Genomic DNA, 72,089 nt, shown 5'->3' with positions numbered 1-72,089 from the left:
GCTATATGAATTTTTAGGTTCCCTTGGTAAACAAAGCACCAATCTGATCAATAAGTGTTATTAGCTAGGTGTCATTATTTGCAATCCTTTTGTAAATGAGCAAATAGAAAAGTAAATAATAGTCATTTTTATAGGAAAGCTATCCTTACTCCTGGTTTAATTAATTTTTATAATATATGCTTGGGAATTATAAAAAATGTGTCCCTGTAGTATACAGCTGTGGTGTGTCTGAAGCTAATCTGTGTCCTTCGAGTACAATCATTTCTTTTCTTTCTCCTGAAGCTCTGAACAAAATCCAAACATTGTAGTATTACATTTTGTGTCGGGGGAGAGAATGACTCTTACAATTAAATGAAAATGCCAAGTGAGAGGTTCTCTGTACCAACTAACTAGGCAAACCAGCACATTAGTAGAATATAATTCTCTCCCAGGAGTGGGCAGTATGCAAGTGAATGTAGGGAACTTGTCTAGTAAAGCAATAGAAACTCTCTTGCATCTCCATCTGTCCATTTTCGGATAATTCAAATTATTCCTAAGGAGGAAATATTATATGAAAATGTATCAGCAAAATTAACAAATTTGTGTATAATAGCAATCCACTAAATCACTTTAGAAATACATATTTTAAGTACATAAATCATCTGACTTTTTCAAACTGCAGCAATATCCCACAAAAGCATATACATTGCAAACATAGAATCGAAGAAAGGGCATTTTTTGGTACTTATATGTTAGTTGGGTGCCCATTATAGTAAGTACACTCATACCCCCAGTATCCATGTCTGCCTGGAGTTGATTTTATATAGTTTGGCGTGCGCAGTGAGCCACCGAGCCCAAAGCGTGGCAAGCGTACGCATAAAACTAAGCAAATAGCTTAGTGGGCACCCAACTAACATATAAGTACCCATTTTTTTTTCATCTTGTAGAATATTTTTATATAAAAAATATCTAATCGACAAAATTAAACGATATTTGTGTGTGTGTGTATCTGTGTGTGTCTGTGTATGGATGTTCCACGATAACTCTCGAACGCTTTTACTAATCGTCTTCAAACATTGCACACTATCTTCAGGGGCGAATTTAGGGGTCAGGCCACCCCTAGGCACAACATTTTTGTGTCCCCCCCCCTATTTTAATGTAATCATATATGTATATACATTGTTATTTATATATTTCATTAAAATTTAACTCTAGCCCACCTTAATATTTTTTTAAGCACTCTTGGCTGCTCACTGTACAGATGACCCGGAGGGAGGCACTTATTAGTACAGTGATTTAGCAGTGTCTCCGTCAGTCTCTCTCACACTGTGACTGGCTGAGTGCAGAGGGGATCTGTGCGTTGCTCAGCTGCTGGATACACAGCCAATAGACTGTGTGTGTGGAGTAGCCAATGGGCGGGTGCCGGCAGCAGTGAGCCTGAGCCATTTCCGGATACACAGGGGGACAGTCGGACCCAGCCACTAAGCGGTGATGTAATGTGCATGGCAGAGTGGGTGGGCAGTGGCGGGTGATGAGCGGCGCTGCCGCCAACAAATGATAATTCATGTCTGCGGCGGCGGCGCTCGTCACTCTCCGCTGCCCACCCGCTGTGCCATGCTGCTATTTAACAGAATGTCAGCCTGCCTGCTGCCCTTAAAAGGTGCCGCCCTGAGGCCGGTGCCTCACGGGTCTAGGCACAAATCCGGCCCTGATATCTTATAATCTTAAGTGACAATCTAAGTTCCAAGATGGATTTTATCAAACAACCCCTTAAGAGTGCTGTCATAAGGGTCCAGAGCCGGCCCTAGGCATAGGCATATTAGGCAATTGCCTATGCCTAGGGGCAGCAGCTTCAGTGGTGTACGGAGTCTAATCTGTTCCTCTATCACTGCAGTCACAGCTTCCACCCGGGGCTGGCCAGCATATGTCCCACCAAAGACACCCTCCTCCGCACCAGGCAGCATGCACCCCCATGCGACACGCTCTGACTCACTGTGCGCACTGCTACTGAGTCCGGACACTCCGGCAATGGCGTCACGGGCGGCCCACTCCCGGGTGACACCAAAAAGATCCGCACTCACACCCACTGCCACATCCCCTGCTACAGCCTGCCTGTCAGTTTCTGCCAGGTGCCGTCGGAGTCCCCACCCACTGAAAGCCTGGCGGTCGCATCCTACAGCAAACTTTATCACTGCACCACATGCCTCCTCCCCGTGCCTCATGCCTCCTCAGCGGAAATTTCTGTCACCTACTTGACACCCAGAACCCACCACTATATACAGAAGCTCTGTGGAGGCTGCACTGGTTTGCCGTGTGGCCAACTCTGATGCTTGTTGCTTCAAGTTCTGCATGCTCATCTAAGGACATTTCCTGCTGGCTAATGCATTCATTAATGATTGCAGAATCACTGATAATGAACAACAACAAGGTATTAGACATTATAAGAAAGTGTCTTTTTGAATGCATTTTATATATTTTTGTATGCTTATGGTATATGTGTGTGTGTATGTATATATATATATATATATATATATATATATATATATATATATGGGCGTGGCTTATTCTTGCTGACGGAGTGACGTCATGTCTTCCACCTGTGGTCCCAGTGATCCTGACCGTGTGTGGCGAGGTTCCTGCGTCTTGGTTCAAAGATCCTTGGGTCTGCGGCTGAGTGGCGGTACTCTGTACATTTCGAGGAGGTCCACTGTGACTGAGTTTCTACTAGGCTGGCAAGCATATTCATTTAAACTTTCAATGTACGTGAGCCTTATTGTGCAGTAAAAGTGTCTTTGATTATATGTTCATGGTCGTGTCTCTTCTCTGTTTTTTTTGTATATATATATATATATATATATATATATATATATATATATATATAGTGCTCAAATGTCTTAATTTTTTATATTTACAGCATGCACTGCATTCCTGATCACCATGGCCATCTGTGATCAGGCAGCAGGCAGAGTTGCAGGCTTACGCCCTTTTCACATGCTCCGGATCCTGCCCGGCCAAGAAGCAGCACGCCTGGAGGCTGTGCTGTCTGCAAATACTACCTGACAGCCGGCTGTCAGGGTCAGGCTCAGGCTGGATACTGCAAAGGGCTGATGATGCCATGTCAGTATGAGGCTCTGTGAGGGGGTGGGGCTTAGCGGGTCACGGGGGGTGGGGCTTAGCAGAACCTGTGACAGTATGAGGGGTTAGGGTGGTCTGCTGCCCACAATGTGTTGAGTAATGCCTGGATGGGTGCACTGTGCAGGCAGCAGTAACCCCACAGTTCCTCCCCACTCCCCACTCCTCCCCTTCCTTTCCACTATAATCACTAAGCCTGCAGAGATCAGCTCCGCCCCCAAACACACCGAGGATCTTATGGTCTGATACAGCTTAGCAATGCTGCTGCCTTGGAAAGAGGAGGGCTGCCAGTGATAAGGAGCATGCAGCTGTGCAGCTGTAACCTGCAGCCGCTACTCACAGTAAGAAATTGTTTTTTTTTTTCCCATTTAAAGTCACTCTACCACCCAGGGGCTGTGAGCTACCCCCCCTCTCTCTCTCTACACTCCCCCCCCCCCCACTCTTCCACCCAATGGCTGTTACATCTGTCTGTATGTTGGTGTCTATAGCAGGCCAGACATTTGTCAGATTTGGCCACTTTTCACCTGATTCCGATGCATTGGGCTGAGAAATTGGGTGAAAAGTGTCCAAATCGCATGTGTTTGACATTTGATCGACACCCAGTCCCGTGTGCAATTGAATAGGAGTCGGATTTGCTTGCAGGTCCGACCTCCGACAGCCTCCCGGCTGCATGGAATGGGATTGCATGTGATATATCGCATATAAAAAGGACCACATGCGATATATCGCATGCGATCCTACCACCTGGGAAGCTTCCGGGTGTCTCAAGAGGATCTGTGACTTCTTATGTGTCACTGCCAAAGTTTTAGATTGTCTATGTCAGTGTCAGCATCTTTGTGTCAGCATGCCAGCATCTGTCTGTGTGTCAGTGTATCAGCGTATATGTGTCAACATCTGTCTGCATCCATCTGTCAGCAACTCTATGTCAGTGTATGTCTGAGTGTTAGTGTGTCAGTGTGTCAGCATATTTGTGTCAGTGTCAGCATTTGTCTGGGTGTCAGCATCAGTGTGTGAGTGTCAGCATGCAGAGGAGTCTGATGGCAAAATAGTGGTATGCGGAGGGTTTTGATGGCAAACTAGTGCCATGCGGATGCATCTAATAGCAAATTAGTACCCCACTTGAAGGCATAATAGTGGTATGTGGAATAGTCTAATGGCATAATATTGTCACACGTAAGAGTCTTATGGCATAATAGTGGTCCACATAGTAGTCTTATGGCATAATAGTGGCACATGCAGTGTATGGAGGTGGTCGTACCTGTCAAATGTGCAAAAGCCCCATCCTGCAGCCTAACCCCCCCCTGTAGGTGCCTAAACCTATCCCTGGAGCCTAACTCTAATGTTCCCCTTCTTGCAACCTAACCCTAACCTTTCCCTCCCCATCCCCTCAGCCTATCCCTAAGCTTTCCTTCTCCACAGTAGAGATGGACATAACGGGTCACTAAATAGAGCTGGGTTCAAGTGATCAATCCGGGAAAAGATCCAAATCTTTTAGACGGGTCATCGGCTCACTTTGCAAAAAAAAGGACATTTATTTATGGTTTGAGTGTACTAATACCCCTTTTACAGCGGCGGTGTAAATGGGTGACGCCGTGTCCCTTTACACGGGACTTCTACCCCGGTCCTGACCTGGGTAGAACACGGTTAGGACCTGGGTAGAGGGCGGTGTAAATGGTTATGCCGGGTCATCCGACCAGGCTCACATTTACATCAATGTGGGATGTACAACCTGCGGACCGCAGCATCCGCAGGTTGGACGGGGGGGGGGCACAGACAGCCTGCGCCTGCGCTATACGCTGCAGACAGCAGTGACGGCAGCGAAGGAGGTGAATGGATTCCTGTCTGTGGCATTCATTCACCTTCCGGATGAGGGCTGGGGGGGGGGGGTGCATGGGGACCGGGGGCAGCCCAGCTGATTACCTTAGTGCTGGGGTTGCCCCCAGCGCAGCGGTCCAGGTCCCGGTGGTAGAGATCGGCGCTTGGAGATGATGTCATCTCCAAGCGGTGGCTCAGGAACCGACTGCGCCGGGTGAAGGGGGAGAGCGCTGGTGTAAAAAAGAACAAACGCCAGGTCGCACCCGGCTTGAAGCTGGGTCCAAAAAGCCGGGTGCAACACGGCATTTTGGTAAAAAAGGGCTATTAGTGTAGTATCTGTTCGTTTTATTTACATTTCACCTGATTCTTGTAATGTAAAGCGAATTTCATACCTTAATCTCACAGGTAACGGTTATTTTCACTCATTTTTCTATTTATCCTGACACTTTTTTTAAATACTACCAAATTATTTTTACACAGAAAAGGGCATATCATGGCGTCAATACTGTTTAAGTTGCTGGGAATTCTTGAGAGGGTAATTTGATAATAATGAAGCATAATGTGTTTTATAATCATTTATTGCCATAAACAGTAAAATAAAATAAAAAATGTTTTACTTTTTTACAAATTTTTACTTTTTTAAACAGTGAACTGAACAAATAAGAACATACATGACCGAGTGAAACACTAATCAATGGCTAGGCAGACTTAGAGTAGCACCCCACCCACCTGATTTGAATATTATTTTACCAGCTTGGTCCCTGGTAGCCACAGACTGCAAAATGGAGGCACAATGTAGGTAAGACCTAATATTGACATTTATTGCTAGTCTTGGGGATGGATTTGGGGCGCGGCTCCCCTTGGGTTGGTGTGGCAGAGTTGCTGTCAGGGTTGCACACCATAACATTTATTTAGCACTATTTATTTTCCACTAATATATTATACTTTCTAGCACTTCACTTTTTAACCTCTAGCGTCTGCTTCTTTCTTATTAATACACTTTCAGCTTAGTTTTTCACTTGTGTGCTGCCCTGGGGTGACTGGCCTATGCCAGCCTTTTTGGGGTTCCGTGCCCCTGATTCAAAGTTAGTATTAGGGACCCTCCAGAAATGAGGTCACCATGAAGCTGGTTGGTGGGCAAATATTTCTAAGCCAACTAATATACCAAGAACCTCTATTATTGATTAATAATATGGACTGTGCATCTGTACCATGTATTTTTCTTAGCAGAATCCACAGACTACACCTAATCCCCTACCCCGCAGACTACACCTAATCCTCTACCCCGCCGACTACACCTAATCTCCTACCATGCAGCCTAACCACCCTCACCAACGCAGTCTGACCCTAGACTTCCCCTCCCCGCAGCCTATCATAGTTACCGATTGCGATCCTGCTGTCTGTATTCCAGCATAGGATTCCTGATCTATTCGAAGTTCTGTGTCTGTGAGAGCAGTTGGTAAGCTAGCATCTGTATACTGAACACCAGCTTCCTGTTCACCGAGATGTTAACTGCATCCCACACAGAGTGCAATATAATAATTCATGGGGTATAGGTGATTGCATGATGAGCAACTGGATGCTTGGAGCAATGTCCGCACTCTTCCAGTATTTAAGCTTGTGTGTGTATGTATGTATATATGGGGGTCACCATGGCATGAGCTTGTTCCGGGTGCCATGACTCCATGCTACATCTCTGTGTAGGCCTATTTCCAAATTCTGTGTGTTGAGAACAAATAAGTGTTCATGAGAATTGAAATGATCATCTATGAATGTTATTTAACAGAGTGAGCTTTAAACAGATCAAATTTTACAGTGGGATATTCCTGCCAACAAGGCATTTTACTTCCTCATGCATGTCATTAATTTACAGCAGAATGAAGGCAACTGGTATTGTTGACCACATATGGGGACAGATGTATTAAGCTCAAAAGTGATAAAATGGAGAGTGATAAACAGGCAGCCAATCAGATCCTACCTGCCATGTCACAGACCGTGTTTGAAAAATGTCAGGCAGCTGATTGGCTGATGGTTTATCACTCTCTGATTTATATTTTTGAAGCTTAGTTCATCTGGCCCATGAACTGATCCTCATAGTCTGAATTTCACCCTGAGCACCAATCACCAGGATTACTTTCCACTTTGGTTGCACATGTTTGTTTGAAATGTTATTAATTACAGACTAAGCTATAGCACAGTAGCAAATCAAAACTCTTGACTTTGAAACAAAATAAGCCATATGTGTTCAACATAAATAGCAGAATAAACCAGAAATATTTTAACTCTCCACTTATAAAATGCTATAAAAATTCATCGTCTGGGAACTGAAGTGGGAAATAATTCTATTTTCATTTGCAAAAAAAAATAGCTCATTAAGCTAGTTTGTAGACTAGTTCCCTCACATATTAATGAGTAAAAAATTAATATATCACACATTGTAAAACTAAAACAGGATGTACTGTATTCTTGGCACCGACTTTATTTGTCATCCTTTTCTGTGCACTCTTGCAAATATTTATTTTATAGTTTATACCGTAATACTATGCATTCTTGCATTGTACAGTACTTTGCTAAGCAATAAATGTAAAATGTAAAGAAATAGCTTTCCAAAGGGAAAATACAAATAAAGATATTGCATCTTTATTTTACGTACAATAGAAACATACATGATGTATGATCAGGCAACACAATACGAGACAGCACAAAAGTAATATTTTCTATTTTGTGAAATCACATGCCTGATTTTGCACCATAAAAATGCATCTTCTCCATTGCTCCAGTTATGAGAGCTGAGATCACATCATTTGTGGAGGCACACAGGATTATTTGAGATGGCAGGCAGGTCTAGTTCATATGCATTAGGATCTAACAAAAGCACAGGAGTTTTAGTTAAAAAATAAAAATGCAAGGTTTTGTATGTGCAAGCAAGATATATATTAGTAAGATATGCTATACATATAAAAAAAAAACAATAGGTGAAACTTGAAAATATTAACAATTTGCACATAAAAACAAGGTTTTTTCACTGCTTAAAGAGATTTTTAAACATTAGCATGGTGCATCAATAATCATGTAACTAACAGGCTTTGCACCCCTTGTAAACCAACATGTTTAAAATTATGAATGCCACTAATATTAAACTGTGACACCTTTATAAATCCAAGTGAATTAATACCATAATCCTTACTTCCTATATAGCTACAGTACCTACAGGGAAGTTTCATGTTGCATACCAAGATGGCCACCAACTATACTTCTACGCATATTTGGTACCATGTTAGAGCACTACAACGGGAAATGTCCCTTTGCTCCTGTAGACCCTGTGTTTACTGCTAACAATAATGCCGTTAGAGACATTAAAACCACTTGTATCCTGCACTGCAATTCTGATACTTTCACTGGCTGATTAGCTGCATACTCTGCTCAAGTTGTGCTCTATGCCTTTGCAAGAATTACTATAAGTATGGCTGGACCGAAAATGTCTGGGGCATCCACTGGTGTGTACAAACACTCTGCTATACCAATCAGAGAGGAAAGCTTTAGCTGTAAAGAGAGTCTTAACTCTGGGAAGGGGGGAGGGGGTACAGTTCTAAATGGAGGGGTCAGGAATGTTCTAAATGTAAGGGGGCCAGTGCTTTGACCTATTTTTGTACATTTGCATCTCTATGCTTTTGGGAACTATATAAACCCAATGGCAGTGCAAATCCTTCTATATAGATGGACATCCGATGCACATCGGGCATGATGTAAACGTATGAGCAGAGGCGAAAAACAGAAGCAATGGCACTAAGGGTCTTATTCTAGTTCACTCTTTCTGTCAAAATCTTTCTTAGATGGACAAAATCATGTGCACTGCAGGGGGGCAGATGTAAAATGTGCAGAGAGAATTAGATTTGTGTGAGTTATTTTGTTTCTGTGCAGGGTAAATACTGGCTGCTTTATTTTTACACTGCAATATAGATCTTACTTTGAAGTAAAACCCCACCCAAATCTAATTCTCTCTTCACAAGTAACATCTACCCCACCTGCAGTGCACATGGTTTTGTCCATCTAAGAAGGAATTTGTCAGAGAGAGTGAACTAGAATAAGGCCCTAAATGAGACATACAATCTCCCACTGTGTTAAATAATTAATCCTTCCTAAATTACACTGAAAACTACATGTGAGGTAAATTACAGTGAGAAGATGTGCACCAATGCACTTGCTTTGTGACAAATGATCAACTGAAAGCTGAATGGATGAAAAAAAACTGAACATAATGCAGAAATTATGTTAAAAGATGTCTCTCTAAAACTATATTTATTTCAATTGTACATGAAAAGCACTTATTAAGCTTTTCCAAACTTTACTTGAAATAGAGTGGTACTATGTAAAGTGTATCCTTACACATCAAGTGTCTATAGACAATATGGCATAAACCAACCAGCGTGACAGAGCGGCTCCTAGAGGTGCATTGTAGCATAGTCTACTTTAACCACTTTTGAGTGAAAATACCTTGAATCTTCCGGGCTCAGATATGCTGCAGCATCGGGCTGTCCCGGAAGATTTTCGGGCATACCACTAAGATGAAAGTGTGTGTCAGTGGTGCCTGCAGCTGTGCACCACTGGCACATCACCTGTCCGGGCACCCCCCCCCCCCCCCCAGTGGCCGCTCTGCTCTCCCATCCCTTCACTCCCCCTCACCTCTCAGCTCCGACGATTGTACGCTGGTGCTCCCCTACCCCTGCTGCCATTAGCTCTAGTAATAAGCAGGTGGGGGAGCGACAGGAGGGGGGAGAGACTCAGGGGGTGGCCCACAGCTCTGTGGTGGGTTTTGCTGGGGCAGGACAAACCTGCCCTGGTAAGTTTGTCCTTCCACAGCAAAACCCACAACTTAAGGGGCTAAATTGATAAGTGCAATCTATCAATATATACTTGTCTTCTTCACAAGGACATACTGGGTGACATTTAATAGAATGAGAGTTTAAAATTGCACCATATCGCCGCACATCGCACTTTTTTTCGCATTTTTCCCTTTCATGAAAAGCGAATTTGCAGGGGAAAATTGCGATATGGTGCGATTTGTGGCGATTTAAAGTCATGAAAATGTGCGCATTTTCAGTCATGGAAATGTGCGCATTTCAAAACTTGCGATTTTTGGTAAAAAAAAAAAATGCCCCCCTCCTGAGCATAACCAGACCCGGGCTCAAAGAGCCGGTCCTGGTTTCATAAAATCACAGGGCAAAACAAATAGGGGTCCCCTGGATTTTATAAAACTAGCAACAGGCTCAAGGGCCGATCCTGGTTCCCAAAATACGGGGGACAAAATGAGTAGGGGTCCCCCGTATTTCAAGAACCAGCAGCGGGCCCAACCAGCCAGCAGGGTAATGCCACAGCCAGGCGGAGACTTTTTATACAAGTACCCCCGGCCAAAGCATTCACCCCCCTGATCAGTCAGCATGGGCAGGGGTCCTGGGGGAGTGGGGACCCCGCCAAAGAAGGGGTCCTCCCCTCCAGAACTTACCTGCCCATGCTGAAGCCTGGGGCTGTCCTCGATGCCCCTGGACAGTGTGCATCGAGCTGATTTTGTGTAAAAAATACATGATAAACTATTATCTTATACTGTCCCAGCATATACTCCCCCGCATGCTGGGACTTGGAGAACCACAAGTCCCAGCATGCGGGGCATTATAGGCCTGCTGGCACTTGTAGTTCCACAGTAAAATAAATAGTTAAATAAACACACTGACACCCATTAAAAAAAAAACTTTAACACATACAAAGCCCACACATACTGATACTTACCTTATCTTGAGCCCATCGGTAGGTCCCTTGGTCCGGGGTCCCGTGCTCCGAGGTCTGGGGCTCCAAGGCTATAGAGTCCTGGGTCCAGGATCCAAAGAAATCCATAGGGGGACCTGTGGAAGAAAATCCTACTCAGCAAGTTCCTCTGAAGAAGATCTGTCATCTTGATCCGACGTAGTCCAGGTCTTCTGCGACTACTCACGCTGGTACCCGTGTGACGATCTATACGAAGAGAGGCTGATAGAGCCGGCCCTAGCCTAAATGACACCCTAGTCAAGATTTTGGCTGGTGCCCCTTAGCACCGCCACTAGTTCCGCCTCTGATCCTGCTCCCCTTTCCCAGCACCATCAACCCTCATCAAAGCAGTCATCATTTTGGTGCTCCTACCCGCAATATTGTAAATAGAAACAGTGCACACATTCGGTGCGCAGCCCAAACAGTGGTGTGTTCTTGCATGACCACACAATAGTACCCCCAATTCAAATTATGCCACACAGTAGTCCAACTTTATTCACATTATATCATTATATCATATGATGGTGTCCCTTATTCATGTTACATCACACAGTAGTACCAATTTACCTTATATACATTACTCCTCACATTATTCACATTATACTCTTAGAAAAAAATCCTGAGAAAATATTGTATTTTAAGCACCTCCATGGCCACACTGCAACCCAGCACAAAGCAGTGTGTGCTGTGCAGAGGAGAAGAGCTGCAGCTGCTGCTGTCACTTAAGGGGAGGGGCCCTGAGTCCACACTGGGCCCTTCAATCAGACTTTGACCTGGGTAGTTTGTACCCCTTTCTCTCGTCACCCCTGATTCTACAACACAGTAATGCCCCTTACACAGGACACACATTATTAATGTCCTTATAAACATAATGCCCCTTACACATTAAGCCAACCTTTATTAATGCCCTTCATACACATAATGACACACATAATGCCCCTTACACATATATTGCACATTATTAATGCCCTTATACACATGACACACATAATGCCTGTTACACATATGTCGCAGATTAATAACGCGTTTATACATGACACACATAATGCCCCTTACACATATGCCAAACACTATTGCACAACCAACCCACCCGCAGACAGCACTCGCACAGCCGCTAACACTGTGACCTCTGCCTCTGCTTGGATACAGATGTTTCCTCATACATCTTGCCTCAATAGGCCATGCAGCTCCTGGCCAGTTCTGCTAACGTTGGGTGCCTTTTTTGCTGAAAATTCATCTTATTTGCATTGTTATGACCAGCACACACAAGGAGCTTCCAATTTTTAAAATAATATGTGGCATGCTTATATTCTGTGAGCGACTGTGGCTGTACCTGCATACGGAATGCTATGTTACAGTGATTTCCATGAATACACTATTTCATATGCAGATACAGCCTCACTCACACACAGAATATAGGCAGGCTGCATATCATTTTAATCAGCAGAAGCTGCTGATGCCCCTAGGCATTCCAAATGCCCTAGGCAATTGCCTAGTTTGCCTATGCCTAAGGCCGGCTCTGATTCTGGTGGAATCGATGCAATAAAGAATACAGTATCTATCCTTATGTATCAATGCCTATGTCCCTATAGATTGTAAGCTTGCGAGCAGGGCCCTCCTACCTATTGACTGTCTGTAAATACCCTGTTTGTTGTATCACTGTCTCCTTTTGTAAAGAGCAACCTAATCTGCTGCGCTATATAAGAAACTGTTAATAAATAATTGACTTGTAAGATGACACAGATCTCTGCAGCTCCTGACATGGTATAAAATAGGGAATACATAAAACAGGGCTATACAAGGAAGATATATTGAGCGCAGATGTGATAATAAATAGAGGGCTCTACTCATTATTGAACTAACAGCACAATGGGAAAAGTACACAGCTACAACGGAGATTGGGACAGTTGTGAAAATGAACTTGTGAGAGTAATGTATTTGATTTACACATCTCATCTATATCTACCTGTACTGTAGTGTCTCCATTTGGTGCTAGCTCTCAAGCTATAGAAGTTTCCAAATGTTAATATAGATTGTCAGACATTAGCTACTTATGTAAAATGTACAGAACTTGTCTGATATTTTTGTTTTACAGTGTCTGTAATGATAGAAATGGTCTTTACAGTGCACATGTGTGACCACTGACCAGAAGTCAATCAGTGCAGAGATGGCAGGGGGATCCAATAAATCCATCTTCAGAAGCCAAGTCCTCCTTTCCAAAGAATGGACTGGGGCATTGGACTTTAGTATCATGTAAATATGGCGAACTCTAAAAATTCTCAGTTCTCACAGTTCTCATAGTTTGCTGAAAATAAAGAGGCCCAATCGGTTCCCTAATAATGAATGAATCCATGACTTGAAATGTGCAGAAACTACTTTTTACACATGTGTAATGGGCCAATTAGTGATAATAATTTGGCCTCTAAATAAGAAAAATATGTTACACATTTTTATTTGGGTGACAATTACATTTAGGCCTAAATGCTCCACTCCTTCTATTATTATCAGTGTGTATTTGCACCAGCCTTCAGATCTTCTGTGTGGGATTGCCTCACTGACATGAGCATGTTCTTACTGTTTCTCCTGCCTATAGCTTAAGAAGGCACATACTGTTATACAGTACTAATTTTAATATTTTTTACAATACATAAGTTCATATGGGTGCCGGACAGTTTCCCAACAGTTGGGATCCTGACAGTCATTACCCCAATGTCGGGATCCCGACGGCAATCAGCTATTCTCCCTCGTGGGGGTCCACGACCCCCATAGAGGGAGAATAGAATAGGTGGCGAGCGTAGCTAATGACTGTCAGGATCCCGACTGTCGGGACCATATACCACACCCGATCATAAAGGCCCAAATCAGCATCAGCCTATAGAACAGCTATGATTACACATTGTATAGCTATCCTTTTGTGTTTGTTAGCAAAAAATTGTGTATCATTTAAACAAATGCATAAGTACAGTGATTCATTTTATAACTAATAGAATCAAAGCTATGGAAACATGTAGCTAATCCAAAGTAGAACCTGGATTCTATGCTGATGAAAGATATGTTAGCAAGCAGAGACCCATAGAATTTTATGTAACCCAATTTAGAGTGGAATTTAGAGTTTACCTTTAAATTTACACTTTGTTGTTGAAGTTTGCAGAGCAGTATAGTAAATAAAGCAAAAGCCCATTATTCGTTCTTTATAAAGTATTGATACTTGTCACTCTGTCATCTACAGTGGGGGGCACAGAAATGGTCACTTCTTTAAAGCATACTTACATATAATTACAACTTTACAAACAAACGACAGTGTTATCATTTGAATTGCTCTACTGCTTGCACTTTACCAGACACAAAGATGTGAACAGGTAGCATATAGGCTAAATATTTCTTTAATCAGACCTGACAAATATACTCTAGAATGAACTCAACAATACAACTAATTATCTGATATCACCAACAGAAACTCTGTTATCTGATTACCGGGATAAAGTGTTCTACCTCAGTTGTTGTCATTGCTTCTTTATGGGACAGTAAATAGCATCAGATAGACATGCTAATGAGCATCTAGGTTGTTGATTACATGGAACTCGGGAGATTAAAACAAGAAAAACGATGTTGATTAATCTCTCAAGAAACTCCCATTGGTTTCAATGAAAATGTGTTCACTATGCTATTTTGCCAGTTTGCCACAGATCACGCATTACATTACATGTAATTACTAAAATGTGAATATAGGTATCAAGAGAGAATCAAACCTTTGGTCAGTAGTTATGCTGTTTCTGCAGCTTAGTATACAAAAATGATTACTCTTAAAAGTGAAGAACACAGCAAAGGATACTTGCTTAATGCAGAGTTGACTTTGTTCCCAGGAAACATTCATGTTGGCTTTATTATACTATGATGATTGTGTATAATACAAAATGCAATCACTCTGAGAGATTTGCATGCTTGGTACAGCAGTTGGCTGCAGTAGGCATGAGTCCAGTGTGCCTATACTAAAGCATGCTTCATGAACTCAGACTAGTCACTGTTTCCTCTAGGCTGAGCTATGTGGGAATGATAATGTTAATAAATGAACTTGTTAGGTAAACTTCTGCAGCTTGTGAGAGCAGCACTGCAGGGTGGAGGCCTTATTGTCATTCTTACTGGCTTGTGCATTTTAAAGCATGTAACATGTATTTTTAAACCACACCCACGTGTGTGTGTGTGTGTGTGTGTGTGTGTGTGTGTGTGTGTGTGTGTGTGTGTGTGTGAATATGTATAGAGTGAGAAAATAACTTTATGTACAATAATGATACAGTAATAAATGTGTGTGTGTGTGTGTGTGTTTGTGTGTGTGTGTGTGTGTGAATATGTATAGAGTGAGAAAATAACTTTATGTACAATAATGATACAGTAATAAATGTGTGTGTGTGTGTAAATATATATTTATAGAGAGAGAATAACTTTATGTACACTAATGATACCGTCATTAATGTGTGTGTGAAAAAAAAAAATATATATAAATATACAGAGAGAGAGAGAGAGAGAGAGAGAGAGAGAGAGAGAGAGAGAGAATAGCTTTATGTACAATAATGATACAGTAATCAATGTGTACGTGTGTGTGTGTGTAAATATATATCTATATATATATATAGATATATATATATCTATATATCTATATATGTATATATATATATATATATATATGTATATATATATATATATATATATATATATATATATATATATATATATATATATATATATATATATATATATAGTAGCATCTTAACAAAGGGACTTGCATGTCCTGAAATGTTGGAATGCCTATTGGGTCACCAAATACAAGATTTTTGCAAGTTCCCCGGAGTGCCGCAGTTTGTGTTCTGTCTCTTTATACTAATTGTTCCTGAGGGCACCGGGGCAAATACCCCAAAGGTATTGGGAGTGCCAGGCCGAGATCCCACATAGTATATATATATATATATATATATATATATATATATATATATATATATAGATAGATATATATATAGAGAGAGAGAGAGAGAGAGAGAGAGAGAGAGAGAGAGAGAGACAGACAGAGACAGAGAGACAGAATAACTTTTGTACTATAATGCATTAATGATACAGTAATTCATTTAATGTATATGTGTGTGTGTGTGTGTGTGTGTGTGTGTATGTGTGTGTGTGTGTGTGTCTTTCGGTGTTCCAGGGTCATCAATTAACAATAAATAATAACAGTTACTCCCTTTAGGTACCTTTAGTACATCTCTCCATAAAACAATCTCCTACACAACGTTTTCATTTTTTTTGTGTTACTAAAAGTGTTTTTAAAAAAATATACCACACACTGGGACTATTTCATTCATTAGAGCAATTACACACAGCATACTGCTTATACGTAGCATGTAAGTGACGTTGATGTGTTAAAGTTTAAAATTAAACACAAATAAGGGGAACTATTAATTGTGTCACGTTGGCATTATCGAAGCCTAAACATTCTTTATACACCACTGGTGTTCTATATAGTCAGGTATAGAGTCTCTGTGTACACACAAGTGATTGTGAATGTGCGCCACAAGTAACGGGCACCAATACAGGGGATATATTGTCCTTTCAGTACACAAGCACATTGGTGTATAGGACTGGACTCTAGGGTACTGACAGATGCAAGCAATGGTGATTGGATCATTTAATTATGTAAGAAATTGCAATGTTAATACACATGAACACTCACCTTAATGTGTAACTTTTTCCAGCAAAGGCTGATAGTAAAGGTGCATGCTGGTCACTGGAAATGAAGGGTTAATTTTAACCCTTTGCACCTGTCCATTTTTATTTTTTATTTTCTTCAATTTCTTACCTAAACTTATTGGGTGGTTAAAGGCAAAGATCAAGGCTGAGATACAACAAGCAGAGGGAAAGTTGCCTTGGCAATCAGCCCTGAATGTTCACAGTAAATCTGAGAAGGATCCTGCATAACTTGCTTGCAGAATTGCCAAAAAGCAGCTTCCTAGCCACCCCCACCATACTTATATGAGTGAATCACTCTCTTTGTGTGTTCAGCTTTATTTAAATCACCCTAAGACACGTGTCCATAAACTCAACAAATACGATATTCTGGGGTGTGCCAATACACACAGCTGCAGGGGTAAACACAACACCTTAATTGCTCATGTGACAACAACCCTATAAGAGACGACTTCTGTATATGTGTAATAAGAATACCCCACATAGAGACGATTGTGTAATAGACAAAAGACAGAGCTTATAGTATCACTGTTTCATATGACAGCATGCTCTGTATGTATATTATGCTGCAGCTGTGAGTTGTAACTCCTGTTAACAGTAGAAAAAAAATTGTTTTTACAGGAGCTGTTAAAGAATGCTCTGAAAACTTTCCACCAACATTCAGTACTACGAGATGGTTCAAACTTTGTAAAGAGGACACGTGGGGAAATTGCCCATATCATCCAACCAGATTCCAGCTATCATTTATCAAGGACATGCTATAAAATGATATCCGATATTGGATTGGTTGCTAATGACAACTTCCCCATCTGTCCTCTGTAAAAGACTCAATACGTAATATTTGTTCCTACAACATAATTGCACGCTATTGTTCTATGCGCCTCCACCAGGCTTGAATTACATATTACATATTACAATTACATATTATACATTACATATTAGCCCCAACCAGAGCGCACCAGCCCCTCCGTGCAATGTGGACTTTCCGCAGATCTGTGTTGTATGCACAATGTGGGAAATAACGTAAAGCTTGGCTTTTACTCTCTCCTCTATATATAATTGCTTTCTACAACCATCAAGCAAGTGGAAAGCGCCATGTGGACAAAAGTGCAGCACTGTCCTGGGAATTGCCTTTTCTCATGACACTGGCAGCTTTTTGTTCAGCTCAGATTTTGAACTTCTTTCCTCCAAATGAATTTCTCTGCTGCCATGAACCTTTTTCTTTTTGTTGTATTTTCCCCCTTTCTCCAGCCTTCCCTCTCCTTTTAATCTGTCTCACCCTAAGGCAACAAGGAAGATATTGCAAGAAGTGACAGTATAATTATGAGTACTCCCTTCCTCCTTCCACCATTCAAATCTTGTCATTTGAACTGTGTATGCTCGTTACTAAATTAATTTTGCCTGTATTAAAAAGAAAAAAAAATCATTTCTGCCCTAAGGTAAAACTGCCACTGGTTTCATGCTGGGTGTTCACTATAGAATGGAGCAGTTACATGGGATTTCATTTTGGTTGAGGAAAGGCAAAGTGTAAGCTGCCCACCTGCATGCAGTCTAGTCTTCTTTTGTTTCTCAGTGTCGATCTAATGATTGAACTAATGAAGGGCTGTTATAGTCAATAATTGCCCATCGGTTATTTAAATCAGATATCATTTACCATACAAACAGTAGCCCACAGCTACAGAACGGGTTTTTTTCCCTTCCTTTGGCATTTTTTCCCTGCTAACTCCTCTTTCCACTGCTCTGTTTTATCTACAAGGGCGATTGAAACTTTATAGGGCATGATTCATAGAGAAGCAGCACTGGGAGCTACGGTGCATATTACATTAATCAGTGTCAGACCACTAAAAAGAGATATGAATATGAATTCTCCATATTGCAGAGGAAATAAATGTTCTTGTGAATAACTGATCTCGCTGCTTAGGAGCAAGCACAAAAAGTAAAATCAGACTCAAAAGTAAAGCTGATCTCACATTTCATGGAGGAGGAGGAGATTATACAGGCGATTTTAACAGGTTCTCTAAATAAATCGCATATATTAAAGGACACTTAACATTCAGATACGAGCTTTAAATGGAATGTTAAAACAAACATGCAACTTTTATATCTGAATTGGCGTTATAGTCCAGTGCAACATCCATTAGTATTTGGAAAATGATTGCAAATCTATTAATTGTCAGTTTTACCTGCATACTTAGATATGATGTGTTATATATTTGAAATTTTAAAGATAACTATATAATAGTTTTAAATAAATTGTGTATGGCTTGAAATGAATAGGCTGCTATATCATACATTTATTATTATTATTATTATTATTATTATTATTATTATTATTAATAATAATAATTTTTGCTATTAAGAATAAGACACATATGTGCCACATCATGTATATTGCAAGCAATCATAGGTGTGCGCACATAGAGTGTTAGGGGTGCACAGGCACCCCCTAATGCTGTGCCCACCCTTATATACTTTCGCTTTTTAGAACTGGTATTCCATGAAAACAAGCGCCCATCAATCAATTATGGGTGTTTTGCATTGTTAATTGTAATAGATCATTGTCATATCACTACATACCTGCGTCATCCATATATGTTTATGACTTTATTTGCATGTACTGTTACACATAGTAATTAGAAGATTAAAACTGAACTAGGCAGAAGATTATGGTGTGACTGAAAGATGTTTTATATTGTAGAGAGTGCGAATAGCTGATGGTAGACATGTCTGATTGGTGGTGTTAGACACACCCACTGGGCATGTAAGACACCCCTAATGAAATGTGCACCCCCTAATGAAATGTGCTGCGCACGCCTATGCAAGCAATAAGTATTATAGTGTGTAAAATTATCAGTATAATGTAATAGAAACGATGTCATATATAGCTACATGGCACCTGCAATAATAAAGTGACTGATATGGGAAATATTTTGATATCAAAATACACAATAAATTATATTCTGCATAATAATTTAAGTTTCGATATTTAAACAGAAGCAGATATAACGTAATGAAAGATATATATTAAATATGACATCATTTAAATAGAACTAATATAATTTAAATGTTATTAAAGCGCTGTGAAAATGTTTTGCAGCTCAAAAGTTTGTTGGAGCAATATTAGGTCAGAAAAATTTGGAAAGTGTAAATATACACTAGCGCAAATACACATACTAATGTGTTGAATCTCGCACGCATATTATTGTTTATCTATTTAGTAATGTATTTGTGAATGTGTGTTAGGCATTTGTTGAAATACACACTATTGTGCATTTCAATTACTTTAGCTACACATGATGGAATTGTAAATTGTCCTACTCTATATACAAAACAACAATTAGCAATTCAAAGTGCATGAAAGAAAAGACAGGCTTTGCAGGTTACGGAGAAATGTAACGCCCTTTCTGCGAGCAATTTGTTAAATCGTAATTAACCCCGTTCACAGTACAAATATATCTGTAATGACACCCAACCCCTTTTCACACAACCAAATGCCTATTTTGTACACCAGAGAATTGTGTCAACGAAAGTGACACCATATGATCGCACTTTGGTGTAAACTTTGAAATGTCACTAAATGCACCATGAAAACACCCAAACTGTATATGTAGCATTCACCAATCACGGGCTGCTAACCACTTAGCAATCTATGTACTTCGCTAAACAAGAACAAATCAAAGCAGCAAACACATAGCTAGACATCATTTGGCTGTGATAATTTAACATATTTAGCAAGAATGTATCAATTATGTGATGAGTAATATAAAACTAAATATTAAACTATGACATTTTTAAAATGCCTAGCAGTAAGAAATTCCATTTCTTTTTATGGTTCAGAGTGTTAGCAATGTATACATGTATATGTGAAGTGAATTAATTCTAAATAATTATGTTTTTAATTTGCATCCGCTGAAGAGCAATAAATGTATAGTAAATAGTTAAATGCATTTTGTTATGCATGCTGTAACCTAAAGAGGGAGCTATTGCATTACAGACGAGAAAGAGACTGCTCTGAATTTGCCACGCTGACACAAATTCATACTGTAGCATTGAGATCACTTTCACAAACAGCACTAGAATGCTTAGTTGATAGAACCTATATGGATCTAATGAACTAATGGACATATAATCTGCTGTAACGACTCATTTTACCCGTGTGACCTACTGAGTTTGATTAGCTTTTCTGAAAAATTATAATAATACAAATAATAATAATAATAATAATAATAATTAAATTAAAATATATGTTTATATATGTGTTTGTGTATTTAAAAACATGTAGCAATAATTCAAGCAGCTTCATATACAGTCTCATATATATTGGCAGGAGGATAACAGTCGTCTTACTGCTTATTTGTAGCTAAGGCATAAATACATTGTGAACTGAATTAAGTAATTAACAAATATGAGACATATTGAAATCAAATACATATTAATATTGTAATCATCGTAATTTAGATAGCTGTCTGCTTTTTTTTTCTTGTAATTTTTTTACAAATAATTTTGTACCACAAGATAAATAACGGCCAAATCTTGAGGTTTTTTTCTAGAATTTGTACCTAAATTATTAAAATGAATACACTGCGCGACTGTACAAGCATCTGTCTTCCTAAGAGGAGACAGTGATGCATTTGAACGTCTACAGACAATTACTGAGTGGCGGTACTCTGTACATTTCGAGGAGGTCCACTGTGACTGAGTTTCTACTAGGCTGGCAAGCATATTCATTTAAACTTTCAATGTACGTGAGCCTTATTGTGCAGTAAAAGTGTCTTTGATTATATGTTCATGGTCGTGTCTCTTCTCTGTTTTTTTTGTATATATATATATATATATATATATATATATATATATATATATATAGTGCTCAAATGTCTTAATTTTTTATATTTACAGCATGCACTGCATTCCTGATCACCATGGCCATCTGTGATCAGGCAGCAGGCAGAGTTGCAGGCTTACGCCCTTTTCACATGCTCCGGATCCTGCCCGGCCAAGAAGCAGCACGCCTGGAGGCTGTGCTGTCTGCAAATACTACCTGACAGCCGGCTGTCAGGGTCAGGCTCAGGCTGGATACTGCAAAGGGCTGATGATGCCATGTCAGTATGAGGCTCTGTGAGGGGGTGGGGCTTAGCGGGTCACGGGGGGTGGGGCTTAGCAGAACCTGTGACAGTATGAGGGGTTAGGGTGGTCTGCTGCCCACAATGTGTTGAGTAATGCCTGGATGGGTGCACTGTGCAGGCAGCAGTAACCCCACAGTTCCTCCCCACTCCCCACTCCTCCCCTTCCTTTCCACTATAATCACTAAGCCTGCAGAGATCAGCTCCGCCCCCAAACACACCGAGGATCTTATGGTCTGATACAGCTTAGCAATGCTGCTGCCTTGGAAAGAGGAGGGCTGCCAGTGATAAGGAGCATGCAGCTGTGCAGCTGTAACCTGCAGCCGCTACTCACAGTAAGAAATTGTTTTTTTTTTTCCCATTTAAAGTCACTCTACCACCCAGGGGCTGTGAGCTACCCCCCCTCTCTCTCTCTACACTCCCCCCCCCCCCACTCTTCCACCCAATGGCTGTTACATCTGTCTGTATGTTGGTGTCTATAGCAGGCCAGACATTTGTCAGATTTGGCCACTTTTCACCTGATTCCGATGCATTGGGCTGAGAAATTGGGTGAAAAGTGTCCAAATCGCATGTGTTTGACATTTGATCGACACCCAGTCCCGTGTGCAATTGAATAGGAGTCGGATTTGCTTGCAGGTCCGACCTCCGACAGCCTCCCGGCTGCATGGAATGGGATTGCATGTGATATATCGCATATAAAAAGGACCACATGCGATATATCGCATGCGATCCTACCACCTGGGAAGCTTCCGGGTGTCTCAAGAGGATCTGTGACTTCTTATGTGTCACTGCCAAAGTTTTAGATTGTCTATGTCAGTGTCAGCATCTTTGTGTCAGCATGCCAGCATCTGTCTGTGTGTCAGTGTATCAGCGTATATGTGTCAACATCTGTCTGCATCCATCTGTCAGCAACTCTATGTCAGTGTATGTCTGAGTGTTAGTGTGTCAGTGTGTCAGCATATTTGTGTCAGTGTCAGCATTTGTCTGGGTGTCAGCATCAGTGTGTGAGTGTCAGCATGCAGAGGAGTCTGATGGCAAAATAGTGGTATGCGGAGGGTTTTGATGGCAAACTAGTGCCATGCGGATGCATCTAATAGCAAATTAGTACCCCACTTGAAGGCATAATAGTGGTATGTGGAATAGTCTAATGGCATAATATTGTCACACGTAAGAGTCTTATGGCATAATAGTGGTCCACATAGTAGTCTTATGGCATAATAGTGGCACATGCAGTGTATGGAGGTGGTCGTACCTGTCAAATGTGCAAAAGCCCCATCCTGCAGCCTAACCCCCCCCTGTAGGTGCCTAAACCTATCCCTGGAGCCTAACTCTAATGTTCCCCTTCTTGCAACCTAACCCTAACCTTTCCCTCCCCATCCCCTCAGCCTATCCCTAAGCTTTCCTTCTCCACAGTAGAGATGGACATAACGGGTCACTAAATAGAGCTGGGTTCAAGTGATCAATCCGGGAAAAGATCCAAATCTTTTAGACGGGTCATCGGCTCACTTTGCAAAAAAAAGGACATTTATTTATGGTTTGAGTGTACTAATACCCCTTTTACAGCGGCGGTGTAAATGGGTGACGCCGTGTCCCTTTACACGGGACTTCTACCCCGGTCCTGACCTGGGTAGAACACGGTTAGGACCTGGGTAGAGGGCGGTGTAAATGGTTATGCCGGGTCATCCGACCAGGCTCACATTTACATCAATGTGGGATGTACAACCTGCGGACCGCAGCATCCGCAGGTTGGACGGGGGGGGGGCACAGACAGCCTGCGCCTGCGCTATACGCTGCAGACAGCAGTGACGGCAGCGAAGGAGGTGAATGGATTCCTGTCTGTGGCATTCATTCACCTTCCGGATGAGGGCTGGGGGGGGGGGGTGCATGGGGACCGGGGGCAGCCCAGCTGATTACCTTAGTGCTGGGGTTGCCCCCAGCGCAGCGGTCCAGGTCCCGGTGGTAGAGATCGGCGCTTGGAGATGATGTCATCTCCAAGCGGTGGCTCAGGAACCGACTGCGCCGGGTGAAGGGGGAGAGCGCTGGTGTAAAAAAGAACAAACGCCAGGTCGCACCCGGCTTGAAGCTGGGTCCAAAAAGCCGGGTGCAACACGGCATTTTGGTAAAAAAGGGCTATTAGTGTAGTATCTGTTCGTTTTATTTACATTTCACCTGATTCTTGTAATGTAAAGCGAATTTCATACCTTAATCTCACAGGTAACGGTTATTTTCACTCATTTTTCTATTTATCCTGACACTTTTTTTAAATACTACCAAATTATTTTTACACAGAAAAGGGCATATCATGGCGTCAATACTGTTTAAGTTGCTGGGAATTCTTGAGAGGGTAATTTGATAATAATGAAGCATAATGTGTTTTATAATCATTTATTGCCATAAACAGTAAAATAAAATAAAAAATGTTTTACTTTTTTACAAATTTTTACTTTTTTAAACAGTGAACTGAACAAATAAGAACATACATGACCGAGTGAAACACTAATCAATGGCTAGGCAGACTTAGAGTAGCACCCCACCCACCTGATTTGAATATTATTTTACCAGCTTGGTCCCTGGTAGCCACAGACTGCAAAATGGAGGCACAATGTAGGTAAGACCTAATATTGACATTTATTGCTAGTCTTGGGGATGGATTTGGGGCGCGGCTCCCCTTGGGTTGGTGTGGCAGAGTTGCTGTCAGGGTTGCACACCATAACATTTATTTAGCACTATTTATTTTCCACTAATATATTATACTTTCTAGCACTTCACTTTTTAACCTCTAGCGTCTGCTTCTTTCTTATTAATACACTTTCAGCTTAGTTTTTCACTTGTGTGCTGCCCTGGGGTGACTGGCCTATGCCAGCCTTTTTGGGGTTCCGTGCCCCTGATTCAAAGTTAGTATTAGGGACCCTCCAGAAATGAGGTCACCATGAAGCTGGTTGGTGGGCAAATATTTCTAAGCCAACTAATATACCAAGAACCTCTATTATTGATTAATAATATGGACTGTGCATCTGTACCATGTATTTTTCTTAGCAGAATCCACAGACTACACCTAATCCCCTACCCCGCAGACTACACCTAATCCTCTACCCCGCCGACTACACCTAATCTCCTACCATGCAGCCTAACCACCCTCACCAACGCAGTCTGACCCTAGACTTCCCCTCCCCGCAGCCTATCATAGTTACCGATTGCGATCCTGCTGTCTGTATTCCAGCATAGGATTCCTGATCTATTCGAAGTTCTGTGTCTGTGAGAGCAGTTGGTAAGCTAGCATCTGTATACTGAACACCAGCTTCCTGTTCACCGAGATGTTAACTGCATCCCACACAGAGTGCAATATAATAATTCATGGGGTATAGGTGATTGCATGATGAGCAACTGGATGCTTGGAGCAATGTCCGCACTCTTCCAGTATTTAAGCTTGTGTGTGTATGTATGTATATATGGGGGTCACCATGGCATGAGCTTGTTCCGGGTGCCATGACTCCATGCTACATCTCTGTGTAGGCCTATTTCCAAATTCTGTGTGTTGAGAACAAATAAGTGTTCATGAGAATTGAAATGATCATCTATGAATGTTATTTAACAGAGTGAGCTTTAAACAGATCAAATTTTACAGTGGGATATTCCTGCCAACAAGGCATTTTACTTCCTCATGCATGTCATTAATTTACAGCAGAATGAAGGCAACTGGTATTGTTGACCACATATGGGGACAGATGTATTAAGCTCAAAAGTGATAAAATGGAGAGTGATAAACAGGCAGCCAATCAGATCCTACCTGCCATGTCACAGACCGTGTTTGAAAAATGTCAGGCAGCTGATTGGCTGATGGTTTATCACTCTCTGATTTATATTTTTGAAGCTTAGTTCATCTGGCCCATGAACTGATCCTCATAGTCTGAATTTCACCCTGAGCACCAATCACCAGGATTACTTTCCACTTTGGTTGCACATGTTTGTTTGAAATGTTATTAATTACAGACTAAGCTATAGCACAGTAGCAAATCAAAACTCTTGACTTTGAAACAAAATAAGCCATATGTGTTCAACATAAATAGCAGAATAAACCAGAAATATTTTAACTCTCCACTTATAAAATGCTATAAAAATTCATCGTCTGGGAACTGAAGTGGGAAATAATTCTATTTTCATTTGCAAAAAAAAATAGCTCATTAAGCTAGTTTGTAGACTAGTTCCCTCACATATTAATGAGTAAAAAATTAATATATCACACATTGTAAAACTAAAACAGGATGTACTGTATTCTTGGCACCGACTTTATTTGTCATCCTTTTCTGTGCACTCTTGCAAATATTTATTTTATAGTTTATACCGTAATACTATGCATTCTTGCATTGTACAGTACTTTGCTAAGCAATAAATGTAAAATGTAAAGAAATAGCTTTCCAAAGGGAAAATACAAATAAAGATATTGCATCTTTATTTTACGTACAATAGAAACATACATGATGTATGATCAGGCAACACAATACGAGACAGCACAAAAGTAATATTTTCTATTTTGTGAAATCACATGCCTGATTTTGCACCATAAAAATGCATCTTCTCCATTGCTCCAGTTATGAGAGCTGAGATCACATCATTTGTGGAGGCACACAGGATTATTTGAGATGGCAGGCAGGTCTAGTTCATATGCATTAGGATCTAACAAAAGCACAGGAGTTTTAGTTAAAAAATAAAAATGCAAGGTTTTGTATGTGCAAGCAAGATATATATTAGTAAGATATGCTATACATATAAAAAAAAAACAATAGGTGAAACTTGAAAATATTAACAATTTGCACATAAAAACAAGGTTTTTTCACTGCTTAAAGAGATTTTTAAACATTAGCATGGTGCATCAATAATCATGTAACTAACAGGCTTTGCACCCCTTGTAAACCAACATGTTTAAAATTATGAATGCCACTAATATTAAACTGTGACACCTTTATAAATCCAAGTGAATTAATACCATAATCCTTACTTCCTATATAGCTACAGTACCTACAGGGAAGTTTCATGTTGCATACCAAGATGGCCACCAACTATACTTCTACGCATATTTGGTACCATGTTAGAGCACTACAACGGGAAATGTCCCTTTGCTCCTGTAGACCCTGTGTTTACTGCTAACAATAATGCCGTTAGAGACATTAAAACCACTTGTATCCTGCACTGCAATTCTGATACTTTCACTGGCTGATTAGCTGCATACTCTGCTCAAGTTGTGCTCTATGCCTTTGCAAGAATTACTATAAGTATGGCTGGACCGAAAATGTCTGGGGCATCCACTGGTGTGTACAAACACTCTGCTATACCAATCAGAGAGGAAAGCTTTAGCTGTAAAGAGAGTCTTAACTCTGGGAAGGGGGGAGGGGGTACAGTTCTAAATGGAGGGGTCAGGAATGTTCTAAATGTAAGGGGGCCAGTGCTTTGACCTATTTTTGTACATTTGCATCTCTATGCTTTTGGGAACTATATAAACCCAATGGCAGTGCAAATCCTTCTATATAGATGGACATCCGATGCACATCGGGCATGATGTAAACGTATGAGCAGAGGCGAAAAACAGAAGCAATGGCACTAAGGGTCTTATTCTAGTTCACTCTTTCTGTCAAAATCTTTCTTAGATGGACAAAATCATGTGCACTGCAGGGGGGCAGATGTAAAATGTGCAGAGAGAATTAGATTTGTGTGAGTTATTTTGTTTCTGTGCAGGGTAAATACTGGCTGCTTTATTTTTACACTGCAATATAGATCTTACTTTGAAGTAAAACCCCACCCAAATCTAATTCTCTCTTCACAAGTAACATCTACCCCACCTGCAGTGCACATGGTTTTGTCCATCTAAGAAGGAATTTGTCAGAGAGAGTGAACTAGAATAAGGCCCTAAATGAGACATACAATCTCCCACTGTGTTAAATAATTAATCCTTCCTAAATTACACTGAAAACTACATGTGAGGTAAATTACAGTGAGAAGATGTGCACCAATGCACTTGCTTTGTGACAAATGATCAACTGAAAGCTGAATGGATGAAAAAAAACTGAACATAATGCAGAAATTATGTTAAAAGATGTCTCTCTAAAACTATATTTATTTCAATTGTACATGAAAAGCACTTATTAAGCTTTTCCAAACTTTACTTGAAATAGAGTGGTACTATGTAAAGTGTATCCTTACACATCAAGTGTCTATAGACAATATGGCATAAACCAACCAGCGTGACAGAGCGGCTCCTAGAGGTGCATTGTAGCATAGTCTACTTTAACCACTTTTGAGTGAAAATACCTTGAATCTTCCGGGCTCAGATATGCTGCAGCATCGGGCTGTCCCGGAAGATTTTCGGGCATACCACTAAGATGAAAGTGTGTGTCAGTGGTGCCTGCAGCTGTGCACCACTGGCACATCACCTGTCCGGGCACCCCCCCCCCCCCCCCAGTGGCCGCTCTGCTCTCCCATCCCTTCACTCCCCCTCACCTCTCAGCTCCGACGATTGTACGCTGGTGCTCCCCTACCCCTGCTGCCATTAGCTCTAGTAATAAGCAGGTGGGGGAGCGACAGGAGGGGGGAGAGACTCAGGGGGTGGCCCACAGCTCTGTGGTGGGTTTTGCTGGGGCAGGACAAACCTGCCCTGGTAAGTTTGTCCTTCCACAGCAAAACCCACAACTTAAGGGGCTAAATTGATAAGTGCAATCTATCAATATATACTTGTCTTCTTCACAAGGACATACTGGGTGACATTTAATAGAATGAGAGTTTAAAATTGCACCATATCGCCGCACATCGCACTTTTTTTCGCATTTTTCCCTTTCATGAAAAGCGAATTTGCAGGGGAAAATTGCGATATGGTGCGATTTGTGGCGATTTAAAGTCATGAAAATGTGCGCATTTTCAGTCATGGAAATGTGCGCATTTCAAAACTTGCGATTTTTGGTAAAAAAAAAAAATGCCCCCCTCCTGAGCATAACCAGACCCGGGCTCAAAGAGCCGGTCCTGGTTTCATAAAATCACAGGGCAAAACAAATAGGGGTCCCCTGGATTTTATAAAACTAGCAACAGGCTCAAGGGCCGATCCTGGTTCCCAAAATACGGGGGACAAAATGAGTAGGGGTCCCCCGTATTTCAAGAACCAGCAGCGGGCCCAACCAGCCAGCAGGGTAATGCCACAGCCAGGCGGAGACTTTTTATACAAGTACCCCCGGCCAAAGCATTCACCCCCCTGATCAGTCAGCATGGGCAGGGGTCCTGGGGGAGTGGGGACCCCGCCAAAGAAGGGGTCCTCCCCTCCAGAACTTACCTGCCCATGCTGAAGCCTGGGGCTGTCCTCGATGCCCCTGGACAGTGTGCATCGAGCTGATTTTGTGTAAAAAATACATGATAAACTATTATCTTATACTGTCCCAGCATATACTCCCCCGCATGCTGGGACTTGGAGAACCACAAGTCCCAGCATGCGGGGCATTATAGGCCTGCTGGCACTTGTAGTTCCACAGTAAAATAAATAGTTAAATAAACACACTGACACCCATTAAAAAAAAAACTTTAACACATACAAAGCCCACACATACTGATACTTACCTTATCTTGAGCCCATCGGTAGGTCCCTTGGTCCGGGGTCCCGTGCTCCGAGGTCTGGGGCTCCAAGGCTATAGAGTCCTGGGTCCAGGATCCAAAGAAATCCATAGGGGGACCTGTGGAAGAAAATCCTACTCAGCAAGTTCCTCTGAAGAAGATCTGTCATCTTGATCCGACGTAGTCCAGGTCTTCTGCGACTACTCACGCTGGTACCCGTGTGACGATCTATACGAAGAGAGGCTGATAGAGCCGGCCCTAGCCTAAATGACACCCTAGTCAAGATTTTGGCTGGTGCCCCTTAGCACCGCCACTAGTTCCGCCTCTGATCCTGCTCCCCTTTCCCAGCACCATCAACCCTCATCAAAGCAGTCATCATTTTGGTGCTCCTACCCGCAATATTGTAAATAGAAACAGTGCACACATTCGGTGCGCAGCCCAAACAGTGGTGTGTTCTTGCATGACCACACAATAGTACCCCCAATTCAAATTATGCCACACAGTAGTCCAACTTTATTCACATTATATCATTATATCATATGATGGTGTCCCTTATTCATGTTACATCACACAGTAGTACCAATTTACCTTATATACATTACTCCTCACATTATTCACATTATACTCTTAGAAAAAAATCCTGAGAAAATATTGTATTTTAAGCACCTCCATGGCCACACTGCAACCCAGCACAAAGCAGTGTGTGCTGTGCAGAGGAGAAGAGCTGCAGCTGCTGCTGTCACTTAAGGGGAGGGGCCCTGAGTCCACACTGGGCCCTTCAATCAGACTTTGACCTGGGTAGTTTGTACCCCTTTCTCTCGTCACCCCTGATTCTACAACACAGTAATGCCCCTTACACAGGACACACATTATTAATGTCCTTATAAACATAATGCCCCTTACACATTAAGCCAACCTTTATTAATGCCCTTCATACACATAATGACACACATAATGCCCCTTACACATATATTGCACATTATTAATGCCCTTATACACATGACACACATAATGCCTGTTACACATATGTCGCAGATTAATAACGCGTTTATACATGACACACATAATGCCCCTTACACATATGCCAAACACTATTGCACAACCAACCCACCCGCAGACAGCACTCGCACAGCCGCTAACACTGTGACCTCTGCCTCTGCTTGGATACAGATGTTTCCTCATACATCTTGCCTCAATAGGCCATGCAGCTCCTGGCCAGTTCTGCTAACGTTGGGTGCCTTTTTTGCTGAAAATTCATCTTATTTGCATTGTTATGACCAGCACACACAAGGAGCTTCCAATTTTTAAAATAATATGTGGCATGCTTATATTCTGTGAGCGACTGTGGCTGTACCTGCATACGGAATGCTATGTTACAGTGATTTCCATGAATACACTATTTCATATGCAGATACAGCCTCACTCACACACAGAATATAGGCAGGCTGCATATCATTTTAATCAGCAGAAGCTGCTGATGCCCCTAGGCATTCCAAATGCCCTAGGCAATTGCCTAGTTTGCCTATGCCTAAGGCCGGCTCTGATTCTGGTGGAATCGATGCAATAAAGAATACAGTATCTATCCTTATGTATCAATGCCTATGTCCCTATAGATTGTAAGCTTGCGAGCAGGGCCCTCCTACCTATTGACTGTCTGTAAATACCCTGTTTGTTGTATCACTGTCTCCTTTTGTAAAGAGCAACCTAATCTGCTGCGCTATATAAGAAACTGTTAATAAATAATTGACTTGTAAGATGACACAGATCTCTGCAGCTCCTGACATGGTATAAAATAGGGAATACATAAAACAGGGCTATACAAGGAAGATATATTGAGCGCAGATGTGATAATAAATAGAGGGCTCTACTCATTATTGAACTAACAGCACAATGGGAAAAGTACACAGCTACAACGGAGATTGGGACAGTTGTGAAAATGAACTTGTGAGAGTAATGTATTTGATTTACACATCTCATCTATATCTACCTGTACTGTAGTGTCTCCATTTGGTGCTAGCTCTCAAGCTATAGAAGTTTCCAAATGTTAATATAGATTGTCAGACATTAGCTACTTATGTAAAATGTACAGAACTTGTCTGATATTTTTGTTTTACAGTGTCTGTAATGATAGAAATGGTCTTTACAGTGCACATGTGTGACCACTGACCAGAAGTCAATCAGTGCAGAGATGGCAGGGGGATCCAATAAATCCATCTTCAGAAGCCAAGTCCTCCTTTCCAAAGAATGGACTGGGGCATTGGACTTTAGTATCATGTAAATATGGCGAACTCTAAAAATTCTCAGTTCTCACAGTTCTCATAGTTTGCTGAAAATAAAGAGGCCCAATCGGTTCCCTAATAATGAATGAATCCATGACTTGAAATGTGCAGAAACTACTTTTTACACATGTGTAATGGGCCAATTAGTGATAATAATTTGGCCTCTAAATAAGAAAAATATGTTACACATTTTTATTTGGGTGACAATTACATTTAGGCCTAAATGCTCCACTCCTTCTATTATTATCAGTGTGTATTTGCACCAGCCTTCAGATCTTCTGTGTGGGATTGCCTCACTGACATGAGCATGTTCTTACTGTTTCTCCTGCCTATAGCTTAAGAAGGCACATACTGTTATACAGTACTAATTTTAATATTTTTTACAATACATAAGTTCATATGGGTGCCGGACAGTTTCCCAACAGTTGGGATCCTGACAGTCATTACCCCAATGTCGGGATCCCGACGGCAATCAGCTATTCTCCCTCGTGGGGGTCCACGACCCCCATAGAGGGAGAATAGAATAGGTGGCGAGCGTAGCTAATGACTGTCAGGATCCCGACTGTCGGGACCATATACCACACCCGATCATAAAGGCCCAAATCAGCATCAGCCTATAGAACAGCTATGATTACACATTGTATAGCTATCCTTTTGTGTTTGTTAGCAAAAAATTGTGTATCATTTAAACAAATGCATAAGTACAGTGATTCATTTTATAACTAATAGAATCAAAGCTATGGAAACATGTAGCTAATCCAAAGTAGAACCTGGATTCTATGCTGATGAAAGATATGTTAGCAAGCAGAGACCCATAGAATTTTATGTAACCCAATTTAGAGTGGAATTTAGAGTTTACCTTTAAATTTACACTTTGTTGTTGAAGTTTGCAGAGCAGTATAGTAAATAAAGCAAAAGCCCATTATTCGTTCTTTATAAAGTATTGATACTTGTCACTCTGTCATCTACAGTGGGGGGCACAGAAATGGTCACTTCTTTAAAGCATACTTACATATAATTACAACTTTACAAACAAACGACAGTGTTATCATTTGAATTGCTCTACTGCTTGCACTTTACCAGACACAAAGATGTGAACAGGTAGCATATAGGCTAAATATTTCTTTAATCAGACCTGACAAATATACTCTAGAATGAACTCAACAATACAACTAATTATCTGATATCACCAACAGAAACTCTGTTATCTGATTACCGGGATAAAGTGTTCTACCTCAGTTGTTGTCATTGCTTCTTTATGGGACAGTAAATAGCATCAGATAGACATGCTAATGAGCATCTAGGTTGTTGATTACATGGAACTCGGGAGATTAAAACAAGAAAAACGATGTTGATTAATCTCTCAAGAAACTCCCATTGGTTTCAATGAAAATGTGTTCACTATGCTATTTTGCCAGTTTGCCACAGATCACGCATTACATTACATGTAATTACTAAAATGTGAATATAGGTATCAAGAGAGAATCAAACCTTTGGTCAGTAGTTATGCTGTTTCTGCAGCTTAGTATACAAAAATGATTACTCTTAAAAGTGAAGAACACAGCAAAGGATACTTGCTTAATGCAGAGTTGACTTTGTTCCCAGGAAACATTCATGTTGGCTTTATTATACTATGATGATTGTGTATAATACAAAATGCAATCACTCTGAGAGATTTGCATGCTTGGTACAGCAGTTGGCTGCAGTAGGCATGAGTCCAGTGTGCCTATACTAAAGCATGCTTCATGAACTCAGACTAGTCACTGTTTCCTCTAGGCTGAGCTATGTGGGAATGATAATGTTAATAAATGAACTTGTTAGGTAAACTTCTGCAGCTTGTGAGAGCAGCACTGCAGGGTGGAGGCCTTATTGTCATTCTTACTGGCTTGTGCATTTTAAAGCATGTAACATGTATTTTTAAACCACACCCACGTGTGTGTGTGTGTGTGTGTGTGTGTGTGTGTGTGTGTGTGTGTGTGTGTGTGTGTGAATATGTATAGAGTGAGAAAATAACTTTATGTACAATAATGATACAGTAATAAATGTGTGTGTGTGTGTGTGTGTTTGTGTGTGTGTGTGTGTGTGAATATGTATAGAGTGAGAAAATAACTTTATGTACAATAATGATACAGTAATAAATGTGTGTGTGTGTGTAAATATATATTTATAGAGAGAGAATAACTTTATGTACACTAATGATACCGTCATTAATGTGTGTGTGAAAAAAAAAAATATATATAAATATACAGAGAGAGAGAGAGAGAGAGAGAGAGAGAGAGAGAGAGAGAGAGAATAGCTTTATGTACAATAATGATACAGTAATCAATGTGTACGTGTGTGTGTGTGTAAATATATATCTATATATATATATAGATATATATATATCTATATATCTATATATGTATATATATATATATATATATATGTATATATATATATATATATATATATATATATATATATATATATATATATATATATATATATATATATATATAGTAGCATCTTAACAAAGGGACTTGCATGTCCTGAAATGTTGGAATGCCTATTGGGTCACCAAATACAAGATTTTTGCAAGTTCCCCGGAGTGCCGCAGTTTGTGTTCTGTCTCTTTATACTAATTGTTCCTGAGGGCACCGGGGCAAATACCCCAAAGGTATTGGGAGTGCCAGGCCGAGATCCCACATAGTATATATATATATATATATATATATATATATATATATATATATATATAGATAGATATATATATAGAGAGAGAGAGAGAGAGAGAGAGAGAGAGAGAGAGAGAGAGACAGACAGAGACAGAGAGACAGAATAACTTTTGTACTATAATGCATTAATGATACAGTAATTCATTTAATGTATATGTGTGTGTGTGTGTGTGTGTGTGTGTGTATGTGTGTGTGTGTGTGTGTCTTTCGGTGTTCCAGGGTCATCAATTAACAATAAATAATAACAGTTACTCCCTTTAGGTACCTTTAGTACATCTCTCCATAAAACAATCTCCTACACAACGTTTTCATTTTTTTTGTGTTACTAAAAGTGTTTTTAAAAAAATATACCACACACTGGGACTATTTCATTCATTAGAGCAATTACACACAGCATACTGCTTATACGTAGCATGTAAGTGACGTTGATGTGTTAAAGTTTAAAATTAAACACAAATAAGGGGAACTATTAATTGTGTCACGTTGGCATTATCGAAGCCTAAACATTCTTTATACACCACTGGTGTTCTATATAGTCAGGTATAGAGTCTCTGTGTACACACAAGTGATTGTGAATGTGCGCCACAAGTAACGGGCACCAATACAGGGGATATATTGTCCTTTCAGTACACAAGCACATTGGTGTATAGGACTGGACTCTAGGGTACTGACAGATGCAAGCAATGGTGATTGGATCATTTAATTATGTAAGAAATTGCAATGTTAATACACATGAACACTCACCTTAATGTGTAACTTTTTCCAGCAAAGGCTGATAGTAAAGGTGCATGCTGGTCACTGGAAATGAAGGGTTAATTTTAACCCTTTGCACCTGTCCATTTTTATTTTTTATTTTCTTCAATTTCTTACCTAAACTTATTGGGTGGTTAAAGGCAAAGATCAAGGCTGAGATACAACAAGCAGAGGGAAAGTTGCCTTGGCAATCAGCCCTGAATGTTCACAGTAAATCTGAGAAGGATCCTGCATAACTTGCTTGCAGAATTGCCAAAAAGCAGCTTCCTAGCCACCCCCACCATACTTATATGAGTGAATCACTCTCTTTGTGTGTTCAGCTTTATTTAAATCACCCTAAGACACGTGTCCATAAACTCAACAAATACGATATTCTGGGGTGTGCCAATACACACAGCTGCAGGGGTAAACACAACACCTTAATTGCTCATGTGACAACAACCCTATAAGAGACGACTTCTGTATATGTGTAATAAGAATACCCCACATAGAGACGATTGTGTAATAGACAAAAGACAGAGCTTATAGTATCACTGTTTCATATGACAGCATGCTCTGTATGTATATTATGCTGCAGCTGTGAGTTGTAACTCCTGTTAACAGTAGAAAAAAAATTGTTTTTACAGGAGCTGTTAAAGAATGCTCTGAAAACTTTCCACCAACATTCAGTACTACGAGATGGTTCAAACTTTGTAAAGAGGACACGTGGGGAAATTGCCCATATCATCCAACCAGATTCCAGCTATCATTTATCAAGGACATGCTATAAAATGATATCCGATATTGGATTGGTTGCTAATGACAACTTCCCCATCTGTCCTCTGTAAAAGACTCAATACGTAATATTTGTTCCTACAACATAATTGCACGCTATTGTTCTATGCGCCTCCACCAGGCTTGAATTACATATTACATATTACAATTACATATTATACATTACATATTAGCCCCAACCAGAGCGCACCAGCCCCTCCGTGCAATGTGGACTTTCCGCAGATCTGTGTTGTATGCACAATGTGGGAAATAACGTAAAGCTTGGCTTTTACTCTCTCCTCTATATATAATTGCTTTCTACAACCATCAAGCAAGTGGAAAGCGCCATGTGGACAAAAGTGCAGCACTGTCCTGGGAATTGCCTTTTCTCATGACACTGGCAGCTTTTTGTTCAGCTCAGATTTTGAACTTCTTTCCTCCAAATGAATTTCTCTGCTGCCATGAACCTTTTTCTTTTTGTTGTATTTTCCCCCTTTCTCCAGCCTTCCCTCTCCTTTTAATCTGTCTCACCCTAAGGCAACAAGGAAGATATTGCAAGAAGTGACAGTATAATTATGAGTACTCCCTTCCTCCTTCCACCATTCAAATCTTGTCATTTGAACTGTGTATGCTCGTTACTAAATTAATTTTGCCTGTATTAAAAAGAAAAAAAAATCATTTCTGCCCTAAGGTAAAACTGCCACTGGTTTCATGCTGGGTGTTCACTATAGAATGGAGCAGTTACATGGGATTTCATTTTGGTTGAGGAAAGGCAAAGTGTAAGCTGCCCACCTGCATGCAGTCTAGTCTTCTTTTGTTTCTCAGTGTCGATCTAATGATTGAACTAATGAAGGGCTGTTATAGTCAATAATTGCCCATCGGTTATTTAAATCAGATATCATTTACCATACAAACAGTAGCCCACAGCTACAGAACGGGTTTTTTTCCCTTCCTTTGGCATTTTTTCCCTGCTAACTCCTCTTTCCACTGCTCTGTTTTATCTACAAGGGCGATTGAAACTTTATAGGGCATGATTCATAGAGAAGCAGCACTGGGAGCTACGGTGCATATTACATTAATCAGTGTCAGACCACTAAAAAGAGATATGAATATGAATTCTCCATATTGCAGAGGAAATAAATGTTCTTGTGAATAACTGATCTCGCTGCTTAGGAGCAAGCACAAAAAGTAAAATCAGACTCAAAAGTAAAGCTGATCTCACATTTCATGGAGGAGGAGGAGATTATACAGGCGATTTTAACAGGTTCTCTAAATAAATCGCATATATTAAAGGACACTTAACATTCAGATACGAGCTTTAAATGGAATGTTAAAACAAACATGCAACTTTTATATCTGAATTGGCGTTATAGTCCAGTGCAACATCCATTAGTATTTGGAAAATGATTGCAAATCTATTAATTGTCAGTTTTACCTGCATACTTAGATATGATGTGTTATATATTTGAAATTTTAAAGATAACTATATAATAGTTTTAAATAAATTGTGTATGGCTTGAAATGAATAGGCTGCTATATCATACATTTATTATTATTATTATTATTATTATTATTATTATTATTATTAATAATAATAATTTTTGCTATTAAGAATAAGACACATATGTGCCACATCATGTATATTGCAAGCAATCATAGGTGTGCGCACATAGAGTGTTAGGGGTGCACAGGCACCCCCTAATGCTGTGCCCACCCTTATATACTTTCGCTTTTTAGAACTGGTATTCCATGAAAACAAGCGCCCATCAATCAATTATGGGTGTTTTGCATTGTTAATTGTAATAGATCATTGTCATATCACTACATACCTGCGTCATCCATATATGTTTATGACTTTATTTGCATGTACTGTTACACATAGTAATTAGAAGATTAAAACTGAACTAGGCAGAAGATTATGGTGTGACTGAAAGATGTTTTATATTGTAGAGAGTGCGAATAGCTGATGGTAGACATGTCTGATTGGTGGTGTTAGACACACCCACTGGGCATGTAAGACACCCCTAATGAAATGTGCACCCCCTAATGAAATGTGCTGCGCACGCCTATGCAAGCAATAAGTATTATAGTGTGTAAAATTATCAGTATAATGTAATAGAAACGATGTCATATATAGCTACATGGCACCTGCAATAATAAAGTGACTGATATGGGAAATATTTTGATATCAAAATACACAATAAATTATATTCTGCATAATAATTTAAGTTTCGATATTTAAACAGAAGCAGATATAACGTAATGAAAGATATATATTAAATATGACATCATTTAAATAGAACTAATATAATTTAAATGTTATTAAAGCGCTGTGAAAATGTTTTGCAGCTCAAAAGTTTGTTGGAGCAATATTAGGTCAGAAAAATTTGGAAAGTGTAAATATACACTAGCGCAAATACACATACTAATGTGTTGAATCTCGCACGCATATTATTGTTTATCTATTTAGTAATGTATTTGTGAATGTGTGTTAGGCATTTGTTGAAATACACACTATTGTGCATTTCAATTACTTTAGCTACACATGATGGAATTGTAAATTGTCCTACTCTATATACAAAACAACAATTAGCAATTCAAAGTGCATGAAAGAAAAGACAGGCTTTGCAGGTTACGGAGAAATGTAACGCCCTTTCTGCGAGCAATTTGTTAAATCGTAATTAACCCCGTTCACAGTACAAATATATCTGTAATGACACCCAACCCCTTTTCACACAACCAAATGCCTATTTTGTACACCAGAGAATTGTGTCAACGAAAGTGACACCATATGATCGCACTTTGGTGTAAACTTTGAAATGTCACTAAATGCACCATGAAAACACCCAAACTGTATATGTAGCATTCACCAATCACGGGCTGCTAACCACTTAGCAATCTATGTACTTCGCTAAACAAGAACAAATCAAAGCAGCAAACACATAGCTAGACATCATTTGGCTGTGATAATTTAACATATTTAGCAAGAATGTATCAATTATGTGATGAGTAATATAAAACTAAATATTAAACTATGACATTTTTAAAATGCCTAGCAGTAAGAAATTCCATTTCTTTTTATGGTTCAGAGTGTTAGCAATGTATACATGTATATGTGAAGTGAATTAATTCTAAATAATTATGTTTTTAATTTGCATCCGCTGAAGAGCAATAAATGTATAGTAAATAGTTAAATGCATTTTGTTATGCATGCTGTAACCTAAAGAGGGAGCTATTGCATTACAGACGAGAAAGAGACTGCTCTGAATTTGCCACGCTGACACAAATTCATACTGTAGCATTGAGATCACTTTCACAAACAGCACTAGAATGCTTAGTTGATAGAACCTATATGGATCTAATGAACTAATGGACATATAATCTGCTGTAACGACTCATTTTACCCGTGTGACCTACTGAGTTTGATTAGCTTTTCTGAAAAATTATAATAATACAAATAATAATAATAATAATAATAATAATTAAATTAAAATATATGTTTATATATGTGTTTGTGTATTTAAAAACATGTAGCAATAATTCAAGCAGCTTCATATACAGTCTCATATATATTGGCAGGAGGATAACAGTCGTCTTACTGCTTATTTGTAGCTAAGGCATAAATACATTGTGAACTGAATTAAGTAATTAACAAATATGAGACATATTGAAATCAAATACATATTAATATTGTAATCATCGTAATTTAGATAGCTGTCTGCTTTTTTTTTCTTGTAATTTTTTTACAAATAATTTTGTACCACAAGATAAATAACGGCCAAATCTTGAGGTTTTTCTAGAATTTGTACCTAAATTATTAAAATGAATACACTGCGCGACTGTACAAGCATCTGTCTTCCTAAGAGGAGACAGTGATGCATTTGAACGTCTACAGACAATTACGCTGATGAAGAGACATTTATTTTCCTGTGTTTATCACTGGTCTAACACTTGATGGGACCTTTATTAATATTTTATTTAAAAATCTCTTCTTGCTTCCGACAAGTGCTTGTTTTGGGACAGCATTGTTTGAATAGGGCGTCCCCACATTATTTCTTAATGACTTCCCCAGCTGCCTCCTTCCATTTTCTACTATGAACAACCATCTGGCGTCCTATTAGCACCTCAATGCTCGTTTATCGTTCTCAATTAGAAATAAAAAAAGCAGGAAACATTGAAAATATTACAGATTTTTAACAGATTGTCTACGGAAGATTAATGTTTAAACAAATGCGTCCGCACACCCTGGCTTCATAACACTTCTGTTTTCCTAATCTTACACTTAGCTCTATGCATTCTCATTAAATCTTACTGTAGTGCTTTTGCCTACCAATACTTTTGTATGACAGCAACAACAAAAAATCTCTTCTATCTGTCTTTCGTCTTTGTTAACTTGGGCCATAAATGTCTGCTACCTTATGGACTGCCTAGGTGTTAACTGCCACTCCACAGGGATTAGCTCAACAATTGTCTTTAAGATTCCTTATTTAAAATCCATAAAGCTAAATTGTAATCAATATTTGAAAGACCACAGTTCGAAAACAATTTCACAGATTTCTTAGAAGAAAAACAAATAAACAAAACGAGAAAAAAAAATACTTGCATGAGATGTGAAAAGAAATTATACAAAGGACCAGATTGTTCCAACTGCTGCATAGCAGTAATCACCATAAACTAAACCGTGACAAATTGTTTCAACCTACCCCTTTCACTTTATAATGACTGACATTAAAATGGAAATTGTCTGGTTAAATCAAGAGTAAAGGGGGAAAACCAACTAAAACTGTCCCTCTGCACACGATCATAGCGTTAAATAACATCTTGCCTTGACACAAATAACCAAGAAATGGGAGTTATAGTAGAGGGTTAAAAAAAAAATGTTTTTCATAATTTCATTTAGTTTATTAGACAAAAATATATGATTTAGACAAGTTTGTTGACGCGCTATTTACAATTTAAGATCACGTTATATACAGAAGAAAACACAGACATGGGAACAAGATACCAAAAAATGAATAATCCAAGAATTGTTAGAATTACTGGGATCAGAAATGGTACAGCGGAGAGGAATCCATCTACAGATTTTTAGAAACGTCTCGGTGGTGATTTATTTGTTTTCCTTTTTGGGGAGGGCGGAGGGGGATGTACACCACCTTATTGCAAAAAGAGATTCAGTCATTTATATAATACCCATTATAGTCCATATTGTTTAAACAGTCTCTTAATCACTGTTGAGGATTCAGCAATCAGGCAGAAGGGAGGGCTGTTAATATGCGAGGTGTTCCGTCCTGCTGTGACAAAGAGCTGGAAGAAGAGGAGACACACATTAAAATAATCATAATAAAATTGCATTTGTTTCTAATACGTCTGTCAACGTCAAATTTATTACACACACACAGTCACATTTTCTGTTTCTGAATTTCATTTCTGAATTAAAAATAAATAAGTTTAATGACATAATTATTACATTGGAGTGTGTCACTCATTTTTAAAAACTCATATATTATAACAGCTAAGTTATTCGACAAAACAATAAACATATATTTTATATAAAGAGGGGAAAAATGTAAACTCACTTTTCACGAACAGCCTGAAAGGACGATTTTAGCTGTGGGGGAGAGTCGCTTCTTGGAACATTTTCTCTGTCTGTAGAAAAAAATGCATAACTATTAAAAAATGTACACTTTAATATGAGCAAAATTACCATTACTAACTGAATAGTTTACTTTAAATAAATATATTCGAGAAGTTTATGTCACAAACTGTGGATTTAGTACACTTATCTGCCTTAATATGACCTATTATTAAGGTAACAATACTGTTAGGATTGCATTGTTACGTTATAACGAAAGAGGGCTCACTCATAGGAAAGGGCTAAGCAGGTCTTATGTTGTATAAAGTGGTATCAGTCACCTGTGTGCTTAAGACTGGTTCTTTCTGTGTTTTTGTCGCTGCTGAGTGCTCCGAGGTTGGCTGTGATGAGGGGTGCTTGTTGGTGGGCCTGGAGGTGGTGGTGGTTGTGATGAGAAGCGTGATGATGATTCACTCCTAACAAGGATCTCATATTAATTAGGGAGCTCTGAGTGAGGAAAGCGCCATTTGTCCAATTGTGGAATTTGCCAATCTGGCATGTGTATAGTCCATGGCTGGGTAAGAAAGCAGGATGCTGAATGGGTGGAGAAGTATGATTTACTTGTGGAGGAGAAGGAGACTTTAGGGCACCATCAGGACTGGTTGCTGTCTCTGCCAAAGACCATATTTTTGGTTTGCTATGAGGAGGCTCTTGTAAGTTCCCCTGTCCTCCGGGGCTCACAATTCTGGTGTTGCTGGAGTCAGAGTTTTCCTTCACCAGTGACAAAGAGTCCTTAGATGTAAGTCCATCGGTCCCGGGGAGCATCACCTCGCTTTCCTTTTTTAAACTTTCTTTTTCGCCCGGCCTCATGTGATCCGGTTTATCGTCCTCCTCTTCGTTGCTCTGTTCTCCGTCGTTATCGTCTATTTTATCAATGTCTATGCTCTCCAGGTCGATTTCCTCGTCATCTTCAGTCTTCTCATGGTCCCCTTCATTGTCACTTCCAAAGAGATTGCCATCTTCCTTACTGCGGGCGCCCCAGGTCACCTTGTTCTCTTTCTTCAGCCTCCGCCTGGCGTTGGCAAACCAGGTGGAGACCTGGGTGAGGGTCATCTTGGTGATGATGGCCAACATGATCTTCTCGCCCTTGGTGGGGTAAGGGTTCTTCCTGTGCTCATTCAGCCAGGCTTTTAAGGTGCTGGTACTTTCCCTGGTGGCATTCTTCGGCCGTCCTGGATCACCATACTGAAACTGCCCATAGGGGTAATAACCTGGGGCAGTATGTGCGGCGAAGGCAGCTGGGTGGACTCCAGGGTTATCCTTAAGTTCATACTGTGATCCCTGAAACATACACAAAATAAATCAGTTAGTTTATGAATTACATGGATGGAGGTATTTATTAAATTTGCATAAAAATAATAGAAACTGTCATTTCATGGCCTGAGTATAAATATTGTATACAAAGAACAATGGGGTAGAAATATGATGCATTCAATATAAACTCTTCCCTGAAACCTAAAAATATTTTACCCTGCTATCAGTGAAATACCCTCAGTGGCTTCTAAGGGATTTGCTAACTAACCCTTGGATATTTTTGAACAATGCCTAGAAACTGCTAATAAGGCTTTGCTCAATCCTAACACATTTTGGTTTTCCAGTGACTTATCAGTCAGAATATACGACACTGCTTTAACAGCTAAACTATAGAATGCATCTACGTCTAGTTTGGCCATTTAATCTCATTAGAGTGTTTTTGTCATTTTTTGTATCGACATACACCAATGCAAACGCAGTACAACGTCAATTGCTAGCCAATTCCCTTAAACAATCAGTAAATATAATTTAAATCGAAGTTTGCACAGGTGTGGTAATAAGGCACACATAATAGAAGAAAATTACCGGGTGTAAAAAATGACAAAGAACAACAATGAAAAAGAAAAACATATGCATAAAGATTATGTCAAATGTTTACTCGATAAAGCAGTTCGTTCTTATTTGACTGACTCATATATTGCACATAATGACTGACAATGAAGTTTAGCTTTGATCTAGAAAAAAGGCAAATAGCGATTGTTTGCCAGTGTATTTAAAAAGTGGCTACTTATCTAAGTCACTATTTTAGTTATTCGGAAAAACAGAAAGTCAAATTATCCCATTGGGTGATTTGATAATAACCTCATTAGGCCTCATTATTACTCGAAACTATTAACGCGAGTGGTTTAAATCAAAAGAAGACATCCATGAAATCACAGCATCACTTATGTTAGAAAAGTAATTTAAAATGACAGTACAAATTCACACGCACACACTCATACACACACATACACACACACACACACACACACACACACACACACCTGCATCTTGCACATTGTTTATTGCACAGCTATACGTACATATATGTCTACAGGAGTATTAAATGTAAAAATAAGCAAATTCAAGAGTTCTAGGCAGTGATTTTCCATATATGTGCATTACTTCTTTTTTTAAATCAAAAACAAAAAATAATTATTTAAACACAATTTCAGAATTGTCAGAATTCTCCACACTGTTTTTTATTTATTTATTCAAATGCTATAGGAAGTGATATAAGTTATATAGTGTCCTGCAGAGAATGTGCAAGAGGGCACTTATAAATCTTTCAACACGTCAGTAAAAAACTCAGTGCATTATCTAGACACAGGGCAAGCGTACATCCTTTATACATTTAACATAAGATTTATATAAGTCAGCAACATTTCATTACGATACATTCATTAAACAGGTCATTGAATTTCAATGGATGAAAATAACACAAAAATGATGTTTTGCTATTATGTTTTTTTTTTGTCAAATGCATTAACTAAAATGCATGTACATTATTGTATTCAGTTTCAAAGTATTATTATTATCATTATTATTATTCTTTTCCGTTTGACAAGATCTGTTTGTTTTATTCAATAATCCTTTTTTGGAATATTACTTCACATTACTTAAAAACTGCAGCAATTTTTGGCTTATATGTATCAATTTGAGTATAATACTGAAAAAATGTATTTCACATGAAACTTTAGGTAATTCATGATATGTACCAGCAGCAGGCTCAGAAGCACAACATCGATATATTGCGCTCGATAGACAAGAATATATATATATATATATATATATATATATATATATATATATATATATATATATTCTGCTTGAGAACTAAATGAAATGGCGATTGCCTGGGTGTTGTATGCTGCTTATATGCACATGTGGCTGTGCTCTAGACATGCAGGGAACTTCTCCGGACAGAAAGTTCTCAGATGTAACAAAAAGAAGGAATAGTATGTGCACAGGAGCTGAGGTCTGCCTGTTACTGCTCGGCCTCCCCCCGGGGAAATGTCTTACTACAATATGCAGCAAATCTATCTGTACAAGTTCTTTACACAAGCCTCGGTGACCCGGCCATTATAGGTGTATAGCTACTGTATATCACCAGTAAGTGGGCAGCAGGAAAATGAGACAATCACCCTGAACAGAGAAAAGAGCAAGCAGCACTCCTATTAATGGCATTACAGTGTTAGACAAGCCGCCAGATCCCTGATAAAGAGGCCTCTGTAACTAATATTTCTTAAACATATATCATAATGACTAGAACAGGTAAAGTCGGTAATGATGCCCTGCTGTTAGAGCAGCACAGGAGAGAGCAAGCACAAGGAGGGAGATGAGTGTGAGTGAGGGCGAAAGTGTGAGTGAGGCAGAGGCTGGCACTTACCATTTGAGAGAAGAGTGCGAGATCGGTGGTGTAGGGCAGGAAGGCGCTGTAGTTGGGAGTGCTGTAGGGACTGGTGTACATGCCCAGCACAGAGGTGACAGCGGCCGTGGAAGTGCTGCCCAGTTCTGACCCTGCAGGCCTCCCTGATCCGGCGGCGGCCGCTGCTGCCGCGGCTGCTGCGGCCAGAACTCCCTGCCGGTCCCCTCCGTAGACTGCCGCCTGGCCAGCGCTGAGGTACTGGGGGTAGCCCAGCTGCGGGAAGGACATGTCTCTGCCTCGGGCTCTCTCTCTCCGGCAGGGGAAGGAAGCGTTGATTCTCCGGCACAACAACAGGGAGGGCTGGGCTGCAGCAACACAGCACTGGAAGAAACAGGAGACCAAACTCCTGGCCAAAAAGTGAGCAGTGCAGTGATCAGCCCCCTGCTCTCTCCCTCTCTCCCTCTCTCTGGGTGCAGAGCTGTATTCTACAGAGAGAGCCGGGATGGGAAGAAGGGAGAGGTGTGTGGGCTGGATGGATAGGGTGTCTTTTTTTCCCCCCTCAAATCTCGGCTCTTCTGTGCTCCTAAATCCCTTAGATGTGATCTGATCAACAATTGAGCTCCAACTGATGTGTCTGCCCTTAGGTCCTGGGCTGATCTTTCAGATACAATTTGAAGTTGATGCTTTGATTGGCATCCACTTGAGCTGCAGTCCCCTCCCCCTCCGGAGCATGTGGCCTGGGCATTGGCTGGGCCCCTGTACTCTGTCTGTGTATGTGGAAGTGGATGTGAGCGAGTATCTCTCCCCCCAGTGTGTGTGTGTGTGCGTGTGTGTGTGTGTGTGTGTGTCTGCATTCGCCTGGATTGTGTATTTAATGTTTAGCAATGGGTTCCTTTCAGAGAAGCCCCCACTGCTGTATGACAACCTGTCTACACGATTTTACAGCTGTCCAACATTGGGGTTTTGCTGTTTTCAGTCCATAGTGTGTCCCCTTTAACAAAAACAACTGTGCTGCTGTGTTACCTTTACTATGCAGTCTTTATTGGAAAGTCTGAGAGATGAGGACATTGAGAAATGACACAACTTAGTTATCAAGATTTTACATAGCAAGTCATTATCATAAGCTCATTTTACAGTATATGGGCTACAAAGTCTTCTGGTCAACATATGTGGTGATGTCATAAGGTGAAAACATATTGATTCTAGTTAAGCTTGTGAATGGTTTTTAAAAGTTAAAACTTTTGACAGCAGCAAATATGTATTGCATTAATGAACCCATACAAATGCTACATAGACCTTTAGATTGAAACAAATCTCACTTTCACAAACTCATATTAAACCAATAATCATATACTCAGCAAGATGAATGTAAATTGGATGGTATCAGTTCTGGTGATCGTTAGTGATGCATTCTTATTTTATTAGTGGTCAGGCCTTTCAGAGAATAGTGTACGTTCAATTTGCGTTAATCCCCAACAGCGTTGATCAAAAGCAGAGGAATCCCCCATATCCCAAAGGATGCAAAATGTGAGAATACAACAGTTGTTGCACTTAAATTCAAGTTATTTTAGTTTTGCAGCGAACAATATAAAACTCTCTCTCCCTCCCCCGTATTACTGTAGATTGCAAACATCTCCACTATATTAGCAGGAAAACACACACAACCCCATGCTGTAAAGAAAGCTTATTACTATTTTTGATTTGCACAATTCACGGCACACACATGTTCATTTTACAATGTAATTGTCAATATTGTGAAATTTTCATACTTTCACAATAAATCAAATATTTGTGATTCCCCACTCTACTCTGTTCTTTTATACATTTCCTTACCTGTGATCCACTGGTGAAATCGACTGATCGTTTGTACATTGGTGTCTACACAGAGAGACACTGCAGCAGGTGCAGTATATAAGAACATGTAAACACTATAAACACATACTACCTTTCACTTTACTTTGTCAGATTCATGCTCGGAATCTGTCAGTACAATGCGATATGTATACACCTCCACATCCAGCAATTACACAGCTACAAGATACTCAAAAGTACCTAGATTAGCACGGTGACCTATCCCAGAAAAATATAACTGTATTTTGCTAACTGAAGGATCCCATTACAGGGTTACAGGTAAATATGGGTGGGATAAGGCCGTAGACGCTGCTGAAATAGTGTACAGACGGTGCTGGAGGAATGTTCTACAAGAGGTTTAGGGAATAGTCTATATACATAAACTGTATCCCCTAACAGATCCCCTTCCGCACAGTATCAGAAAATCTGAAGTTTACACAGCCTATATAGTTATTACAATAGGTTGCCATTCTCTCTCGTGTGTGTGTGTGTGTGTGTGTGTGTGTGTGTTCTTATCCAATCTAGCTGCCGAAACTTATACGATTCCAGAGCATATACATTGGTTTTCCGCAGCAAACTTCTAAGGTAATGGCTAAACTTGTACTCTGTTAAAGCCATCAATTATTGTGAAATTCAGATAGGTTTAATGGAAGTAGGAACATGTAAAATCCTACTTGTACATCTGAAAGTGTTCATTTCATGACACAATAAGTCTGCCCAGTAGCCATTTCTTCCAAATACACTGTACATCTCTCCAGTTTGCTTCTTTTCTGTGCATCTAAGCCTAAAACCAGAACTGCGGGACTAAGCTACTTAATGTGAAATCAGTTTAGCTAAGGCATGGGCATCTATTGCCTTTCCCAATACAAACTTTATAGCAGGTTTACTAAAAATAAAAGGTTAAGAGCTTGTGCATGCTTAAGATAAAATTCCCGGTGCAGGAGAGACTACCTAATGGTAGTTCAGTGGAAAAATATGTTTTGGAGAATTAACACTTATATTCTGTATTTTGAAAAGAGTGCATCCTTTTTTCCCCAACAGTCACTTCCTAAATTGCTTGCATGCCCTGTTAAGTTTCTGGCAAACTTGCTAAAAAAAAAAAAAAAAAAAAAAAAAAATCAACTGCCAATTCATTAGCTAAACACACTTTAACGACAAGAACACTCAGTCATACTGTGACTGTGGCATAGAAAAGCTGGGATGAGCATGGAAACACATTCACTTTTTACTAGAGAGAGTGAACACGCTGGAATAAAAATAAAATGTCACTATAAAATCGCTAACTTCATTCCAATAATGTGATTATGCCTAGTGTAATTGTTTGAAATGTAATTTCCTTGTGTAATTGTTTGCGCACTGTTTAAAAATACATTGACCTAAATGGTCAGACTTCTTTCATTTAAAGATCAGTAAGCAGATAGACTTCACTTTAAAGAAGGCTTCTCGCACAGAATTTGCATAAGATAGTGATCGCTGCAGTTTCTCAAGGCGATGCATGCACTGCCAAGAGATTTTCTTTTTTATTAATAACAAATCAGTTGAGATAGGGGTCCGATAAGAAATGCAAATTCAGACATAGGGGTCGCTGCTTGGCTGAATTTTAACTAAAGGCTGATGCTTCAGGAATGGGCTAAAGGTCTCTTTGTAAAGAGGATAGGCGAAGCTTCAGCAGTGACTCTAGTAAAAATGAAGTCAGTGATTTTGATCTGCTCCAGATGTCCTAAGAGTGGATAGAACAGCGGTGGGAATCTGCAGCGGGCATCTGAGTGCACTGATGTTAATCAGCAGAACACATCAGCAAGGGGGACTGGCAATTGTGATAACCTGCTGGAAATGTGCAGGGCTGGAGATGGCAGTGATAAACCGCTGAAAATATCTCTAAATGGAGATGACAGAGATGTTGAAAGAAGACACCTAACAGCAATGAAAAAATACGATGCTTAGCAGAGCACAATTTAAGAACGGCATTGACTTTAGAGTTTACAGCTCCTGTCTATAATTGTGGCGTGTGTGTGTGTGTGTCTGTGTGTGTATACACACAGTACACATTGAAACACTATATATATATATATATATATATATATATATATATATATATATATATATATACATATATATATATATACACACACACACACACACACACACACACACACACACACACACACACACACACACACACACACACACATTCATACATACATATACGCACACACATTCCTTCGCATTTGTTTTTGCATGTATATTACATAGTATATTGACTCCCATACATTGTGTATCTGTATCTGTAGGATTTCGGTTCTTGCGATCTGGATTTAGACACTTTTTAGTGATCTTGGTAATAAATAAACAAAAGGAAGCCTTAAAATATGTTGTGATAATTTACAATAGTAATTGCTATTTTTATACAGGTTTATGCACATTCACATATATTACAAATGTATATTAATTGTTTAATAATTTAACTTTAGTGAAATAAAAACAACATTAAAAACACCAAGATTTGACATGCCCACTGATGGGTCCAACCTTCAGATCGCATTAAATGTATTACAGATTATTAACACAGCATTATTTACCTGCACCTATTGTGGACAGTGTGTAATGTGACTTTTTGCTGGTCAACCTCCACTTGACAGCAAGTAGCCTTTTGAAATTCAGCCCCTATTCATCCCTTCGGTTCCTTGATTTATGAGCCTTGTTAAATAATCATTATTACTTAGCACCTTTTCCAGCAGGGTCTGGGAAAACACCCTCGCTTTGTGACAACAACGCATGTGTCGAACAATTAAGGGAAGCATATCAATCTATCTAAATACACATTGTGCCTGCTCTTCTCCCCATGCTGCCCTTCAGCTCTCTGATAGAGTCACACATTGTAAGCGCCTCTAAAAAATGGCCACATATTTCAGCTTGTATTAAAATCCTTCCGGAATAGCGGATGCCTAAATTTGTCCAACCCATCAGGATAAAAAAGTAAACTGCAAGTAATCAGACTGACAATATATATATATATATATATATATATATATATATATATATATATATATATATGTTTGTGTGTGTGTGTAAATTTAACATGCATTACAGAGCAGGCAAAAAGAGCGCAGTAGCGTATACTTTGTAAATCTATCACTTCTTAATTAACCAAATGATTTCCATTAATTCTTTCCAATTTGATCAACTATTCTTGATTTTTATTTCTTTTCGTTACAGTTAAGGTTTATAATTTTGCGCTGCCAGAATACTGCTTGGGGGCATGTGCACAATTGCTGTGCCAGCTGTAGTTGTATTTATTTGTTTATTTGTTTCTCACTCCCAGCCTTGTTCCTGTAGGGCTGCATTATACAGTTTTTAATTAGTTTGTGTTTGTATTTCACCCGTCCCAAATCAATGCCATCCCGGAGCACTGGTGTGTACGTTCCTGCAGTACAGGTGTAGCTGCTAGCTCCGCAGCACAAGGAACTTATGTCTGACAAATGAAAGCAGGGAATGCCATTCAGCCAAACTGTCAGTTTTACACAGCCAAGAGGAAGGAGATCAAAGCAGAAGCAGAAACTTCTTCTTTCCAGATTAGAGTCTTTATGTCTTCAACTCCAAATGCTATTAGAGGGAACCAAGACATACAAGAGATCATTGGCTACAAAGTTCCTTCAGTTCTGCCCTTCTCTGGCCATTGTAAGCCATGTCAGGCGTGAGAAGATGCACCATCCCTCCTTAGACCTTGAAGACTTCACATCTCAAATTATGCAGAACTAATACTATGAGTGTCACATCTCTATGTATGCATACATTTATGAAAAGGATCCCCTCTTAATCCCCGTTTGCTGTCATGCTATTAAACGAGTCTTAAGAGAAAGGGTGTTGAAACAGAACTTTTGGTATCTCTAGATATAAAGACAGCTTCACGTGTGTCTTTTCATAAATGGCCTCTATATTCTAGTGTGCATCTCTTCTTCCCATCGCAAGAGGAATTATTCAAAGCTTTTTTTTTATGTTAGGGATATGAGATTGTGGCTATGCAGCTAGGGCACATCGAAATTATGATTCACTAGCAGTGTATATTTAATTAGAGTAATCTCTCTCCAATTTAATTACCTAATGAATTATTTGTTTAAAGGGTAAAGGCCTGTTTGCCAAGTACAGTGCAATCCATTGATAAGAACTTTTATTAAAAGGACATTATAGTTACATAATGATACATTAGGTAGCTTTGTTCTCCGAAGTATTGCAGGTAATGCACTAAAATCCAATTAAGGGAGAACTGGCTATTTTCTCTGAAGGGGTGTTTGAGATAAGTGTATTTGTTCTTAGCCTTTCCTTCTCTATCCTGTCTGTGTATGTTCTTTGAGATCAAAATGCCTATTTTGGGTGTATAAATAATATCTATTATAGTATAAAAGTACAGAGGACATTTTTTCTCTTGTTATTTCTATTAAACATTTAAAAGTCAACATGACAGTTTCTTTGGTCCACATTTCTATGTGCAAATATAAATTACATTATTTTTGGCTTTGTCTACCTATCAGTTCCTTTTTAACTATATGAGAAATTAAAATGCAATCTTTGTATTGCAAATAAATTAGTAAAAGCAAAACGATGATATATTGATGTATATTTCATTATATTAAGAGCATGTTCTATATAGTATGTAGTCTATTGCAGGTACAGAAAGATAATTACTGAATCAAACAGAGAAATTACTGAGCATTCATAATAATACTTTGTCATACGTTTCTTTCTGTTTCATTGATGCTATTTAAAAAATGCATTTAAGAATATTTTTTATTGTTATAATATTATTTTTTAGTATTTTTAAAATAGCATATGTGTGTAGCTTAGAGTCACTGATCAGACTGCATTGTCACAGGAGACAAGCTGAATGTATAGATCATTCTAACATTAGCAGGGATAGGTTATAGGAGGGCAGAGTCAATAACATGCTAACAAATAAAGTCATTGGTCTCCCTCTTCCAGATTTCTCTGGCTACCCTAGTATAACAATATCACAGGAAATACAGTGACATGATACTGGTGTTGCCAGGTATAATAAGGTCCACTAAATATCAGCTGTGGGGCATTTTACCTGGAATACCTCTTAATTACATAAAATATGTAGAAAAAAATAAGAGATCATTAGGGGATGCAGTCAAAATCCCGACGGTCAAAATCCTGACAGGGTCAAAATCCCGAATGGGTCAAAATACCGACAAGGACAAAATCCCAACAAGGACAAAATCCCGACATTTAAAATACCGACAAGGTCAAAATACCGACATATAGAATGTACAGGTGAAACGGTCAACATGACTTTGGGTCGACAGGTCACGAGGTCGACATGGCTTTTTTCACTGTTATTTGACCCGACATGTGCCGACAGGCGGTATTTCATGCCCTAACATCCACTATGGTGTGGTGGGAGAATAAAATAGTGTGCAGAGCGCAGCGAGGCACCATGCCCGAAGCATTGCGAGCGGCTGCTGTTCACCTCCAACTGTGTCCATGTCGACTGTGTCAACATTCGGGTAAAAAAACAGTGAAAAAACTCATGTCAACCTCGCAACCTGTCGACCCAAAGTCATGTTGACAGCTTCACCTGCACATTCCATATGTCGGTATTTTGACCATGTCGTGATTTTAAATGTCAGGATTTTGTCCTTGTCGGTATTTTAAATGTCGGGATTTTGTCCTTGTCGGGATTTTGTCCTTGTCGGTTTAATGACCCATTCAGGATTTTGACCCTGTCGGGATTTTGACCGTCGGGATTTCATACCGAATCCATTATCAAAGCATATAAACGAACAGTAAACATATTGTATTTAAGACACAGGCTTAATCCTAAGGGTATACTTGTTATTCCTATGTACATCAGTCTTCCTGTCTGTAAGCCTGTTAAAGGACTCCATAAGTACTCTATAAATTGTTTTATAACTGTGTATTATAAAACAAATTCTACAATATTATATTATATTTTTAGCAATGGGAGAGAAAGAAAGCGAGAGAGAGAGAGAGAATTGTGTGTAAGTAGACAAGAGGTATAGGTAGAGATATATTTTATGAAATATGTCGGTACTCTTTACTTAGATGGGCGCCCGTCGCGGTCATCGCGGGTACATTTATGTCTGGCCGCGACGCGACCGACGCGATGCCCGCGATTTCCCATTGAAACCCATGTTAAACATGGAAATCGTGTCGGTCGCGTCGCGGCCGGCCATAAATGTACCCGCGATGCCCGCGACGCGATGCTCCCGATTTCCCATAGGAATCAATGTTAAAAGGCGCGATGGACCCGATTTTACTGTTAAATGGCTCAATGGACCCGATTTGGCCATAGGAATCAATGTTAAATGGGCCACAGAGCCCATTAACCCTTAAATGTCCCCCCCCAATTTTTAACGCCACCCCACGATCCACGCCAACCCGAAGCGTGGCGAGCGCAGCGAGCCCGCGAGGGGCGGCGGTACGCGTCCTCCGACCTTTTCATGCCCTACTATCCACTAGGGCGTGGAGTGAGAATATAATAGTGTGGCGAGCGCAGCGAGCCACCGAGCCCGAAGCGTGGCGAGCGCAGCGAGCCCCGCGAGGGGACGTGGATACCTTCACAGTTATACGCGTCCCCTCGCGGGCTTCACAGGTGTCCGTGGCGACGCCGACACCTGTTAAGCCCGCGAGGGGACGCGTCTACCTGTGAAGGTATCCGCGTCCCCTCGCGGGGCTCGCTGCGCTCGCCACGCTTCGGGCTCGGTGGCTCGCTGCGCTCGCCACACTATTCTATTCTCACTCCACGCCCTAGTGGATAGTAAGGTCGGAGGACGCGTACCGCCGCCCCTCGCGGGCTCGCTGCGCTCGCCACGCTTCGGGTTGCCGTGGATCGTGGGGTGGCGTTAAAAATTGGGGGGGACATTTAAGGGTTAATTCTGACTATTTGGGCTCTGTGGCCCATTTAACATTGATTCCTATGGCCAAATCGGGTCCATTGAGGCATTTAACAGTAAAATCGCGGTCAATCAGCCTTTTTAACATTGTTCCCTATGGGAAAATCGCGGTCATCGCGGTCATCGCGGGCATCGCGGGCATCCCGATTTACCCGCGATGCCCGCGATGACCGCGATGACCGCGATTTTTACCCCCGACGACCGCGATTTCAATCGCTGGCGCCCATCTAAGTAAAGAGTACCAATATGTCAATCATGGTCACTTATCTCTTGCCCTATTAGTAACTTTGGTTTTGTCTATATAGTCAGGCAGTATGTGGCTACTTTACAGACTTGCTTTGCAGCAATGATTTGTGTGTTAATTAGTTGATTCATGCACACGGACAAGAGCAATGATGTCAAATTACTGCAGGCTCAGCTATTTGACCTGCATCAGATTTATTTATTAACAGTTTCTTATATAGCACATACATATTCCGCAGCACTTTACAGAGAATATTTTAACATTCACCTCAGTCCCTGCCCCAGTGGAAAAAGAAGGGGGGTGGGGCACAGAGTGTCCCGTGAGGGCGCCTATAAATGAGTTATCTCGCTAGAGCTGCGGTTTCGTAAGTAAGGGTGTCAAGCCCAAACACAATAAATGGAAAGAAAAAGGGGGTGTGAAACCGCGCTATTTACCTAATAATATGCCACAATTAAAGGTAAAGAATATACATTTATTAAAAATACACTTGTAAAAATATATCACGTTAAAAATAGAAGGTACTGTTGCTGATATTGTTTTAAAATAAAAAATCACAGCACCTTGAAAAAGCTCTTATGAGCGAAACGCGTCGGTGTATTGGAGCCCTGACACCCACTACTGTCACCCAGATTCAGCCACTTCATAGTGACCGGACCAGCTTTCCTCACCAAATATCCCAGCAGTTGCAAGCAACCAGGACATCATTCCCACTAACCAGGTCGAGCCCAACAACAACAGGGGCTCCCTTGATTGGAAGAATTCGAACCAGGTTGAGCCCGCTAAACAACAGGGGCTCCCTAGGCTGGAGAATTACATCACTCCAAAAAATTTACTAACAGCCTGCTACATTGGGACATACCAGGAAGCGTATATAGGAACGGACACTGAGACTCTCATCCTGAGAAAACTGGGTGACTATCACGGCTCTATATTTTAAAACAATATCAGCAACAGTACCTTCTATTTTTAACGTGATATATTTTTACAAGTGTATTTTTAATAAATGTATATTCTTTACCTTTAATTGTGGCATATTATTAGGTAAATAGCGCGGTTTCACACCCCCTTTTTCTTTCCTGCCCCAGTGGAGCTTACAATCTATATTCCCTCCATATGTACATGCACACACAGACATTATAGGGTTAATTTTTTGGGAGCCAATTAGCCTACCAGTATATTTTTGGTTTGTGGGAGGAAACTGGAGTATCCGGAGGAAACCCACGCAAGCACAGGGAGAATATACAAACTCAGCACAGTTAGGGCCATGGTGGGAATCACACTCATGACCTCAGTGCTGTGAGGCAGTAACGCTAATGCTAACCATTACACCATCCCATCAGGACAATTTATGAAAGACTTGGAGGTGGCTTCTGGAATTTGCAATAGAGTGGGAAGCTAATATATAATTTTAAGTCATTCTGAATTCAAAATTCAGATTTTCAAGTAATTTACTATTATGGTTCTTATTTCCCATTTATGTTTAAGGTTCTAGAAGTTCTGTAAATACATGTAATCAGTGGCATCACTGAGGTTGGCATCACAAAATGCAGACCACTTGTGCAAAAGTTGGCTGGGCCTTGCAGACATGAAGCCATGCCCACAATGTATGATGTTTTTGGGCATGATCATGTCACATCCTCAATCTCCAATCCCTTTTTACTAAGGGCTTGCCCAATACTCCAGGAGCTGTTAGGCAGCCTCTCCTAGTACAGTGTGGATGAGGTGTGCATGTGTGCTTCATCCATTACTGCTATCACCACTGCCCTGTGTCACTGACTGCTGAGGAGAGCACCAACAAAAAATCCCAAAAAACAAAACCAGATCAACTCTGCTATTTTGGTGTCACCTCCTTGTTTGGTGTCTCCCTGAGTCCCCAGTGCCATCCTGATAACACCACTGCATTAAATATACTAAAACTGATACAAGACCAGTCAATGATGCTGGTAGGATGGAACATCAGATGAGCTGCAGGACGGTTCACCTTGAGTAACAGTAAAGGTCCAGAAACACTGGTCGATTATGCCCAGCTTGTATGGACAGTGATGACGGCTTACCCCCTGCCTGTCACTGTCAGTGGGGGGGGGGGGGGCTTGGCATAGCGCAGCTCTATGCAAAGCCATCCACAGAGCTGCTCATCTGCTGGTAATACAACCAGATGAGCGGCTTTTTCGGCATCACTACTTGCCGGGCTTTGATATGAGAGCAGCTCAAACTTGGTGTTTTGATTGGCTTTCAGCTCAAAATCACCCAGTGTGTATGGGCCTTAACTCCATCAGTGGCGCTCCCGAGAATTTTCCAGGTTTTGCTCCAGTGCGCAGACTGGCAAACCCGGAAAATTCTCGGGAGTGCCACTGCCTACTCTCCCTTCCGCCCGGCCATGGCCCCCTCCCCCAGCTGTGTGCGGCGTGACCATGTAATGTAACGCCACACACAGCTGGGTTACCAGGGGCAGGGCCGTGCAGCCACTTTGGATTGCAGTGGTGGGGTTTTTTTTAGGGAGCGCTCCCTAAAAAAAAAACCACCACTGAAAGGGTTAAAGGTACATTCAGACTAGGAGATTTTCAATTCAAAAGATTTTGTCAAAATCTCTGATTGCATACACAGTGAAGGCCCATACACACTGGGCGGTTTTGAGCTGAAAACTGCTCAGTTTCACCGTTTATGCTGCTTTCAGCTCAAAAGCTGCCCAGTGTGTATGGGCAGGCGATGAGTGTGAGCACTGATGCGCACTCCCCGACCATTGCCGTTGGCCGCCGTTCATCTGATGAGAATATTTTTCTTGCTAAAAATCTTTAATTAGAAAGGTGATATTGTGCTGGGTTAGATTTCCAAGGGTGGGAGTACAAAACGGGGCTTGAGGAGGGAACAGGGCAGGGTCGCAGTGCTGAAAATCATTCCTCGTTCATCCATCATCACACTCAGTGATGATGGATAAAAAGTAAGCACTTTCTGAAAACAGACTGGTAAAACTAGTCGAGAACCACCTTACTAGCGATGATGCGGGAGCGTGCATCATTGAGCATTATTCATTGCTGGGGCATACACACTAGGTGAGTTTGGGCACAAAATCGCTCAAAATGGGCAACGTTTGTGAAATCTCCTCTGGGATTTTACATGGGCAGGGTAGGGCCTGGGACGGGCAGAGGGCGGCTGCAGGGGAACAACCGAGCGTTTTATGGGTGTCCCCAGGGGCAAATGTAGGTGTCAGGCTGCCCCTAGGCACAACATTTTTGGCCGCCCCCCCTCCCCTCCAGGGCTATTTTAGTTTTTATTATTATTAGGTTATAATCATGAATATGTCCCATTTCCCCCTGTGTCAGCCATGTCCTCCTCCCCCTGTGTCAGCCATGTCCCATTCCCCTGTGTCAACCCTGTTGTCCCCCTTCCCCTGTGTCAGCCATGTCCCCCTTCCCCTGTGTCATCTCTGTCCCCCTTCCCCTGTGTCAGCCCTGTCCCCCTTCCCCTGTGTCAGCCATGTCCCCCTTCCCATGTGTCAGCCACCTCCCCCTCCCCCTGTGTCAGCCATGTCCCCCTTCCCCTGTGTCAGTCATGTCCCCTTTCCCCTGTGTCAGCCATGTCCCCCTTCCCCTGTGTCAGCCATGTCCCCCTTCCCATGTGTCAACCAAGTCCCCCTTCCCCTGTGTCAGCTAATTCCCCTTCCCCCCTGTGTCAGCCACGTCCCCCTTCCCATGTGTCAGCCACCTCCCCCTTCCCCTGTGTCAGCCATGTCCCTCTTCCCCTGTGTCAGCCATGTCCCTCTTCCCCTGTGTCAGCCATGTCCCCCTTCCCCTGTGTCATCTCTGTCCCCCTTCCCCTGTGTCAGCCACGTCCCCCTTACCCTGTGTCAGCCATGTCCCCCTTTCCCTGTGTCATCTCTGTCCCCCTTCCCCTGTGTCAGCCCTGTCCCCCTTCCCCTGTGTCAGCCATGTCCCCCTTCCCATGTGTCAGCCACCTCCCCCTCCCCCTGTGTCAGCCATGTCCCCCTTCCCCTGTGTCAGTCATGTCCCCTTTCCCCTGTGTCAGCCATGTCCCCCTTCCCCTGTGTCAGCCATGTCCCCCTTCCCATGTGTCAACCAAGTCCCCCTTCCCCTGTGTCAGCTAATTCCCCTTCCCCCCTGTGTCAGCCACGTCCCCCTTCCCATGTGTCAGCCACCTCCCCCTTCCCCTGTGTCAGCCATGTCCCTCTTCCCCTGTGTCAGCCATGTCCCTCTTCCCCTGTGTCAGCCACGTCCCCCTTACCCTGTGTCAGCCATGTCCCCCTTTCCATGTGTCAACCAAGTCCCCCTTCCCCTGTGACAGCAAATTCCCCTTCCCCCCTGTTTCAGCCATGTCCCTCTTCTCTTGTGTCAGCCACGTCCCCCTTCCCCTGTGTCAGCCATGTCCCCCTTCCCATGTGTCAGACAAGTCCCTCTTCCCATGTGTCAGCCAATTCCCCCTTCCCCTGTGTCAGCCATGTCCCCTTCCACCTGTGTCAGCCATGTCCTGTTGTGTGGTTGTTACCGTTTAGCATGGACTTTTCGTGCCCACTGCTGTCCTGGCTCCCTCTTCTGTGTGCAGTAATAGTGCAGCGGCATCCTCCTCCACCCTGCACTGTTTCCTGGCCTGCTCCTAAGGTACAGCATTGGGTGGGCAAGGGTTGCATCCTCTGTGTGCAGCAACAGTGCAGTGGCATCCTCCTCCTCCCTGCACTGTTTCTTGGCCTGCTCCTAAAATACAGTGCAGGGTGGGCGAGGGCTGCATCCTCTGTGTGCAGTAACAGCGCAGCGGCATCCTCCTCCTCCCTGCACTGTTTCCTGGCCTGCTCCTAAGGTACAGTGTGGGGTGGGCAAAGGCTGCATCAGGAAGTACAGACTGTGCACAGCATGGCCCCCATTGATTGGTGTCACTCTGTCCCATTCACAGCATCCTGTTGAGCTCCTGTGTGCAGGAGCCAATCATGAACGAGCCCCCCATGCCATGCCGCCCCCAGCAGGTGACGCCCATAGGCATGTGCCTCGTGGGAAATCCAGCCCTGGGTGTCCCCATAAAAACACTGGATGTTCCCCTGGGAACACAGGCGGGTTGTTGCCTGCACCGGGTGGGGGCAGCATCCATTTTCGGCGATCAGCGGTGGAAATAACTACTGACTTTTATGTAAAAAAGGGAGAAAATCATTTTGAAAGATTTCTCTCCCCTTTGGCCTGAGGGGATGTGTTCTCCTACACAGCACCTCCCATACTAGTGAAGGGATGTGGGTGGCATGGGGGGGGGGGGGAGAATCGACGGGGTGGCCAGAGAGCGTACACATCCTAGCAAACAGGCCTGAATCAGGCCCTATGTCTTACAACCAACTATAGCGCAAGGAATTGTACTGTCTCCATTTCTTTGTGTCATTAGTATAATCTACCCTTACAAAAGGAATTCTTATTTCTCCACTGCTCCATAATGCTAATCAAACTGGAATATAGGCTTTGGCCAGCACAGTTTGTATAGATGTTACTATGCCTGCATTGCATTGAATTCATGATGTCATGAATTCAATACCTCACCATAACACTATCTATGAGTAATGTGAATGTTCACCCCATGTTTGCACAACTTTCCTCTCCCACTACAAAATGATACTTTATTTGCTCACTCGACTTCCAATATTACATCTTTGTTGATAATACTCAACCTACTTCTCTTCACAAGGCGATTTAAGGTAATTTTCTAAGCTATTTAATTAGATCATTTAGAAAATGCCCCTATATCGCTCAGTGTGAAGGGGACATCACGGTACCGATGTGTGGCAACTCACACTGATCGCAAGGTGACCTGACACTTGCTGCTCCCTCATTCCGCTGGATATGGAATTCAGTTTTTGTTTTTTTGTCACAGCTGTGGATGCTACATGGAACGAGGATGATGCCATCTACACCAGAGGGATGGTGAGTATATATTTTTTTCACAGGTACCCTATGGATTATCTACAGAAGAAGAGGACAGGCATATGGGGATCCTGTAGGTGAGTATGGTTGTATGTAGGGTGTAATACATTTTTACTTTAATCTGTGTGTGTTTATGTTGGAACTTGTGGTTCTCCAAGTCCCAGCATGAGGGGGAGGCTTGCTGGGCCTTGTAGTTTGACTACAGTACCCAATATTAATTTTCTTTTCACTTCTTTCAAATCTTTTTTTTAGCACCATCAGCCTGGCGTCCACAGCCCAGGGACACCTGGGACAGCTCCGGGCTTCAGTCCAGACCGGGGGTCCCCTGGAGGAGGAGGACCTCTTTATTAGGGGGTCCCCACTCCCTCCCTCCCCTTTTCCCTCCAAGCTTACCCACCTGAGCTGACCAGCCAGGGTGTCATGTTTTGGTCAGGAGAACTAATGTAAATAGTTTCCCACGGCTGTGGCATGGCACCACTGGCTGTTGAAGCCGGTGCTGGTTCCCAAAATACGGGGGAGTCCTACTCCCCCATATTTTGGGAACCATGACTGACTGGACCAAGAGCCTGATGCTGGTTATAGAAGTACAGCATATTTGATATTTCCCCCCTGCATTTCTGCAACCAAGACCGGCTCAATAAGCCAGGGGCTGGATATGCTTGAGGGAGGGGGAACCCATGCCATTTTTTAAAATTATTTATCTATCTATTTTTTATACACTGGGAAACATTGCACGGATCAGATCAAATACAAACAGCCTCATAGGTATTTGGCTGCCGGGAAACTCGGCAGCCCTATACGAATCACTTCACCATCAGAAAATACCAATCCAGAGAATATGGCAGCTTTGTAAATTTTTGGTATTTTTGACCGATTTTAGCTGATTCCGGTCATACCCATTCGTAAACAGGATTACTTAGTAAATCAGCCTTCTTAATAAATTTCATAGTGTTAATTCTAGCACCTGCACTTAATCAGTGGTGGTAGATGTATCTATGTGATGTATTGTTAGAGCTACAGTAGTTGAAGAGATATATCAGGTCTAAAATTTGACACTTCAAATTTAAAATATTCCTAATTAGGTGCTAGAATGAACACTGGATGCATCTGTTATAAACATAATGCATTTTAGCATTGCAATGTAAAAATTATTGCTACATAGACTTGATGTATGAAGCATTGAAACATTTTTAAATGATTTGTTTTACTTTACTGAATATATGAAGATTAGCCTCTTTATGTACATTCTGTACATTTTGTTTCTTACAAGCACTCAGTGACACAATCTTTTTTTTGGTGCTGGATAATGGTTTAAGCTGCTGCTTATTCTGAAAGTACCACATTGAAATAAAAAATTGAGAGCCAGAGGCAAACACGTTTTGTGTTGTCTCCAATAGCTGTCATTTTAGCAAATGGTGTTGGAGCATGGCATGGGAGTAATATATTGGGTGCATGGGGTGCCATTGCTATGTGGTCAAAGACTTAGGGGGGCCAAGTTATAAACCTTAATTTTAATTTCCCTGATTTGCTTGTTAAGTAATTGGTTGTGAACCATTGCCCAGCCTGAATTGTGTGACCTTTTCAGAGAGGGGTGAGCATACAGTAGTGGATATTATAATGGAAAGGGGCACTGTAATGTGCGATATTTTGAACTGGAGGCTACTGCAAGGTTCAGAAAATGAAGTAGAGCACTAATATGGAGTAAAAAAAATAAAAGCTACTGATGTCTACTGAAGCATTATAACAGGCCCTCTTCAATATGTTGATATGGGACACACACATTCCTTGTTACTCCCTTATACTTGAGCATTGCATAAGTCCTGTTTGGGCTCTGTGAAAATTGCTTGTGTCCTCACACCAAGATGGCATTTTCTTTATCTTTACTATACTTTTAATTGTAGTCTTCTTTCTAAATTGGATCAGTGTCCAATTCTAGTAAAGGGAAACAATAGGTATCCTTTATTGTCTTTAGTAAAATAAGAGCAGGTAGGTAGGAAGGTGGGTTAAGGCCTTTTATCTCTTTATAGAGTTACTGTTGACTACTGAGATCACTGCTGAGTATGTGCAGGTGCCATTTTGTCTTTGCTATGTAGATTGACATGGTGGGAGACAGAAAACTTCGGTGTAGCTCATATGAGAGACATGTGATTAGCTGAAAGCCACAATGTTTTTCAGTGTTACACCACTACCCATTTGCAGTCCATACTTATGGTCTGGTGAGCCGTATTAAACCTCACTCCTCTCAAGCTCCACTCCATTACAAATGGACATGTAACATTGAGTATGGCTGTGCCAGCTTTCTGACAACAAACCACCACTGGGCTATTTGTAGTTGAGTGACACCGTGCATATTCTTCAAAATCACCAACTGCACAGACAACAATCATTTGGGTGAACACAGATTTTTATATACTCAACTGTAGAAGACAAAGATGCTTTCCATGATGAAATACCATAACAATTCTGGGGACAGAGAACTGTGATCTGTAGAAGAAGTTCATTTCCCATTGGTGGGTTGTAAGTAAACTCCAAGGAATCATATGACAGATAGGTACCATAATGCACTAATAAAGCTTACAGTTTAATTAGTATATACTGTAGTTATTGTAACCTAATTGAGGTTATGAGAAAAACAACTATTACGCGATGTTAAAAAATATCAGGATATTCTTGTTTATTGCAGCCTGTTTAGGTCTCTATAAAATGCCTGATGTTTGTGTAATAAGATCTGTCCTCTACAGAGTGGAAATGACATATGCTCTTTTAAAGTGTATTGTTGTGCTAATAATTCTAGATCATATGTCCTTCCATGAAATTTTATCTGGTTCAATTAAGGGTTTATGTTTGTATTGTGTTTTAAGATAATATTCCAGCAAGTACTTTTAGTTTAGGGCCCTTATCATTAGATGAAAATAACACACCACTTTGTTTCTAGAATCACAATAAATTAGTACACAAACACTTTTATTAAACAAGGTGAACCTTAAAAAAATAATCAAAATGAACAAGAACATTTAATTTATGGATGAACGGTGATCATTCAAGCCTTTGATTCTATCCCATAAAACTTTTTTCTCAATTATATACTAGTAAATATGAATAAATGTTTTGTGGTTCCCTGTGGAATGTTTCCTACCATTCACAACACTCCTGATTAATCTCAGCGCTACAACAATATAAATTTGATTTGTTAAATGTGACTTTTAAGGGTGTTCATGTTCAGATGCATTTGTGCTTGCATTAAAGCCCAATGAGCACTAATAACTATTCAAATGGCAATTTTTACAAAACCTAGGAATTTGTAGCAATCACTACTTAACCATTAAGGGGGTTATTTTGGTTCACTCCTTCTGGCAAATTCCTTCTTTTTTTTTTTTCTTTTTTTTTTTTACAATATATTACAGATAACATGTAAATACCTATACATAAAGCCCCCCACCCCGCAACACAAACCCCAGACCTAGCCTGTCCTCTCTAGCCCTTCTTTCAAGTAATTTTTTTATTTTTTTTTTCCTTCCTTTCTTCTTTCCTTTTCTCTTCCCATTCCTCCTTACTGGATTAGATTTAAACAAAAAATACAATTTATTCATTATCTGGTGCGACACCCTCGAGACTTCCCCTACCCACCAATTTTTATTATATGAGAGCCCGGTTCCACCCATATTTACTATGCATCGTTTGCCCTTGATTCATTCCTTAAATGCGTTAAAGATAGCGTGCAAGGGGACAAAAAAAAAAAATTTCTCCAACCTGCATTGTTGAACTGTGCATTTCTTACTCACATGCCATAGACACGAAAATTATCAAAATGTGAACGTCTCTCCTATTAGGATTTACTTCTTGATTACATGTTTATTTGTGAATCCCCCTAACCCATACTAACGTGACTGTTGAGCCCCCCGCCCTCCCCCGTGGCCCCCTCTCTTTTACTAACTCCTTATAATCTCAATTAACTTTCGGCATCTCTTAGTGTTTAATCCGTGTAGATTATTAAATTCCCAAATTATCAGTGTTATCAATCTGTGACCCATTTATTTAGTCTGTATTTGTTACCAACCGTTAACCCCCATTACCCTATGTGCTATATTTTATGTGCTAAGATTGTCACTTGCACTACACTTTAATTCACTCTCCATTATTCCGGGCAGCCACTTTAAAAAGCCTTGAGTGTCTCCACCTTCCCCAAATCTTCCCATATTTAACCAGAGCCCCTCTGGAGGCGTATACAAATCTTTCATGTTCACACGTACTGTTGACCAGATTCACCCATTCGATGACATTAGGTCCCGAAGAGGCCATCCATTGCCTAGCGATGATAACTTTCGCTATTGCTGAGACATTAACCACTAGATCCTTCCAGTCATCATTTGGGTCATCCTGCTCCCACACACCCATTACCATGCTGATCGCTGTAAGGGCCCCTCGAGGAACCCCCACAATCACCAATTTGTCCTCCACCCCCGCCCAAAACTCCTTGATGACCTTGCAATCCCATAAGAGGTGCCAAAAGGAACCTACCTCCACCCTACATTTTGGACAGCTATCAGCATGGGTTCCTGCTATTCTTTTTAATCTGACAGGGGTCAGGTAGCTCCTATGGAGGATATTGAATTGCACTTGCTGAATTCGGATTGAGGTAGTAGCTCTACCCGGTACTGCCAGTGCCCTCCCCCAGACTATCTCCATCCCCAGTTGGAGATCTGCAGCCCACTTGTCCCTAAGGACCAGCAATTCGTCGTCCTGGGTGTATGATTTCAGGAAGCCATACATTCTGGACAATCTCTTTCCACCACCACTCAATTGCTTAATGAATCTTTTACATGGTGATTCTATAACATTTTGTGCAAACCCCCCCTCTTCCTGCTGTAATGCACTTCTGACCTGAAGAAATCTGAAGAACATATGCCTGGGCAAATTATATTCCACCTGGATTTCATCGAAAGATTTAATGTTGCCATTCCTAAAGAATTGCCCAATCCTTGTCACCTCATATTTCCCCCATACCACCATACCCTGTTGCTCTTTTATTTCCATCAATGCATTCAAAGAAAAAATAGAGGTGTCGGGGTCCAACCCCTCAAATTTAATTAACTTATGTACCCATCTCCAAATTTTAACAGCTTGCGTCAAGATAGGTGGTGGGTGCCCTCGCAGATCCAAAGACAGCAGCCACTGAAGTGGACCCAGGTTGGCCTCAACACAACTAATAAGACCGGCTAACTCCACCGTAGCTTCGCCGTCCCGAACCCAAGCACATAGATGGACCAACTGAGCAGCAATATAATAAGCCTTGAAATTCGGAACCGCTAGGCCACCCCTATCCCTGTCTCTGCACAAAATATCCATCCTAATTCGAGGGCGCTTTTCATGCCAAATAAAAGAGGATATGATACTATTAATTTTTTTAAAATAATCATCTTTTATATGGACCGGTGACTGTTGAAATACATAAATTAACCTGGGTAATATCGACATCTTTATCAAGTTCACCCTACCAATCTGAGAGATGGGGAGTTTTAACCAGCAGCGACACTTAGCCTTGATATCTTTTATTAGTGGCGTGAGATTGTCCCGAATATAATCTGTTGGAGCCTCCGAGACCCACACACCCAGGTATCTGAATTTATCAGTGGGGTGCAAAGGGGTGCCAGCCATACCTCCTAGCTCGTTATCTCCCACACTCAACAAATGGGATTTCCCCCAATTAATTGTGAGACCCGAGAATTCCCCAAACTCCCTCATACTCTCAATAATTCTAGGGATATCCTCCTCGGGGTTCGCTACTCCCACTAACAAGTCATCAGCGTACAAGGACACCATATTCAAGCCGTAACCCGCTCCATGCCCCCCTCCTTCTAGTTGCTTTCTTAATATGCAGGCCAAGGGTTCGACTGCTACTGCAAACAGGGGGAACAGCGGGGATGTAAACCCATTTATCGACAATCTAGCTTGCGGGTTCTTATAAAGTAGTGAGATCCACCCTATAAAGCGATTCCCGAAGCCAAAGGTCCTAAGGACCGCCCACAAATAATCCCATTCGATGGAGTCGAAGGCTTTATTCGCATCGAATGATGCAATCGCCACTTTCGCCTTCCTACCCCTTGCTATTTGAATGTAAGAAAAGACCCTTCTCAGATTGATCATGGTAGACTTCCCAGCCAGAAATCCCGTTTGATCGGGATGTACAATCTTCTCAATCACTTTGTTCAAACGATTCACCAGAACCTTAGCATAAATCTTTGTGTCTGACGAAATTAAAGAAATTGGCCGATATGAATCAATCTGAGAAGGGTCCTTCCCACTCTTGGGGATCATTATGATCGAGGCTTCCGACATAGAGGGGGGAATATTCTCCTCTACCTCCATCGCCCGGAACAGGACCAACAGCTTTGGACCCATTATTTTGACATAGCGCTGATATACTTCTCCCGGAAGGCCATCTAGACCCGGGGCTTTATTGGTGGGCAAAGATTTAATTGCCTCCATGATCTCGGCTAATTCGATAGGGGCCTCTAAAGATTCTCTCAGTTCCCATGGTAGCCTAGGCAAGTCAATCGATTCCAAATACTACCCAATTGCTTCGCTCTCCTTGTTTATTTGGGATTTATACACTTTACCCAGGTGAGCCGTAAATGCCTGTACAATCTTAGGGGTCTCTGAGACCATCTCGCCCATCTCCAATATAATTTGTGGTATAATATTTGAAGGGCAATCTTGTTTTGCCAGAATTGCCAACCATTTACCTGCCCTATCCGCGCTAGCGTACCACTGGTGAGCCCCATAACTCAATCTACGACAGGTAATATCCTGTAGGTAATCAAGCCATTCTTTTTGGGCTTGCAGCCAGGCCTCTCCATCTACCTCGAGATTGGACTTCAGATATTTAGTCTCCCAATTACCCATTACCGTCTCCAGTTCGTTTGCCCTTACCCTATGCTTTTTCTTTAAGAAAGCAATTTTCTTAATCATGGCACCCCTTATAAAAGCCTTAAAGGCATCCCATACAATTATCCCCCGAGAGGACCCATTGTTAGTCTCAAAAAATTCATGCATGGTAGCCTCCAATTCCTCCTGCTCGCCCATTTGCTCCAACCAAAAAGGCTGCAATTTCCAATATTTGAACCCCACCTCACTCTCGAAATCCATCTGCATCACCACAGGAGAGTGGTCCGAGATTCCACGGGCTTTATACTCTATATGGGAAACCTTGTTAAGGAGACCCTCCGTTACAAATATTAGGTCTATCCTAGAGAACGCTTTAAATGAAGATGAAAAACAGGAATATTGTTGGCGATGGGGATATTTTAATCTCCACGGATCCCACCACCCAATCTCTCTCATAAATTGGGAGAATCTATACCCTTCTTTCACCAGTTCCTCCTCTGATCTTCTCTATCTATCTGCCTGTGGGTCCAGAACCTTATTGAAGTCCCCCAAACAAATCACCTGGCTATCTGGGAACCTTGCGGAGAATTCTACCGCCTCTTTAATAACCTCATATGAAAAGGGAGGGGGGATATATACAGTCAGGATACAAATTCTACAGTGATTAATACAGCACTCTATAAAAATATATTTCCCCCCCGGATCTATCTTAACAACCCCAGGTTCAAACACGAGAGATTTCCTAAACAGTAAAGAGACTCCTCTTGACATCGAGGTGAAAGAAGAGTGATAAGCTTGCCCTATCCAAGGGCGTCTTAACGAGAGCAACCTATCTCCCCTGAGGTGCGTTTCTTGAAGACATATAATATCTGCCTCTAAATTTTTGCATTGTTTTAATACCAAGGCTCTTTTGACTCTCCCATTGATCCCTCTCACGTTCCACGTCAAAAACTTAACCATGCGTTATATCATTGAAGATATAGCCCCTGGCAGAAGGGAACCATCGAGACACACCAGACTTTACTTTCCAGAAAGGCGAATTTTTAGGCCAGACTAAGGACATACTGACTAACAAACAAATACAAACAACGGTACTTGTGTATTTTGGCGGCGCCCACGATGAGGATCGCGTCCATCGTGTGTGAAAAATCGGGTCCATCGCGTCCATCGCGTTGCGTCGTGTGCATTAACATGGCACACGACGCGACCGACGCGACCGACACGATTTCTCCATAGGCTTCAATGTTAAAATATTTTAACATTGAAATCGTGTCGGTCGCGTCGGTCTTGTGCCATTATAATGGCACAAGATAAGATGGACTTGATAAAGTCCATTTTACATGGAATAAAATGGGAAATGGGCCAATATGGCCCATTTTTCATTGTATATGTCCCCGTCATGTCCAAATATAACTGCCCCCCCATTGTGAGCGGCACCCCAGTATTGACGCCAACCCGAAGCGTGGCGAGCGCAGCGAGCCCGCGAGGGGCGGCGGTGCGCGTCCTCCGACCTTTTCATACCCCTACTATCCACGTCGGCGTGGAGTTGAGAATAGAATAGTGTGGCGAGCGCAGCGAGCCACCGAGCCCGAAGCGTGGCGAGCGCAGCGAGCCCCGCGAGGGGACGCGGATACCTTCACAGGTAAACGCGTCCCTTCGCGGACTTCACAGGTGTCCGCGTGGCCACGGACACCTGTGAAGCCCGCGTGGGGACGCGGATATCTGTGAAGGTATCCGCGTCCCCTCGCGGGGCTCGCTGCGCTCGCCACGCTTCGGGCTCGGTGGCTCGCTGCGCTCGCCACACTATTCTATTCTCAACTCCACGCCGACGTGGATAGTAGGGGTATGAAAAGGTCGTAGGACGCGTACCGCCGCCCCTCGCGGGCTCGCTACGCTCGCCACGCTTCGTGTTGGCGTCAATACTGGGGTGCCGCTGACAATGGGGGGCATTTATATTTGGACATGACGGGGCCATATACAATGAGAAATGGGCCATATTGGCCCATTTCCCATTGTTTTCTATGTTAGATGGATTTTAACAACTACATTTGATCTTGTGCCATTATAATGGCACAAGTCCGACGCGACCGACAGTATTTCAATGTTAAAAATATTTTAACATTGAAGCCTATGGAGAAATTGTGTCGGTCGCGTCGGTCGCGTCGTGTGCCTTAACTTTAAGGTACAGGACGCGACGCGATGGACCCGATTTCTCCATCGGGTTCAATGTTAAAAATATTTTAACATTGAAGCCTATGGAGAAATCGGGTCCATCGCGTCGCGTCCTGTGCCTTAAAGTTAAGGCACACGATGCCCACGACGGGCGCCGCCAAAATACACTAGTACCCAAACAACACACCCTACCCCTCCCCCACCCTGTATGACCTATCCCGTTAGTCATACCTATTCCCCTACGTATACCCACTATCGCTTGTTCCCCTCTATTCTAACCCTGTGGAGCAAATAACTAATGACCACTAGAGTGAACCCCATCCCCCCCTCCCCAGCCTGCACTGCCATTTTGCTTTTTTTTTTTTTTTTTTTTTTTACAATTTCTTCACAGAAAAAAAGATATCATGGCTCATATACTCTCTCCCCCCCTCCTCCCAACCCGTACCTGCCAGAAGAATATACTGGCTTTTCCCTGCAATTAATGAACACATAAATGAAACAAGCAAAAAGAAAGAAACAGCAAGCCATAATCAATATTCAGTGCCCCATACAGGGTCATTTAAGCTAGCACTTGTTTTCTTCCTGGATGATTCTCATCCAGCCATCTGGCTGCATCCGCTGGGGAAACAAAGAATTTAGTACCACCATCCGCCACTATTCTCAGCTTGGATGGATAAAACATTGAATAACTCAGTCCGAGCTCTCTCAGCCTTGATGTCCTTATATTTCGCCCTCTCTTTCTGGACATCTATCGGGAAGTCCGGGAATGTGGCGATTTTTTTCCCATTATATACACAGTCAGATTTATCCCTGGCCAACCGGAGAATACTGTCCCGATCTTTAAAATAAAGAATTTTGGCAATCAGGGTTCGCGGCGGGCCTCCTGGTATTGGTGGACGGCCTGGGATGCGGTGTGCACGTTCTACAGCAAACTGAGCAGAAAATGCATTACTGCCAAACATTTGAATTAGCCAGCTTTCAAGGAATTTTTCTGGCTCATTTCCCTCCGCCCTCTCCTCAAACCCGATGAAACGGACATTGTTCCGTCTAAGGCGCCCCTCCATGTCGGATAATTTCAAGCGAATGTCCGTGATCTGGCCTGACATTGATTTGACCTGTACATGTAGGGGTGTAACAGTGTCCTCTAATGTCGACACCCGATTTTCTACTTCAGTTACCCTTTCGCATGTTTTTTGCACATCATTTCTCAGTAATGCCATGTCTGACTGAACTTGGCTCAGTTGGTCCCTGAGGCGCGTCTCACAGTTATTCACTGCCTCTAGTACTTGTAGCAACGTGACTTCTCAGCAACCTCTCTGTCTGCCACCCAGAGCCTCAAGCGCCGAGTTGCTGTATGGGAGACTGTTTTGGAAAGTCCGGCCAGCACCGCTCTGACCGGGCAGCTGCTTCCGCGGGGTTTTCGCTGTTTGTGCCTAGGCTGCGTCTGCCACACGCCGCCTCAGGCACAGGGTTTGCAGAGGTGAGGAACTGCCGACGGAGCCCAGCCGATACCCAGCTACTTCACAGGAGCCGCCGCTTCCACGTGCGCGGCACGGCTCGATGCGTCCCCGGCTGAAGTGTCCCCGGCTGATGACGTCGGCCGCTCTCTCCCGCCGCGTCAGAGCTCCGACCCTGGTCCCGTCCACCGCTCACTCACCGCTCTCAGCGGAGGGGTACCGCAACCTTGGAGACCCAGCGACTTCTCTCTCAGCGGACCACAGGCGCCAATCTTGGTCGGTATAAACCTTCAGCAGGCTAGGCACTCACGAGGAGAGGGAGCATATTTTCATGCAGCCGGCATGAGGAGGTAGGGAACACGTTCACTCACTCACGCACGCCGTGGCCACGCCCCTCAGATTATACTGAAGTTTGACTCTGGCAAATTCCTTCTTAGATGGACAAAACCATGTGCACTGCAGGTGGGGTAGATGTTACTTGTGCAGAGAGAATTAGATTTTAGTGGGGTTTTACTTCAAAGTGAGAACTGTATTGCAGTGTAATTCCCTGCACAGAAACAAAATAACTCACCCAATTCTAAATCTCTCAGCACATGATACATCTGCCCCACCTGCAGTGCACATGGTTTTGTCCACCTAAGAAGGAATTTGCCAGGAGTGAACCTAAATTACATGGGGGGTGAAATTTAATAGGATGAGAGATTCAGAAAGTGAGAGATTTGGTAAGAAATCTCCAGGGTTTTTTAAAGCGGCAATCATTTACACTGCAAAACCAGTTTGATTTTGAAGTGTAAATGATTGCTGCTTTAAAAAAACTAGCAATTTCTCACCAAATCTCTCACTTTCTGAATCTCTCATCCTAATAAATCTCACCCGGGGTGTCTAATATAGAGTCTAGTTACATGTTAAATCTGATTCAGTTGTGGCTGGTGTGCACATCGCTGCTGCTTACTTGGAAGCAGAGGCGATTCTCAGATATGTTAATGCAGCAGGAGGCATCTGGTATAAATAGATGCCTCCTGTATGCAAATGTAATCCAGTGCTACATCTGAAGATGCGGCATCGGATCACTTGCAACACCACTGGTTGGCTGAGTGACCCATATAATGTCTAGCAGTTCAGCTGCTGCAGTTTCTTCCAACAGTCCAGGAAATCTCTATTGGTGGATGGAGACACTGACATTGGCACTCCATTAAAATGAAGATGACACGCCTTCAATTCATGAAACAACTGCTGTCACCATCTACGCCACACCGAAATGATCTGAAGCTGTAGTGTGTCCGACGAGGCAGAACCTGTATTGCACATTATGTTTCAGATATATGTGCAAAGTAGCAAACATCGGTACTATACATCTGCTACCAGACCCGCATTGGGACCTGAATCAGGCTCATTATGGAGAAAAGAAGAAAAAGATAAAGATAGCACTAGGGTCCTTCTTTATATAAGCGATCCTGAGAATACTTTACCCTTAACCTTCGATAAACTAAAATCTTTTGAATCTACAACAGGATTTAGCATAAATATGGACAAATCTAATGCCATGCTTCTATATGGCTCTACTAATCCCCCTTCGTGGGCGAGCCAGCTCACATTAAAATTAGAGATGAGCAGGTTTGGATCCTAGAGATCCAAACCCCAACGAACTTACCTGATCCGAGGCTGGATCTGAGGAATTCGCC

At 41.5% G+C, this 72,089-nt stretch overlaps 1 protein-coding gene across 1 annotated transcript; it reads right to left on the bottom strand.

The window, feature by feature from the left end:
• Window positions 1-39,352: 39,352 nt before the first annotated feature.
• Window positions 39,353-45,734, bottom strand: IRX1 (iroquois homeobox 1). Its single transcript, XM_083188299.1, has 4 exons — window positions 44,976-45,734; window positions 41,575-42,574; window positions 41,238-41,307; window positions 39,353-40,965 (listed from the first exon to the last, which is right to left on the bottom strand). Exons 1-4 carry the CDS (start codon window positions 45,240-45,242, stop codon window positions 40,908-40,910), a joined length of 1,395 nt encoding a protein of 464 aa, XP_083044425.1. The 5' UTR covers window positions 45,243-45,734; the 3' UTR covers window positions 39,353-40,907.
• Window positions 45,735-72,089: the final 26,355 nt, after the last annotated feature.

The sequence above is a fragment of the Crinia signifera genome, chromosome 5 (genome assembly GCF_055691185.1).
Source record: "Crinia signifera chromosome 5, ASM5569118v1, whole genome shotgun sequence".
NCBI lineage: Eukaryota > Metazoa > Chordata > Amphibia > Anura > Myobatrachidae > Crinia > Crinia signifera.
Note: the sequence above shows the minus strand (reverse complement) of the source record. Positions and strands in the feature narration are given on the sequence as shown.

What these genes read in the sequence shown, in the direction of transcription:
- IRX1 (XM_083188299.1), bottom strand. Translation starts at nt 45,242, where the DNA reads ATGTCCTTCCCGCAGCTGGGCTACCCCCAGTACCTCAGCGCTGGCCAG. An exon ending in TCGCACTCTTCTCTCAAATG is followed by an intron (nt 42,575 to 44,975) that starts GTAAGTGCCAGC and finishes TGTATGTTTCAG; the next exon opens with GGATCACAGTATGAACTTAA. An exon ending in AACCAGTCTTAAGCACACAG is followed by an intron (nt 41,308 to 41,574) that starts GTGACTGATACC and finishes TTTTTTCTACAG; the next exon opens with ACAGAGAAAATGTTCCAAGA.